This window comes from Scyliorhinus canicula, chromosome 12, assembly GCF_902713615.1.
Source record: "Scyliorhinus canicula chromosome 12, sScyCan1.1, whole genome shotgun sequence".
NCBI lineage: Eukaryota > Metazoa > Chordata > Chondrichthyes > Carcharhiniformes > Scyliorhinidae > Scyliorhinus > Scyliorhinus canicula.
Genome location: NC_052157.1, coordinates 161,892,690 through 161,960,819, shown reverse-complemented (window position 1 = coordinate 161,960,819; position 68,130 = coordinate 161,892,690). Strand labels below are relative to the sequence as shown.

The window sequence follows — 68,130 nt, the reverse complement described above, 5'->3', positions numbered from 1 at the left end:
CCCACTGCCTAACCCCTCCCCCACTGCCTAACCCCTCCCCCACTGCCTAACCCCTCCCCCACTGCCTAACCCCTCCCCCACTGCCTAACCCCTCCCCCACTGCCTAACCCCTCCCCCACTGCCTAACCCCTCCCCCACTGCCTAACCCCTCCCCCACTGCCTAACCCCTCCCCCACTGCCTAACCCCTCCCCCACTGCCTAACCCCTCCCCCACTGCCTAACCCCTCCCCCACTGCCTAACCCCTCCCCCACTGCCTAACCCCTCCCCCACTGCCTAACCCCTCCCCCACTGCCTAACCCCTCCCCCACTGCCTAACCCCTCCCCCACTGCCTAACCCCTCCCCCACTGCCTAACCCCTCCCCCACTGCCTAACCCCTCCCCACTGCCTAACCCCTCCCCCACTGCCTAACCCCTCCCCCACTGCCTAACCCCTCCCCCACTGCCTAACCCCTCCCCACTGCCTAACCCCTCCCCCACTGCCTAACCCCTCCCCCACTGCCTAACCCCTCCCCCACTGCCTAACCCCTCCCCCACTGCCTAACCCCTCCCCCACTGCCTAACCCCTCCCCCACTGCCTAACCCCTCCCCCACTGCCTAACCCCTCCCCCACTGCCTAACCCCTCCCCCACTGCCTAACCCCTCCCCCACTGCCTAACCCCTCCCCCACTGCCTAACCCCTCCCCCACTGCCTAACCCCTCCCCCACTGCCTAACCCCTCCCCCACTGCCTAACCCCTCCCCCACTGCCTAACCCCTCCCCCACTGCCTAACCCCTCCCCCACTGCCTAACCCCTCCCCCACTGCCTAACCCCTCCCCCACTGCCTAACCCCTCCCCCACTGCCTAACCCCTCCCCCACTGCCTAACCCCTCCCCCACTGCCTAACCCCTCCCCCACTGCCTAACCCCTCCCCCACTGCCTAACCCCTCCCCCACTGCCTAACCCCTCCCCCGCTGCCTAACCCCTCCCCCACTGCCTAACCCCTCCCCCACTGCCTAACCCCTCCCCCACTGCCTAACCCCTCCCCACTGCCTAACCCCTCCCCCACTGCCTAACCCCTCCCCCACTGCCTAACCCCTCCCCCACTGCCTAACCCCTCCCCCACTGCCTAACCCCTCCCCCACTGCCTAACCCCTCCCCCACTGCCTAACCCCTCCCCCACTGCCTAACCCCTCCCCCACTGCCTAACCCCTCCCCCACTGCCTAACCCCTCCCCCACTGCCTAACCCCTCCCCCACTGCCTAACCCCTCCCCCACTGCCTAACCCCTCCCCACTGCCTAACCCCTCCCCCACTGCCTAACCCCTCCCCACTGCCTAACCCCTCCCCCACTGCCTAACCCCTCCCCCACTGCCTAACCCCTCCCCCACTGCCTAACCCCTCCCCCACTGCCTAACCCCTCCCCCACTGCCTAACCCCTCCCCCTCACTTCTAAACCCAACCCCCTCACTTCTAACCCCCCCCCTCACTTCTAAACCCCCCCTCACTTCTAAACCCCAACCCCCTCACTTCTAAACCCCCCCCTCACTTCTAAACCCCCCCCTCACTTCTAAACCCCCCCCTCACTTCTAAACCCCCCCCCTCACTTCTAAACCCCCCCCTCACTTCTAAACCCCCCCCCTCACTTCTAAACCCCCCCCCCTCACTTCTAAACCCCCCCCCTCACTTCTAAACCCCCCCCACTTCTAACCCCCCCCCTCACTTCTAAACCCCCCCCCTCACTTCTAAACCCCCCCCCCTCACTTCTAAACCCCCCCCTCACTTCTAAACCCCCCAGCCCGCTTCTAAACCCCCCAGCTCGCTTCTAAACCCCCCAGCTCACTGCGGTAAACATTTCCATACATTCACTACCCTCAGAGAAGAAATTCCTCCTCATCCAGATTTTCAGTGGGTGGCCCCTACCTCTGTCCCTTGACTCTCCCATGAGAGGAATCAATCTCTCAGCATCTACCCTCCCAAGCCCCGTCTCAATAAGTCTGCAGGACATCTTCTTAATGCATTGCTGATGGGGAGGAGGAGTAGATTGGCGGGGGTGCAGTTGGAAGGTTTGGCACTGTAGCACAGTGGTTTGCACAGTTGCTTCACAGCTCCAGGGGCCCGGATTCAATTCCCAGCTTGGGTCACTGTCTGTGCGGAGTCTGCACATTCTCCTCGTGTCTGCATGGGTTTCCTCCCACAGTCCTAAAAGACGTGCTGTTAGGTGAATTGGACATTCTGAATTCTCCCTCTGTGTACCCGAGCAGGCGCCGGAGTGTGGCAATTAAGGGATTTTCACAGTAACTTCATTGTAGTGTTAATGTAAACCTACTTGTGACAATAATAAAGATTATTATTAAACTGTTGAGGGATCTCGGCAGCGATGTCTAGGGCAATCATCAGCAAACGTCCCCACTTCTGACCTTACGATGGAGGAAGATCATTGATGACTTTGGCTAAGGATAGCACCTGTCCTGAATAATTCCCACAGTAAAGTCCTGGGGCTGAGATGATTGACTGACCATAATCAATTGGCATCGCAATGAAGCAGCCTGACAACAGTGTCCTGCAGTCAGCATTGCAGTGAAGCAGCCTGGGAACGGAGTCCTGCAGTCAGCATCACAGTGAATCAGCCTGGGAACAGTGTCCTGCAGTCAGCGACACAGTGAAGCAGTCTGGCAATGGTGACCCGCAGTCAGCATTGCAGTGAAGCAGCCTGGGAACGGAGTCCTGCAGTCAGCATCGCAGTGAAGCAGCCTGGGAACAGTGTCCTGCAGTCAGCGACACAGTGAAGCAGTCTGGAAATGGTGACCCGCAGTCAGCATTGCAGTGAAGCAGCCTGGGAACGGAGTCCTGCAGTCAGCATTGCAGTGAAGCAGCCTGGGAACGGAGTCCTGCAGTCAGCATCGCAGTGAAGCAGCCTGGGAACAGTGTCCTGCAGTCAGCGACACAGTGAAGCAGTCTGGAAATGGTGACCCGCAGTCAGCATTGCAGTGAAGCAGCCTGGGAACGGCGTCCTGCAGTCAGCATCACAGTGAAGCAGCCTGGGAACAGTGTCCTGCAGTCAGCGACACAGTGAAGCAGTCTGGAAATGGTGACCCGCAGTCAGCATTGCAGTGAAGCAGCCTGGGAACGGAGTCCCGCAGTCAGCATCGCAGTGAAGCAGCCTGGGAACGGAGTCCTGCAGTCAGCATCGCAGTGAAGCAGCCTGGCAATGGTGACCTGCAGTCTGGGAATGGAGTCCTGCAGTCAGCATCACAGTGAAGCAGCCTGGGAATGGAGTCCTGCAGTCAGTGTCACAGTGAAGCAGCCTGGGAATGGAGTCCTGCAGTCAGTGTCACAGTGAAGCAGCCTGGGAATGGAGTCCTGCAGTCAGTGTCACAGTGAAGCAGTCTGGGAACGGCGTCCTGCAGTCAGTGTCACAGTGAAGCAGCCTGGGAATGGAGTCCTGCACTCAGCGTCACAGTGAAGCAGTCTGGGAACGGTGTCCTCGCAGTCAGCATCACAGTGAAGCAGCCTGGGAACAGTGTCCTGCAGTCAGCGTCACAGTGAAGCAGTCTGGGAACGGTGTCCTGTAGTCAGCGTCACAGTGAAGCAGTCTGGGAACGGTGTCATCGCAGTCAGCGTCACAGTGAAGCAGTCTGGGAACGGTGTCCTGCAGTCAGCATCAGAGTGAAGGAGTCTGGGAACGGTGCCCTCGCAGTGTCACAGTGAAGCAGCCTGGGAATGGTGTCCTGCAGTCAGCGTCACAGTGAAGCAGTCTGGGAACGGTGTCCTGCAGTCAGCGACACAGTGTAGCAGTCTCGGAATGGTGACCAGCGGTCTGGGAATGGAGTGCTGCAGTCAGCATCACAGTGAAGCAGTCTGGGAACGGTGACTCGCAGTCAGCGTCCCAATGAAACAGCCTGGGAATGTAGTCCTGCAGTCAGCGTCACAGTGAAGCAGTCTGGGAATGGTGACCCGCAGTCTGGGAATGGAGTCCTGCAGTCAGCGTCACAGTGAAGCAGCCTGGGAATGGAGTCCTGCAGTCAGCATCACAATGAAGCAGTCTGGGAATGGAGTCCTGCAGTCAGCGTCACAGTGAAGCAGTCTGGGAAGGGTGTTCTGCTGTCAGCGTCACAGTGTAGCAGTCTCGGAATGGTGACCCGCAGTCTGGGAATGGAGTCCTGCAGTCAGCATCACAGTGAAGCAGTCTGGGAATGGTGACCCGCAGTCAGCGTCACAGTGAAGCAGCCTGGGAAGGGTGTTCTGTTGTCAGCGTCACAGTGAAGCAGTCTGGGAATGGTGACCCGCAGTCAGCGTCACAGTGAAGCACCCTGGGAACGGTGTCCTGCAGTCAGCATCACAGTGAAGCACCCTGGGAAGGGTGACATGCTGTCAGCGTCACAGTGAAGCACCCTGGGAAGGGTGTTCTGTTGTCAGCATCACAGTGAAGCAGTCTGGGAATGGTGACCCGCAGTCAGCGTCACAGTGAAGCACCCTGGGAAGGGTGTTCTGTTGTCAGCATTGCAGTGAAGCAGTTGGGGAATTATGACTTGCAGCCTGACGGTGAAATTGACAAAGCAACGTGTTTTTCAGTCTGGATTAATGGGATGTGGTGTGACTGGGAAGTCCCTGGGGAGTTAATGTGCTTTGCAGCCTGCTTGGGTGATGAGGTCATTGCTGGGTGGAGCCAAGGAATGCAGAGAGACATTTTGAAAAGTTTCAGAGAGGCAGTTTTTGGAAAAAGTTTATGGAGAGAGCAGTTGAATTCTGGTCTTCCTGCCGCTGAGTGCAATTCTCCCACAGTAAGATAGATTGAGATCAATGCTTCTTGTTTTAGTGGGAAATTGAGTAGTAGCGTTTATGGTGTAATTGTAAGCTGCTCTTTGTGTGTGAAATTTTGAGAGGGTTGCAGAAGTGGTTTACTAGGATTTTGCCTGGTATGGAGGGCATTAGCTATGAGGAGAGGTTGGATAAAACCAGTCTGTTCTTACTGATGGAGGTTGAGAGGCAACCTAATAGAGGTCTGCAAGATTGAGTGGCATGGACAGAGTGGCTAATCGGATGCTCTTTTCTAGGGTAGGTGAGTCAAGTCCTAGGGGGACATAGGTTTAAAGTGCGTGGGAAAAAGTTTAGAACAGATGTGTGAGACAAGTTGTTTTACACAGGGTGGTAAATATATGCCTGGTGTGGTGGTGTAAGCCGGTACGATGGCGGCATTTAAGGGGCACCTATTCAAATATATGAATTGGGCGTGAATGGAAGGATACAGACTCCGTAAGTGCAGACGGTTTTAGTTTAGGCAGGTACCATGGTCGGTGCAGGCTTGGAGGTTCGATTCCTGTGCTGTATTGCTCTTTGTTCTAAACACCATCCCTCAAATTATCTACGCCCCAGGGAACTATCCAAATATAAACATTATTCCATCATTCATCTATAAATAAACAGGTGTTGCTGTACATGACCAGACCCCAATGTATGTTAGGAAATTGGACGAGAAACCACTGTCCTCTGTGTAGAGTTGCTTTCAGCAAAGGAGAGAAACCCTTTCAGACAAAAGCTGCAAGTCTTTCTGTCTTCGGCAGATTAAAAGCTAAACTGCTTGCTGCAGTCGTGGCTCCTCCATTAATTACTTCATTCTAGTCCATTAATTGTCTTATGACCATCTTACTAAGGCTAACCCCCTCAATTATCCAAATCCCAGAGAACCTTCTTTCTATAAACAAAAATCCATTGTATAGGTAAATAATTAAATGGTAATAATCATTGACTAACCCACTTTTATGATGACTTAATTGGATCTTTTGCAAACACACCACCTGCCTGTCTGTTATACCAGGGCTTATAAAAATATTTCTGCAACAAATATACGGTATGTATAACAATTTCCTACATTCACCTCACACGTAAATGGTTGGAATGAATAATTACCTCACTCTTGCAACACCTTAATTACAGCTTTAGCAGACGCACAGTCTGGATACCTTAACCTAGGTTCTTTAATAATATTACTGCAACAAATAAATACCTTAACCCAGGCTTTTAGTAATATTACTGCAATATAAAATGTAAGATATAGAACAATTTCTTACATTCATCACACCCAGTGCCACATGCTAGCAAGTACTTCTATCTTTGGACTAACAGTACAAAATAAATATTGCTGATGCATGTGGGTTGAATGCAAGATCAACAGAATTAGATAGATCTTCACTGTACAAGGGTTGGTACTAGACTAAGGGAAAAAGCCCGCGAGGTGGCCGATGATGTCGCACGTGTCACATGACTTCCTTCGTAAAGAAGCAGTGGACACAACTACAATAACCCACATGTATAACCTCCCTACCCCTTTACTTGGAATTTCCAACACAACTAACTACTAACTAGTATTTTAACATAGCCATTTACTTCTATATACAATAGCAGGCATCAAATTATTACATTGTAATGACACAGTCAGTAAGATCAGGTGAGCATCTACCCCTCGCTGGTTGCCTGTGAATATCCGGGACTTTGTTCTTCTTGACCTTAGATGTATTTTCTCATTCTCCAGTAGATGTCGCTACCCTGGAAGGAGTTAGTCTCTTTTTCCAAGGGAAGAATAGTAGTAGCAGGTACTTCGGGTGCAACCTTCTGTAGATTAACTGGAAGTTACACAGTCAGGTGGGATAGAGACAGTTGCCTCTTGAGGTAGTCCTGGCTCTGGCACACTGACACGTGTTGACAATAATTTATCTGCATGGCGTCTCCACACGAGTTTATCTGTCCTTTGGACTATGTAGGATATTGGACCAGTTTGAGCCAATACCATCACAGGGACCCACTTCTTGTGACCTGTGTAGCTGCGTTAACACTTATTCTCCGTGTGACTGTTGGTTCTCTCGACTATGTCAGATGTCTCCACTAGCAAGCGTAAATCAAAGGTAGTCCTCTGCTTCCTTTTCATCAACAGTAAAGCTGGTGAACTTTGTGTAGTTGCATGTGGTGTATTTCGGTATGTTGCTAAAACCTTGTTCCCATGGCGGTGAAATGAACCTTCATCCTTGGAAGCTTTCAGTGCAAGCTTCAAGGTCTGGACAAACCTTTTGGCTAAACCATTCATGAATGGATGGTAAAATGCTGACTTTAAGGACCCAATTGTACGGCCACACTGCACCCAAAAAGCAGCTCGCAGTGGCACAGCATAGCCAATGGAAGCCGGGAGAGCCTGCTCCCGGGATTTACCCTGCTTGCAACGCCTCCAAAGATTTGTTTTCCTTTTTTTTTTCAAATTTAGCGTGGCCAATCCACCTCCCCTGCACATCTTTGGGTTGTGGGGGCGAAACCCACGCAGACACGGGGAGAATGTGCAAACTCCACACGGACAGTGACCCAGAGCTGGGATCGAACCTGGGACCTCAGCGCCGTGAGGCAGCAGGGCTAACCCACTGCACCACTCTACACCTCCGAAGGTCTATCGCGAGACATTGCAATTATAAATCCCGTCCATTGTGGGCAGGATCACTTTTTAGCAAATTTGCATATTACAGCTAGTCTCATGTTCAGATTCCCGAGGCGTGAGATCTATCTCCTTCACCTCAGAGACCTTGGGCATACGCCGTTCGGGGAGAATGCTCCTACTCAACGAGGAGCTCGTTGCTCCTACATTTCATCCTGAAGGGAACATGTTGGACTTGCACTCTCCCCATTTCCATGCCCCACCGCTCTGCTGTAGATTTTCCCCACAAGAAGCTGTTCCCAATCTACTTTGGTCAGATCCTGCCTGATTCTAATAGAATCTGCCTTCCCCAGCCAAAACTGCTTTTTGCGGACCATCTTTTTTCCTTTTCCATAACACACAATCATACTGTGCTGTGGTCACTATCTCTAAAATGTTCCCTCACTGCCACTTTGAACACTTGTCCAGCTTTGTTCCTCAGAATTAGATACAACACAGCCCCTCCCTTGTTGGACCTTCTACATCTTGACAAAGAAAGCTTGCTGACTACATTAAGAAATCCACCCCCTCTAAAACCTTTACAGTATGACTATCTCATTTAATGTTGAGGAAGTTGAAATCCTCTAATTACCCCATCATTATTATTTCTACACACCCCAGTGAATGTGTACATATCTGCTCCTCTATTGCCTGCTGTTTGGATGCCTATAATACTCACAACAATGTGATATCCCCCTTTTTATTCCTAAACTCTATCCACAAAGCCTCATTTGAAGACTGACTTAATTAATAATGCAACACCACCTCCTCTTTTACACCTCCCGTGTCTCATCTTGTTAATATTAAATTCTTTACCAGTCAGTCTGGACTCAATAAAATGCGAGATGGATTCGTAGGTATAGTATTATTTTATTTTTTTTTAAATTTAGATTAGCCAATTATTTTTTTCCAATTAAGTGGCAATTTAGCGTGGCCGCTCCACCTAACCTGCACATCTTTGGGTTGTGGGGGTGAAACCCACGCAGACATGGGGAGAATGTGCAAACTCCACACGGACAGTGACCCAGGGCCGGGATTCGAACCCGGGTCCTCAGCGCCGCAGTCCCAGTGAGGTATAGTATTATTTATTGATAACCAACTTGCAAGGCTGACTCACTCCACAGGAACTCAGAACACACACAGGCGTCTCCTAAGGCTCCCGAAGCGAGTGAGGGCAAAAGACAAAGAGATCACTGCACATATAATTCAAATGGCATCAAGATTCGCATACAAGCTTCCCATAGGTCATTGTATACACCTCCTGACCTGGCCATATATCCTGATTGGCTCACTTCGCATTCCCCAACTTGTTGGCCTCTTGTTACCCAGCATCCTTTTCACCATTCTCTGCACGAGGCGAAGCACCCCTCCCCCCTTCCTGGCCATACTATGCTCAATTCCTTTGTCCTCTGTCTGTGAACTCACTACCATCAGACCAGTACTATCATCTCCATTATTCTAACTAATAATCCTAGTCTATCACATTCATTTGTTTAATTCCACAGTCTGAGGATCCTATATCCCAGAATATTGAGCTCTCAGCCCTGCCCCTCCCTGAACCATATCTCGGATGGCAACAATATCGCAATTCTATGTTTCAATCCACACCCTGGACTCCTCATTCTTTCCTAGAATGCTCCTAGCATTAAAGTAGTGGCCATCCAGCCTTGCGTTATTCTCTTGGAACTCAACATGGCTGAACACCCTATGTTTTGGTTCCTTTTACTATAGTATATTGTGTCCCTATTGTAATAATGCTTTTGTGTCCCCTCTCCCTGCTGGAATAGTTTAAACTCCAGCCAACAGTACTAACAAACCCATCCGCAAGGATTTTGGTTTCAATCTGGTTCAGGTGCAGACTGTCCCACTTGTACATGTCCCACCTGCCCCAGAAACGACTCACTTTCAACAGGCATGATTTTCTACGTAGAGACATTGGCATGGGTCAGTATATCACATGAAGATCAAGGAAGGACAGTGTCCCATGGTCAGAAGATTAAATTGGGGCTTGGCATAGGGCTTTTCAAGAGCTGCGAACAGGACATGGACTGGAGTGAGGGATTAAAAAGGGACTCTGAAGACAGAGAAGCAGGAAATATTTTGCAAGAGGCAAAATGGCTAGAGATGAGAGGGTAGTTAGAGAAGCCAGAGGATTGCTGATGTCACATTTGAAGGTAATGTTACTGGGGAAACATTCCACCCGAATGATATAAAATCAAACATTTTTAAATGAATGAGACAGCAGAGTTTGTTCAATATCTTTATTGTAACTATTTATCAGAAGATGTGGAGTGAGTACAATATAACTATATATATATATATATATATCACAAAATACTTTTGAACACAACACTCAATGCTCCCATGTAATTGCAAGTACACAAAAATATATCAACAGTGGATTTCTCTTGTGGGGCAGGGAGAGATCACAAGAGCACTTTATGGAACCAATTCTGACTTGCGTTAGTTATAATTACTGTTATACATTTGTGTACAGTCACCTCCTATATTGTAATGCTCACTTTGGAAGCCACAGCAACACATTCACATCGTGAAGGGGCAAAGTGAAGCTAAGCTCTGACCTAAAAGTGGTTATTCAGGGAATAAAATTAGTTGTTCACCACAAGCCCAGGTGATCAAGGGGCAAGGCAGCTAATTCTAAAACATCTTCAAATCTTTCAGGGAAAAAAAATGAAATAACATTTGTTATATTTGAGATTGCAGCACAGCCATTAGAGGGCAAAGTCAAACTACAGGAACCCCAGGAGGAGGAGGATACGGAACATGTGTTGCTATCAGCACTCCCAAGGGGTAAATCTCAGCCACACAGCAATATAATGCAGGCAGTGAGGGGACAATATACAAGGTTAGCAGAGGCTGTGGGTCAGCAAATCACGAGAAGCCGAATGAGAATTTAAAACTTTTTTCATTCCATTTTTATTATTTGTATTTTCTCGTGGCTTCCTTTCAGTAGGCATGGTTTTCTACATAGAGAGAGTGGCTAGCTGCCCCATCACTCTCGCCGCTGGACTCATACTGCCCCAGAGAAGCCAAACTGTTAACCTAAAAACAATGAAAACAGATTAAAGCACAAAGTATGCTTCAAATACATATTTTTTTTAGGTTTTACAGAAAGTAACCATAAACACCAAAGAACTGTACCGGTTAAAAGCAGGAGCCCTGATCCCATCACTGTCCCCATGGCTCCTCACTCCACAAACTAAAATCAAAGTCACCATAACTCCTACAGTCACTGATGTACACTGACTCTTGGTCTGGTGGACAACACCTCTGATTTAAAATTCTCATCCTTGTGTTACAACACTGGACTTTATCAGTCTAACTGCATTTTAAAATTCCTTCAACTCCAAACAACTCTCTGGGAAGGGGGATGGCAGCTTCTTGCGGGAGAGCTCAAATGGCCTGGTTGCCATGGGGGAAGAAACTCTAAACTGACAGCTTCTACACTGGGGATATCTGCTTTTTGAGACAGATACACAAGGCAGATACTACCCTGTGGAGCAACCAAGCAGCTACGCAGGAGTAGATTATTCAGCCCATCAAACATTTTCTTGAAATTATTTTTTATGGAACGTGGGCTTCGCTGGCTGAGCCAGCATTTGTTGCCCATCCCTAATTGCCCTTGAGAAGGTGGGGGTGAGCTTCCTTCTTGAACCACTGCAGTCCCCGTGGTGTAGATACACCCACAGTGCTGTTAGGGAGGAATAGCCAGGATTTTGACCCAGCGACAGTGAAGGAACGGTGATATATTTCCAAGTCAGGGTGGTGAGTGACCTGGGAGGGAATTTCCAGGTGGTGGTGTTCCCATGTTCTTTTTTATTTGTTCATGGGATGTGGGCGTCGCTGGCTAGGCCAGGATTTATTGCCCATCCCCGAGAGCCAACCACATTGTATCTGCTGCCCTTGTCCTTCTAGATAGTCATGGGTTTGGAAGATGCTGCCCAAGCCTAATCCTGAGGGGTATTGACAGGTTCGATGTGGACAGGACGTTTCCTCGTGTGAAAGAATTTAGTACGAGGGACCACTGTTTTTTAAAAAAAGCAGTCGCCCATTTAGGACAGAGGTGGAGAATGTTTTCCGAGTTGAGAGTAGTTGAAATTCTCTTCCTCAAAAGGAAGCACAGTCTTTGAATATTTTGACGGCTGAGCTAGATAGATTCTTGATAATTAAGGGGGTGAAAGGTTATAGAGAGTAGGTGGGAATGTGAAATTGAGGTTACAGTCAGACCTGCCATGATCATATTGAATGGTGGGGCAGACCCGAAAGGCTGAGTGGCCTACTCTTGCTCCTACTTCTTGAATGTAAGTACCCCCTGATTTAGCTTTATAGCCATCCCTCCCCTCAAGTACAGGGTTGAAGGTGAGACAGGAACCATTATTACCTCAGCACGCTTCATGAACTCGTCCTGCGCCGCCTGCAAATTGTCCTGCTCCCCATGCCAGGCATTCAGTGCAGAGGCCTGTAGAGCTCGGCCAAAGGAGAAGGTGAGTGCCCATGGTTTTGGCAGTGGACATTTGTTGATGGCATTGAGGTGGATGGTGGCTTCCTCCTCACTTTGCCCTCCGGACAGGAAAGTGATTCCTAGGGGAAAAGTAGAAGAAAAGCCAGTCTAAAATTATAGTGTGTACATACTATGTTTGTCTTGCCATATGATTTCCAATATGACTGAGGTTGATGGAGTTCTGTGCATCAATGTAAACCTCTCACAGTGACAAAGAATAGAGTGCAATTGGACAGCTTCAGAAGTTTCTAATAAGTTTGTACATCATTAAAATGTGTAAAGAAGGGGCAGCACGGTGGCACAATGAAATGAAATGAAAATCGCTTATTGTCACGAGTAGGCTTCAATGAAGTTACTGTGAAAAGCCCCTAGTCGCCACATTCCGGCGTCTGTTCGGGGAGGCTGGTACGGGAATCGAACAGTGCTGCTGGCCTGCTTGGTCTGCTTTAAAAGCCAGCGATTTAGCTCGGTGAGCTAAACCAGCCCAATGGGTAGCATTGCTGCCACACAGCGCCGAGGTCGAACCTGGGTCACGGTCACATTCTCCCCCTGTCTGCGTGGATTTCCCCCTCACAACCCAAAGATGTGCAGGGTAGGTGGACTGGCTACGCCAAATTGCCGCTTAATTGGAAAAATGAATTGGGTACTCTAAATTTATTTTTTTTGAATGTGTAAAGAAGAGGGCAGCACGGTGGCGCAGTGGATAGCACTGTTGCCTCATGGTGCCGAAGACCCAGGTTCGACCCCGATCCCTCTCCATGTAGAGTTTGCACATTCCCCCCATGTCTGCGTGGGTCTCACCCCCACAACAATGTCCCTTATTTGAAAAAAAGATAATTGGGTACTCTAAATTTATTTATTTTTAATGTGTAAAGATGTAATTATCCAGCATAACAGCATTAGAGATAGGAGGAGCAGACAGCCCATACAGCCTGTCGAGCCTGATCTGCCACCATTCAACATGATCATGGCTGATGCTGGGCTTCAGCTGCACTTTTCTCCCACTCCCCATATCTTTCCATAGAACCACTGAACCCCTACAATGCAGAAGGAGGCCATTCAGCCTATCGTGTCTGCAGCGACTCTCTGAAAGAGTGCCCAACCCAGGCCCACTCCTCCACCCTACCCATAAACCCAGGAACTTGCACATCTTTGGAAATTAAAGGGCACTTTAGTGTGGCCAATCCACCCAACCTGCACATCTTTGTAAATTGGGAGGAAGCCCACGCAGACAGGGGGATAGAACGTGCAAACTCCACAGTCACCAAGTCTGGAATTGAACCCGGGTCCCTGGTGCTGAGGAAGCAGTGCGAACCACCAATTCCTTGACACCAAAAATCTGTGTTGAATATATTCAATACTGAGGCAATGGTACATCCACAACCCTCTGGTGTAGATTTCCAAAAATCCATAACTGTTTGAAGAAAGAGACCCCTAAATGAAGTTCTTTATCCGGAAACTGTGCCCCATTGTTCTAGATTCCCCAACCAGGGGAAACAACATCTCACTATGAACCCCATCAAGCCCCTTTATAATCTTGAATGATCACCTTTTATTCTTCCAAACTCCAGAGAATATAGAACCAAGTTACTCAGTGTCTCACTCTCCATAAGACAAAGCTCTCATCCCAGGGAAAAATAGAACATAGAACAGTACAGCACAGAACAGGCCCTTCGGCCCTCGATGTTGTGCCGAGCAATGATCACCCTACTCAAACCCACGTATCCACCCTATACCCGTAACCCAACAATCGTAAACCCACGCACACACGGGGAGGACATGCAGACTCCGCACAGACAGTGACCCAGCCGGGAACTGAACCTGGGACCCTGGAGCTGTGAAGCATTTATGCTAACCACCATGCTGCCCTTAAATGTAGTGAGCCTTTGCTGCACTACCTCCAATCCAAGTCAAAACAATTTTTCAATTTGTAAACTCTTCACCTCAGGAATGATGACTCTGATGAATAGGTATCTTTTATGTTAACACACACTTTAAACACAGAATTAACATTAAATAAATAAGGGCGCATGGCATGGTGGCACAGTGGTTAGCACTGCTGCCTCACAGTGCTGAAGGCCCGGGTTCGATCTGAGACTCGGGTCACTGTCTGTATGGGATTTGCACATTCTCCCCGTGTCTGCGCGAGGGTCACCCCCACAACCCAAAGATGTGCAGGTTAGGTGGATTGGCCACGCTAAACTGCCGCTTAAATGGGGAAAAAAATAATGGCAGGTAAAATATAAAAAAATAAAACAAAATCAAACAAACAACTCTACAATTACCAGTTGAACAGTTGTTACATACAAGAGGAAAAACCTTACCTCACTATTTACACCTGTCGCTATATATTTTCCAATTAAGCAATCCAATACAGTTCAAAATCCTCTCAAATAAAGTTAACAAATCAGGGTTACTTTCTGTTCTCTGTGCAAACTTTAGAAGAACGACCCTTTCCGGAAAAACCTGAAGTTCCTTCTAGCACACTTTGATCCTAGCGAACTTCCAAAACCTACAGACAGACCTGGCTCCTCCCATTAATTACATCATCTCTATCCCACTAAAGCTGTCCCATGACCTGCTTAGCGAGAACTAAACACACAACCCCTCAAATTATCTGCACCCCAGGAAATCTCCAGAAATGTTCCCTTAGCCAGCTCTGTAAAAAGTTAATGGTTAAAATCAATGATCCCACCTTTTAGGACCCCTTAATCACAACCCTTAAAATTTTTTAGAGTACCTAATTACTTTTTCCCAATTAAGGGTCAATTTAGCGTGGCCAATCCACCTAACCAGCACATCTTTGGATTGTGGGGGCGAAAGCCATGCAGACACGGGGAGAATGTGCAAACTCCACACGGACAGTGACCCAGGGCCGGGATTCGAACCCAGGTCCTCAGCACCGTAGTCCCAGTGCTAATTACTGCGCCACCATGCTGCCCCCTTAATCACAACATTAACAGACACACTGCTGGTATGTATTTGAACTCCAGGGTTTTTCCATAATATTAAAGCAATAAAATATAATGTATAACAATTTCTTACATTCATCACAAAGCTCTGACAATCTTGCTTTTATATTTCTGGCTTGTTTACTCTCATTCTATTTTTTCCCCTTTCTATCATCTTGTGGTGGTCCTTTACTGGTTTTTGAAAGACTCTCAATCTGCAGACTTGTTTTTATTATTTGCATTATAAGACTCCTCTTTTTAATCTAATACTATCCTCAGCTTCCTTAGTGTGACACTGCTGAGCTGGGGCATCATTTTTCTGGTTAACTTGCTGTCATGAGTATGTTGACCCCTTCAGTCACCTAGTCAGTGTGTGTCAGCCAGCTGCATGGTGTGATTCTCCAGTGACCATCTTCCATGCCATCAAGGGTAAATACCAGTCCTCTGACTTGCATCAAGCCTTCAATCATTTCAAATCACTGCACTCCACAATGTAACAATTAAGAGGGAGGCAGCTTGTGAAAAATACTAATTTATGCCCAAAGATAGCTCAGTGAAACTACACAAACGTTCTCTACTCCCCATTATTAGACATCTCACATGGAGGACCAAACTCACCAAGGTAAACCTTTCAACTGGGATCCACATACCTGGGACAGCAGGTGGGACTGTGCGTCGCAGCGCAGTAACTGTGGAGATGGCAACCTCCTCTGGGCTGTACTTGGTAGGGCAGGCATGGCCTGCAGTCACCATGTTGGGCTTTAATAAAGTGCCCTCCAGATAAATGTGGTGATCACTTAGAGCCTTGTAGACTGCCCCCAACACCTGAAACACGAAAAGCAAACACTATAATTCACAACGGTCTGGTACAGAGAACCCAGTTCCCTTTTAGTTCTCCATGATGCAGAGATTAATGGCAAGGAATTTGTCTGCATCTATTTTCAGGTTGTGAATTAGTCATTCTTACAATGGGTGCCCCGACCGAGAAGCCCAAGACTGGCCCACAATTGGGCCTTATTATAATAGTTCAGGCAAGTAGCAGAGGCAGCTCCCTCATATCAGCATGTTCATTTCATGTAGCGTGCCTCAGGTAAGGCAGGGGGTCCACCTGGCAGAATTTTAAAGGAAATTGAACTAGCATTCTTGATGTCAGCCGATTCCAAGATTGTATCCCCCATTGGGAGAAGCCCAGCGGCTGCCCTACAGATCCGAAGTGGCAAAACATTCATTACATGTCTCATTAATGAAGGTTAGGAACTAGCCTGAAAAACCAGACATAGCCAAAATGGCACCGGACATTGTTCCCCCTTTGGGTCTCCCTGAGGAAAAATGCTTAACCTCACCTTATTGCTCCTTTATTCTAGCTGGAAAATTGCTGAGACAATAACTGATTTCTACCTTGATTTGTTGCTCCAAGTGCTGCCTCAATAGTCCCCTTCTCTGCCACATATATCCTTCACATGGACTTTACATGATCCACCATTGGGCTATCTTTAATTGCTTCAGAACTGTGTAAATCTTCAAAGTGATGTGTTCTCAAGAGTTTGCTTGCATTTATTTTATTTTCCAATTATGTTATTTTCTGTCATTTTACATGAATCAGGTTTGCATTTCATTTCTCTTCTAATTTGCAAATTCCATTTTTACCTCCTGTCCATGGTTAAGATCAGTCTCTGGCTCTCCAGCCATTTTTCTTGATTTTCATTGACCAGTTGTTTACAATATAACAGAGACTGAAAAGTACCGAATTGTCCAGAAACCACTTGAGACAGTTTTTGAATGATGCCAAATAAATCCCCCAACCAACCTTTTCAGTGACATACTGGCATCGCTTCAGATCATGGTCCCCATCAGGAAGGATCTCAGGCTCCACAATGGGAACAATGCCATTCTAGAACAGAAAGGAGGAAAAATGGTGAAGATATGCAGCGATCCTGAACCCCACCTCCAGGAATCAGAACCTCCAAACCACTCAGGCATGGAACTTTCCCAAGGGTGGCATGGTGTCACAGTGGTTAGCACTGCTGCCTCACGACGCTGAGGACCTGGGTTCGAATCCCGGCTCTGAGTCACTGTCCGTGAGGGGTTTGCGCATTCTCCCCGTGTCTGTGTGGGTTTCACCCCCACAACCCCAAGATGTGCAGGAAAGGTGGATTGACCACGCTAAATTGCCCCTTAATTGGAAAAAAAAGAATTGGGTACTCATGAAACTTTCCCCATTACCTGTACTATCTCGCCTTCCAACACACTAATGGACACACAAGAAATAGGAGTGGGCCATTCAAGCCGACTTTGCCATTCAATGAGACCATGGCTGATCTACTTCCAACACCGTTTTCCCACACTTTACCCATATCTCTTGACATTTGTAATACGTAGAAATCAAATGATCCCCATCTTGGACATACTCAACAAATGAGCCTTCACAGTCCTCTGGAACAGAGAATTCCAAAGATTCACTACCCTGAGTAAGGAAATTTCACTTCATCTCAAGTCCTAAATGGCCTGCATGTGACCTGGCCTGGTACACTGAGACTCCGTCCCCTGGTTCTGATTCTAGAAGTAAATCCAAAATCCGGACAATCCAATCCTGCTTTTCCCCCCTCCATTTTATTCTTTCCTCTCCTGAAGGTACAAATTGGTTTACAAACCTGCACAAATACATTCCAATACTTTGCCCAAGTGGCCAGTCTTTAGATATATGGATCACTGGAATGTCTTCTGGGGAAGGTGGGACAGGTTACACCTGAACTGGAGGGGCACCAATATCCTGGGCGGGAGGTTTGCCAGTGCTCTTCGGAAGGGCTTAAACTAGTATGGCTGGGGATGGAAAACCGGAACAGCAGACCAGTAAATGTAGAGTCTGGGGAAAAAATGAGACCAGATATATATATATATATATATATATAGTGCAGTGCAAGAGCAGGCAGAGGGAAGCTGCAGGGCTCAGCGGAACTGTAGGTCTGGAGTGCATTTGCTTCAATGCAAGAAGAATAACAGGTAAAACAGATGAACTGAGAGCCTGGATTACTGCATGGAACTATGATGCAATTATGGAGACATGGTTAAAGGAGGGACAAGACTGGCAGCTTAACATTCTGCGATATCGTTGTTTTAGACAGGACAGAAGGGGAAACAAAAAAAAGAGGTGGGGGAGCTGTACTGCGATCACAGCTGTGTTGAGGAAGCACACATTGGAGGGACCTTGTAGTGAGGAATTATGGGTGGAACTAAAGAATAAGAAAGGTGAAATCACAATGTTTGACGTGTACTATAGACCTCCCAACAGCCCGCAGGAGACAGAGGAGCAGTTGTGTAGTCAGATACTGAAAAGATGTGAAAAAAGGGTAGTTGTGATGGGTGACTAACTCCCCCCATATTGACTGGGAATCCCTTACAGCCAGGGGCTCGGATGGAGAGCAATTTGTTAGGTGTTTCCAGAAGGGCTTTTTGATCCAGTATGTTGACAATCCAACCAGGGAGGGGGCCATACTAGACTTGGTATTGGGGAATGAGTCTGACCAGGTGATTGATGTTTCAGTGGGGGGGCATTTTGGGCTGAGCGACCATAATTCCATAAGATTTTGAATAGTCATGAATAAGGCAAGAGCGGCCCGTGGATGAGGGTGCTTAATTAGGAGAGGGCCAATTACATTCAAATTAGACAGGAACAGGGGAATGTGGATTGGGAGCGGCTATTTGAGGGTAAATCCACGTCTTACATGTGGGAGGCTTTTAAAGGCCAGTTGATGCAGGACAGGCAAGTCCCCGCAAAGATAGAATGGCAGGATTTGGGAACCATGGATGACAAGGAAAATTGTAAGCCTAGTCAAAAGGAAGCATGCAATAGATGTGGGCATCTAAAAACTGACAAAACCCTTGAGGAGTACAGTGAAAGTAGGAAGGAACTGAAACATGGAATTAGGAGGGCTAAAAGGGACCATGAAAATGTCTTTAGCTAACATGGTCATGGAGAATCCCAAGGCTTTTTATGCATATGTTAGGAGCAAGAGAAATGTAGGCCCACTCAAGGACAATAGAAATGAAATGAAATGAAAATTGCTTATTGTCACGAGTAGGCTTCAATGAAGTTACTGTGAAAAGCCCCTAGTCGCCACATTCTGGCGCCTGTCCGGGGAGGCTGGTACGGGAATCGAACCGTGCTGCTGGCCTGCTTTAAAAGCCAGTGATTTAGCTCAGGGAAGTTATGCAGGAAGTGGGTGAAATCCTTAATGAGTACTTTGTATCGGTATTCACCAGGGAGAAGGAGATGACGGATGTTGAGGTCAGGGATAGGTGGGTGAACGCACATATATCAAGGGAGGAAGTGTTGAGTATCCTAAATTGCATTAAGGTAGACAAGTCCCCAGGGCCGGATGGGATCTATCGATGGTTACTATGGGAGGCTAGGAGAGAAATAGCTGGGGGCTTAACATATATCTTCACATCCTCTTTGACCGCAGGTGAGGTACCAGAGGATTACATTGTTCCCTTGTTTGAGAAAGGAAGCAGGAATAATCCAGCAAATTATAGGTCGGTGAGTCTAACATCAGTGGTGGGAAAGCTTTGGAAAAGATACTAAGGGACAGGAATTATTGCACATTTGGAGGAAAATGGACAGACAGCATGGCTTTGTAAGGGGAAGGTCATGACGTACCTACCTGATTGAGTATTTTTGAAGAGGTAACAAAGAACATTTCTTTGTTCTTTGCCAGAGTATTGCGGGAAAAAAGAGAAATGTCAAAGTTTTTCATCTGGCACTCATCAGGACATTTCACCAGAGTACCAGCAGAAGGGGAAAACGACAATTTATACTGTAGGAGAAGAGAGTACCAATTGGTTGACAAGTGGATTCTGATTGGTAGAGGTGTTATCATGAACAATGTACCAGTTGATGGTGACTGACAGTTAACTGAAATTTAGACCAGGCAACTTGACTCAGATTGGCCTGTGAATGGCTGTCTCTTACTTTGTTTTGCTGAAACAGGCACACTGTGTACACGTTCTTCCTGTCTGCAAACAGGGCCCTCTGTATATGCGTTGGGATTCCGAGTCATTCACCAGCAACTGGTGCATTCTCCATGGCAACACCTCTACCAATCAGTCTGCTTGTTAACCAATCAGCACTCTCTTTTCATACAGTATAAAATAGTTGTTTTCCCCTAACTTTGGTATTCCTGCAAAGTGTCCTGATCACTGCAAGATCAAAAGCTTTGACAAATCCCTTTTTCCCAAGCAATACTCTAAATACCAAACTATTACTTGTTGGGAATTTGGCAGACTATTCAGTCATGGAATCAATCAGAGGCTAGTGTAGGACACAAGGAGTCTTCAGGCAAGGAGACTTTCAGCTGCATCACTGGACAGTGATTGGGAGTGCCGATTCTCCTCTTCACAGGGAAATGAGAGAGCCCATTGTCGATTCCTTTAACTACTCTCGCCGAGATGGGTTAATTCAGGACAGAACACCAAGTCTTCCTACTTAGCAGGAATTTCCTCCCTCCCGCTCTCCACCCCAGCTTGGGTGTACTTTAGTTTGCAGGGGACCGAAGCTACTCATTATTTCCAAGTGTCTGTAAGTTGAAAGTCAGAAACTTCACATTGGGCCGATGTGGTACCGACTGGAAACAGATTCTACAACCATCATCTGCAGTTCACACATTGGTCCCAGTTTACCTGTTGGCAGATACTAGCGTAACGTGCCAAGACATTGGCATTCTCAGCAATAGCAAGGGCGGATGGAGTTGTGTCACTGATCTTCAAGACACAGCGCCACTTTGCAAAGTCTGCTCCATCCTTCTTGTACTGAGCACAACGTTCTGACAGTCCATCCAAACCTAGAAAACAAACACAGACTAGCTGTCACACACTGCCCAGTTCAGGCACAGGCACAAGAACAAAAATACAAATGTGGTGGTATGAGTGGGAGCACTGCCATTGGTGCAGAGCATTGGTTTCCCATTGGCTCTGGCTGGTCATGTGCCTCTTGTCTGATTGGCTGGGACTAGTCATGTGACTGCTCACCAATTGGTCGAGAGGCAAGTAGACCCCGCCTCCGAGGCGGGGTATAAGTAGCCAGGTTTCCCGGCGGTCGGCCTTTCTCTGTAGTCGACCACCGGGCTAACAACTAGCTGATTAAAGCCACAGTTTGGATCTTCATCGTGTCTCGCGTCCAATTGATGGTACATCAACAAACACCAAGCTTTATTTCTGTTATAAATAGATTTCTATTTTAATTCCGTAATGCAAATCAGGACAAATCAAATGGTCTCTGGAAGGACCCCATTCTGCTGTTCCAGCAGCAACTAATACACAACCTGGCTGACCAAAAATAGACCTTTCTTCCCCTCTATTTATAAATTTAGAATACCCAATTTTTTTCCCCAATTAAGGGGCAATTTAGCGTGGCCAATCCACCTACCCTGCAAATCTTTTGGGTTGTGGGGTGAAACCCATGCAGACACGGAGATAATGCCAAAAATAGACTTTAATGGAAATATTTGTCTTTTGTTTCTGAACAAGGGCCTTGAAATGAAAGGAAAATGCATTGGAAATTGCTAGGTGGCTGCAATATATTGGTGTGTTCAGTTGGAGCAATTCTCACTCAAGTCCCATTTGAACGATTTGAGCACAAAATCCAGGTGGACATCCCTTTGCAGTACCGAGTGGGTGCTGAACACCTTTTGGTGTTAAAATCAAGATCTCAGACGGTACTCTCTGACCTCCCAGCTGTGTGTTTCTGAGTAGGGGAGGTGCCACATTGTTTGCTGCCAGTAAGATTCTCTGCTGTCAATGGGAATTGCAATTGTAGCCACTCTACGTCACCGGGAATCTAGCAGGTGGGTATGCGCAGTGGGCAGGGCCAGGGAATCCCACCACCAGCAAACTGCCAAAGAATTCCAGCCTCATCTGGATGTAAAAATATCTGAAATTATGTGAAGACCAAAGGAGATCTTCCCAGCGTCCTGAGCAACATTTATCCCTCAGCCAACATAACATTAACTGGTCTTTATCTCAGTGTCCGAGAGACTTCTACATTGAAATTCAAATATATTAAACAGGCTGTAAAAGACCAAGTGTGACTGCATCGAAAATGGTCAGCTTGATACAAATGGTAACACCTCAAAAAGATCATGAAAACTAGATTCAAACAAAAGAAATTTCTGGAAACACTCAGTACAATATCACGTATTTACAGACTGAATAAATTCAAGTACTTCTCGCCTGTACATACTGGCCTACTAAGTCTGTCCTGTCCCCACGAGGCACAGAAAAACATGATGGACACCTCCAACCTCCAGGTTAATTTTAAATTTAAGCACATACGATGGACCCATAAACAGCATGTACAAGTGCAAAGCTTTCAATTCATAGCAGATTAACTGTACTGAGAAGGGAATGTCCTGTTGCCATGAACCCAAGGCAGAAATGCTGGGAAAAGCCCGGAATTAAATCTGGCACCTTCTAAGAGACATACCACTGGGTACAGCAATGAAAACTCATTCCCATTCATGCCAATAGCTTCACCCCGACAGCCCAAATTGGAAATCAGAGATCTTGATCTATGGGTCACACTAGATGGGGCATTTCGTGCGAGCCAATAGGGAAGCCATTGATTCCAGTTGACTGGAAATTGTGCTTAACGATTCATTTGAATGAGAGCGGGGGATCCTCAAGTGTCAGCATCCTTCTGTAGCCACCTGGGGTGGCCACGTCCCGATTACAAAATGGACACTTTGCAAAGAATGATGGGAAAAATGGACAAAGCTGAGAAAGCAAGCAGGTGCAAGGTTTATCTGTTGATTGGAGTTGCAGCTCCCAGACAAGAGCGATACTTCAAAGCCATTAGCATACTAATGAGCCATCTCTGGGGACAAAAGAGAAACATTTAGGTAAACGATACCAAAGCAGACACCCCAGCGCCAGAGGAGACGAGAACAAAGCCGGCCAATGGCCACCTAGGGCCCGCTCAGCAATCAGGGCAGCCACCCCTTTATTGGAGGAAATCGATACCAATGATCAGGATATGGTCCAATTAATTAGGACCAAGTTCAAGGCCCGCCCAAAAGCGTGCAAAGCCCCTTTGGGTATAAGAAGAAGCCCCCAAGAGAATCGTTCTTCTTGGTCTTGGCTCTCAGCGAGGAGAGACCTGCCCAGCAGCTGCACCAGAACAATAAGTCCAAAGTCAACGCACGCTATGAGATTGACGTTCCTAGCTACTATTCCGTACCAGCTCATCCCCAACAGCCTCAGAACTGGACAACGGCCATTGTTCCTCTGACTGAGTGGGTGCCCGAAGCTAAGTATAGGCTTTAGTAGTAGTGATAGTTTAGTTGGTAGAGTTTTGTGCATGAGTATATTTGACTGTATGCATAAATAGACGAGCATTGATTTTGAACTTATTAACTGGTGTATCGAGTCTTTGATCAGTATTCGGTTTTGAACCTTGTGGCGGTATCGAAAGATACCTGGCGACTCTTGAGCAAACGTAATTAGAATTAATGAAGGCGACCATATTAGCCGCCATAAAGAGAGCCAATTAAAGAGAGAACACAACGAGCTACACTTCCCTGCCTCATGGTTGCTCCATTTGAAAATGAAAAGAAATTAGTCTGGGGAAATTCCATTGAATCCACGCCAAACCCACTGATAATAAAACAAGGCCATAATCAGACAGTGTCTGATTATCAGGCAGTGCAGTGATAATCATTGCTGGAGTGCAGAATTTCTCAAATGTTTCAGGAAACAATACAGCCTGGTTCAATGAACTAGAGGATGTTCTCCCAGGTATGGTATGGAGTAACAAACCAGGCAATTCAGAATTTCAGTGGGAGAGGAGACTTTAATCAGGATTGGAACGGAGCTTGGGAGGATTCCAGAAATTCTAAGTGAATGGGAAGGGCTGAGTCAATCAGACAATAGGGATCAGCATATTCACAAATGGACAATAACTGCTTAGATCCTGTACCCCCTCTAATCACAGCACACAGATCTTTTACCCTTCCTGATTACACCAGAGATGCTGGTCATATTAGGCAGATCCTGGGACTTCTGGTGACGGCAGGCGGAAGGCAGCCGCGTAACGGAGAGCTCCTGCTCGGAAACGGCATTTTCGGGGCTTTAAACCCGCTCCCAGGCTCCATGACGCAGAAAAAGCAGGCAGAGGGCGCGTAGAAGCCACACAGGAGGCACAGCAGAAGAGGATGTCCAGGATCAGCAAGAAGACGGCCATTAAAAAGACAGCTGAGGGTCCGCCGGGGAATGGAGAGGTCACCACGGGGTCACCAAGGAAAATGGAGGCTGGAGCACCAGGGGAGGCCGTATTGGTTACGGCTGAAGAGATAACCAAGGTGATGGCTGCAGAATTCGAAAGGCAGTTTACAAAACACCTGGAGGCAATGAGGAAGGAGATGAGGTAGGTTTTGAGTGTGCTGGTGGAGGAGGCGATTTCCCCGGTGAGGACGGCGGTGGCGAGAGCAGTGGGGGAGGTGCGGGAGCAAGGGGAGGCGCTGAAGGAAGTGGAGGAGACATTATTGCAGCACGGTGATCAACTTACCTCGATGGGGAAGGAGATGCGGAAGGTGATGGAGATTAACAAGGATCTGCGAGGAAAAATGGAAGAGCTGGAAAACAGATCCAGGCGACAGAATTTGAGGATTGTGGGGCTGCCCGAAGGAGTTGAAGGGCCGAAGCCGACTGAGTATTTCGCCGCGATGCTGGTGAAATTACTGGGGGAGGGGGAGCATCCCTCCCAATATGAACTGGATCGGGCTCATCGGTCGTGGAGGCCTGTACCAAAGGTGAGTGAGCCGCCCAGGGTAGTGACTCTGTGCTTCCGTAGGTAGTGTGAAGGAGAAGGTCCTGTGCTAGGCCAAGCAGAAGCGGGTGGTGCAGTGGGCTGGAGCTGGTATACGTGTATACCAGGACTTTACGGTGGAGCTGGCGAGGAGGCGGGCTGCTTTCAACCGGGTGAAGAGGGCACTGTACATTAGCAAGGTGCAGTGCGGCATTATATGTCCAGCAAAGCTGAGGGTGACTTACAAGCTCAAGGACTTTTATTTTGGAAAGGCGGAAGCAGCGGAGGAGTTTGCGAAGGCAGAAGGACTGTGGCAGAACTGAGAAATGGCCATGTGCCGATGTGACCTCATGACTGTATTTTCTTCTATTTTGTTTCACTGCGTGCGGGTGGATGGGCTAAAGGAGCCAATGTTGTATATATTTGGACAAGGAAAGTGATGGGACTTGCACTTGAAATGAGGGTTCTTTGGGGTGTAGGTGGATATGCGGGGTGTGTGTGCTAAAAGGGGATTTCTGGGCTTTCCTAGGGCCGGGCAAGGGGGAAAGGGACCCAAGTGGGGGCCTCCCCGCTGGCCGGTTTAAGCCGGCCAGTGAACGGGAGTGAGAGGCTATGGCCATCGGAGCCTGGCAGAACAGGGTTCAAGGGGTCTAGCCGGGGTGGAAAGTTGGGGGGAAGGAACCGAGGTTGGGGGGAGGAGTTTTACATGAGGTAGTGGATGGGAGGAGTTGGAGAGGGGGGGGTGGTTTACAACTCTTGGGTATCACATACGGCACTCTTTCAGAGGTTGGACGCCGTTGAGTGGGGGGGGGGGGGTGGGATCGTTGTTATTGTTAAGGGGATTGACTTTGTATTTGTTACCGTTTACTGTCTGTGGGTGGGGTGTAAACTTTGGAGGAAAATGTGAAAATGGAGAATAAAAACATTTATAAAAAGAAAATATTAGGCAGATCCTCTACCTTGAGTGGTGGTTTCTCCATTGGTTCCGGCCAAAGGAACAACACCTTTATCAACCTGGAAATACAGGACAGAGAAGTCTCAAGTTTCAAATACAATATTGATAGTTATAATTTGTCCCAAATATTCAACAAAACATCCAAATAATTTTTAACGAGATGTTTGAGAATCTTGTACCCTGTTAATTTGTACGCCATTCTGATGCTGATATTTCAGCTCTCATTTTGAAAAAGCATCCCTCCCTTTGACTTGTATATAAATTGTTCAAAGATATGTACAAGCCAAACCTCAGGACTGGTGAAGGGTATATCACTGCTTGTGGCACACAGGATTATATATGGTCTCAGTTATACTGATTCCAATTCCCCGCAGAAAGGATCAAACTCAACCCCAGATAGCAAGAAAGACTGCAACTCAGGAACTAGACAGGTTTGATTTTTGCTGGGCATGGGTATTGAGAGATAAGAAGTGAAGGCAAGTACAGATCAGCCATTGTTGTAACCTGCATAGGCCTCATTCAGCTGGAGATGATTGTTCCCTGGTGCTGATTGAGTTGCGAGTTAACCAGCATGAGTATAACAGGTCAGCGAGTACCCAGAGGGTGTAACTAGGTCCTGTGAAAATACTGCTTTTATGCTGAATAAACATCTTTCTTTGAACTCTTTAGACGTACAGGGGAGATGTCAGAGGTCGGTTCTTTACACAGAGAGTGGTGGGTGTGTGGAATGCACTGCCAGCAGAGGTGGTGGAGTCAGAGTCATTCGGGACATTTAAGCGACTCTTAGACAGGCACATGGACAGCAGTAAATTGAAGGGGTGTAGGTTAGGTTCATCTCAGATTAGGATACGTGGTTGGCACAACATCGTGGGCCGAAGGGCCTGTACTCTGTTCTACGTTCTAGAATGGCAGAACAGGCTCAAGTTTCTTTGCTAATAGTGATATTGTGATAATATCACAAGACTAGTAATCCAGGCCAATGCTCAAAGTACATGGGTTCAAATCCCACTGGAATAGCTGGTGGAATTTAAATCCAATTATTTATTTATTTTAAATCTGGAATATAAAGCTAAGTTCAATGATGGTGAACATGAAATTATCAGTGACTGTCAAAAACACATCTGTCCAGAATAGCTGGTGGAATTTAAATCCAATAAAAAAAAAATTTAAAATCTGGAATATAAAGCTAGACTCAATGGTGGTAAACATGAAATTATCAGCGACTGTCAAAAACACACCTGTCCTTTAGGGAAGGAAATCTGCCGTCCTTACCCTGTCTGGTCTACATGGGACTCTGGATGTAGCCCACCCTTTATTGCCCTAGAACTGGGTGGCTACCTCAGCAATTTCAGAAGGCAGTTAAAAATCAACTGGTGATTTCCATATCCCATGAGAAATATAAAAAGGTAAACCTACATGTGAATCACTTATATTTGTTTTAATTCGGGTTCAGGGAGATTGGATCAGTGAGTCAGTTGCACTGATCACTTTGATTTTCAGTCCTGTTGTGTGAAGTAATACCTGAACTAGATAGTGGGCCAAGAAGCATCATCACGTGTTACTAAATTATTTTCAATTCCTCCTGTGCTATTTTCGGCAGCTGGTGTCCCAGCAGACTGCAGACCAGAAGGCTCAGGGAAAAGAGAACGTGCAAAAGCTTTACGTCGCAAACCCCGCATAAACATTCCCAGTGGAGGCCTTGCTGGTCTGCCTCATCAGAGGCAGGAAAATCTACAACCAGGGAACATGGCACGTCATTTAATACTGAGAAGAGGAGAAGTTTCTTCATTCAAAATTGGGGAACCTTAGGAATTCCCTAGCCCAGAGGGCAGTGGAAGCTCAACCATTGAGCACGATCAGACAGAAAATCAATAGATTTCTGGATACCAATGATTCAAGGGATAGATCAGGAAGATTGAGAGAGATGATCAGCCAAGATCTAACTGAACGGCGGAACAGGCTCGCTGGGCTGAGTGGAGCAATCCTGTTTCTGTGTTCCTAAAATCCACCTCACTCCACAGAGAAGATGAATATGTGAAAATCTTTAGAATCCGCCACATGCAGCAAATTTGAAGTCCAATCTGTAAACATCACTTGTGCAGAATTTGCTAGTACTGAGTTCCAATCCTCCCTTGCCCTATCTTCCCCCCCCCCCCCCCCAACATGGGGAAACTGCTCACTGTTGTCACTCCCTAGTGGGTTGTCTAGCATTTTGAAGTTCTCAAAGTGATGAACACACATCCTGATCATTTACCTTGATCCCTACAACAATATCCCGATCTTTGATCACATTTACAAAGGGTGTCCCGTCATCAGTGCTCTGATACAAAGTTTCATGGAAGAAGATGACGCCTCCGATAAAACTTTTGACTCGGTCATCAGCAGTCAGCAGGATCTGCCGGTAAGTACGTCGGTTCTCCTCAGTATTCTCCACACCAATCTGATTCAGACGCTTGGCCATGCTCCCTAGGAAAAGGAATAGGAAACTACTTAGTGAAAGGTAAATGTACAGGCTCAGTGATGGTGCTGTGGACACATGTGGGTAGTACCAGTTACAGACTCCAGGGTCCAGGTTCCATTCCAGGCCTGTACCAAATTGGCAAATCTCAACTGGAGCAGCATCGAAAGTCAATTGGACCCAGTACCCGGATATAAAGAGAGATATTTTAAAAAAGACTCCCATCCACAATTATATTCTCTACTGGAATAAGCACATCAAGTGAGTGCAACAGAGAAAAGCAAATCAGACTTTGCTATGATACCTCCCCAAGTCACCAGCCAAAGTATTGATGTGGGAACACAACCCAGCAACGAGGAAATGGATTTTAGGAGATGAGAAGCAACAAATACAAATACCCACCATCTCAAATGCTCAACAGAACAGAGATATTTGCATATACTAAAGAATAGTTTGGCCCTATCTACAGAGTTCTCTTTGAAAGTATTATTTTGCTCAACCACAATTCCCCTGCCATTAATCCAATGTTAAATTTTAGGTTTCAAACCTTAATTGTAGCCTTCAGTTACAATTAGAAATACAAACTCCCAGGCAGCACGGTGGCACAGTGGGTAGCCCTGCAGCCTCACGGCGCCGAGGTCCCAGGTTCGGTCCCGGCTCTGGGTCACTGTCCGTGTGGAGTTTCCACATTCTCCCCGTGTCTGCGTGGGTTTTGCCCCCACAACCCAAAGATGTGCAGGGTAGGTGGATTGGCCATGCTAAATTGCCCCTTAATTGGAAAAAATGAATTGGGTACTCTAAATTTTAGAAACAAAATTTAAAAAATACAAACTCCCAACTTACCTCGTTTTAGGAGCAGCAGAAACCCACATTGTGAGTTTTGTGAACTATCAGCAGATCCCTGGTTCCACTTCTACATTCCCCAATGGAGACAGGCAAGAGAATGTACACAGGTGTACAGAGTTCACGGTCTCCTCAAACCAACATTATCAGGTCAAAGCACCAAAGAGTATTTGGAATAAAAAGCACACCACCATTAACTGGCTAGACCTTCACAGGTTCCAGTGGCTTCAGGGCACAGATGACCCCTACAGACAGTTTACTGCCCAAAACGCACAAAAAGATTTCATAAAATCGGTAAACTTAGAAGCTGCAGTCCATGAACACAGTGATGTGCTGTTCAACCCATGTGATGGTTTAGCCAACAACACTGGACCCAGGGTTTGGATTCAATGTTCAGTGCTGAAAAAGGGGTGTGTAGGGCAGCACGGTGGCGCAGTGGTTAGCATTGCTGCCTCATGGCGCTGAGGTCCCAGGTTCGATCCCGGCTCTGGGTCACTGTCCGTGTGGAGTTTGTACATTCTCCCCGTGTCTGCGTGGGTTTCGCCCCCACAACCCAAAGATGTGCAGGGTGGGTGGATTGGCCATGCTAAATTGCCCCTTCATTGGAAAAAGAATGAATTGGGTACTCTAAATCTATTTAAAAAAAGAAAAAGGGGTGTATGTTGATGAATTCATTAGTCTGCTCACATTGACACTTTTGATACCCTCCCATCTAACATACTATGGAGCAGGAAGGAGTTCCTCAAAACTAGACAGAGACCAATAGTTGGGAGTGTTTATTTCTGAGACTTGTGGGGAGATTCCTTTTGTGCTGCTGCACCTCTCATTGGTCCAACTGGTTAGCCTTCTTTCCTCAGGTCACAACAAGCAATCTGTTAATGTGCCCCTGCTTACACAACACACATTGAGCTGGCATTTCAGCAGACATTAGTACACATATAAAGAGAGAGATGGAAACTGACGGCTAATTCTCTTGTACTATCCTCTTCCCCCCCCCACCAATAACTCACAAGCAGAAAAGTAAAAGGCAGTGAACACTAACCCACAGACTCATCAGCAGCTAGAATCCCCTTGCCAGGGGAGGTGATCTTCAAAGCGATATCAGACAGCTCCTTCTTCTGGGCTGGGGTGAGTGCATGAAATTGGTACGTCATCTTCTAACCTTGTGTGTGGCCAAAACTGAAAGAAAGTAATGTTAAAAATCACAGGTCACTCCCAGAACAGCATATTGGTAAATATGAGCCCTCTTTCCCAGCGTCTGGCAGCAGTACTGAAGACTTGTGCCCCAGAACTTGCTGTGCCCCTAGCCAAGCTGTTCCAGTACAGCTACAACACTAGCATCTACCCGGCAATGTGAAAAGTTGCCCTGTGCACAAAAGGCAGGACAAATCCAACCTGGTCAATTACCATTCCACCAGTCTATTCTCAATCATCAGCAAAGTCATGGAAGGGGTTATTGATCTTGCTATCAAGCTGCAATTACTCATCAATAACCTGCTCACAGACACTCAGTTTGGGTTCTGCCAGGGCCACTCAGCTCCTGACCTCATTACAGTCTTGGTTCAAACATGGACAAAAGGACTGAATTCCAGAGGTGAGGCTAGAGTAACTGCCCTTGGTATCTAGGCAGCATTCGGCTGGGTGTGGCTTCAAGTAGCCCTAGCAAAACGGGAGTCAATGACAATCGTTGAAAACGCTCTGCTGTTGGGAGTCATACCTGGCACAAAGGAAGATGGTTGTGGTGGAGATCAATCATCTCAGCTGCAGGACATCACAGCAGGAGTTACTCAGTGTCCTCGGCCCAAACATCAATGCTTCATCAATGTCCTTACTTCCATTAGAAAGACAGAAGTAGGGATATTTGCTGATGATTGCACAATGTTCAATACCATTTGTGATGTCTCAGATACTGAAGTAGCCCATGTGCAAATGCAGCAAGACCTGGACAATATCCAGGCTTAGGCTAAAGTAGCTTGTAAACTTTGTGCTACATTAGTGCCAGGCAACAATCATCTCCAACAAGAGAGAATCTAACCATCGCCCCTTGACATTCAATGGCATTACCATCACTGAATCCCCCACAATAAACACCCTGGAGGTTACAATTTGACCAGCCAAAAAAATACTGTGGTTATAGAGGTGGTCAGAGTCTCAGAATGCTGTGGTGAGTAATTCACCTCCTGACCTCCCAGAGCCTGTCCACAAGACACAAGTCAGGTGTGTAATGGAATTCTCCACTTACCTGGATAAGTGCAGCTCGACTCCATCCAGGACAAAGCAGCCAATGTAAATGGCACCCCATCCACCACCTTCAAAATTCACTCCCTCTACAGTGGCAGCCGTGTGTACCATCTACAAGATGCACTACAGTAACTCACCAAGGTTCCTTAGTCAGCACCTTCCAAACCCAAGATCACTACCATCTAGAAGGAAAAGTGCAGCAGATACCTGGGAACCACCACCACCTGGAGGTTCCCCTCCAAGTCACTCCCCACCCTGACTGGGAAATACTTAATTGGTCCTTCACCATCACTGGGTCGAAATTCTGGAAACTCCCTTATAGCACAGTAGGTGTGCCTACACCAAATGGACTCCAGCGGGGCAAGAAGACAGCTCACCACCACCTTCTCAAGAACAATTAGGGATGGACAATAACTTCAGGAGGGATGTCCGAGGTAGGTTCTTTACTCAGAGAGTGGTTAGGGTGTGGAATGGACTGCCTGCTGTGATAGTGGAGTCGGACACTTTAGGAACTTTCAAGCAGTTTTTGGATAGGCACATGGAGCACACCAGAATGACGGAGTGGGATAGCTTGATCTTGGTTTCGGACAAGGCTCGGACACAACATCGAGGGCCTAAGGGCCTGTTCTGTGCTGTACTCTTCTATGTTCTGGCATAACCAGTGATACTCACATCCTGTAAATTAATTTTTTTTTTAAAAAACATTCACAACCCTCAGATACTGAAGCAGTCTGTCCATAAACAGCAAAAGCTGGACAGTGTTCAGGCCTGGACTGGTGGGGAATGTAACTGTGCCAGGCAATGAACATAATATCCCAACAAGAGAGAATCTAACCATCTCCCCTTGACATTGAATGATATTACCATCGCTGAACTCCCATAATCAGCATCTTATCGATATCAACATCGGGTGGCACAGTGGTTAGCACTGCTACTTCACATCACCAGGGATCAGAGTTCAGTTCAGGCCTTGGATTTCTGCATGTGTGGAGTTTGCACTTCTCCCATTGTCGGCATGAGTTTCAAAGAATAAAGAAAATTACAGCACAGGAACAGGCCCTTCGGCCCTCCCAGCCTGCGCCGATCCAAATCCTTCATCTAAACCTGTTGCCTATTTTCCAAGGATCTACTTCTCTCTGTTCCCCGCCCGTTTATATATTTGTCTAGATCAGGGGTGGGCAAACTACGGCCCGCCAAAGGTCTTTATGCGGCCCACCAAGATCAAGTCATAAAAAAAAAATTTTTAATTTTAAAATTTAAAAAAATATATTTTTTTTAATTTTAAGGTTAATGGGGGGGGGGGGGCTGTTGGGTTACTGGTATAGAGTGGATACGTTGACTTGAGTAGGGTGATCATTGCTCGGCACAACATGTGTTTCATGTGAAGTTTCTACTTTAAAATATTAATTAATAAAAATTAATTGCTTTTTTTTCTTTAAAAACCTTTTATTTTGGCTATTTTAAATATTAATTATTTTACTTAATATACTATGCGGCCCTTTAAAATTGTGAATTTCTGAATGTGGCCCTTGGATGGAAAAGTTTGCCCACCCCTGGTCTAGATGCATTTTAAATGATGCTATCAAGCCCGCCTCTACCACCTCCACTGGCAAAGCGTTCCAGGCACCCACCACGCTCTGCGTAAACAACTTTCCACGCACATCTCCCTTAAACTTTCCCCCTCTCACCTTGAAATCGTGACCCCTTGTAATTGACACCCCCACTCTCTTGAGAAAGCACCCTCTCTAAAGCCTCCACATCCTTCTGGTAATGTGGCGACCAAAACTGCACGCAGTATTCCAAATGTGGCCGAACCAAAGTCATATACAACTGTAACATGACCTGCCGACTCTTGTACTCAATACCCCTTCCGATGAAGGCAAGCATGCTGTATGCCTTCTTGACCACTACATTGACCTGCGTTGCCACCTTCAAGGTACAATGGACCTGAACTCCCAGATCTCTCTGGACATCAATTTTCCCCAGGACTCTTCATTAACCGTATAGTCCACTCTTGAATTGGATCTTCCAAAATGCATCACCTCGCATTTGTCTGGATTGAACTCCATCTGCCATTTCTCTGCCCAACTTTTCAATCTATCTATATTCTGTTGTATTCTCTGACAGTCCCCCTCACTATCTGCAACTCCACCAATCTCAGTATCATCTGCAAACTTGCTAATCAGACCACTTATACCTTCGTCCAGATCATTTATATATATCACAAACAACAGTGGTCCGAGCACGGAACCCTGTCCTCCGGGTGCTCCGGCTTCTTCTCACAGTCCAAAGATGTGCAGATTAGGTGAATTGGCCATGATAAAATAGCCCCTTAGTGTTCAGGGATGTACAGGTTAGGTGGGGTACGGGGATAAGGTGGGGGAGTGGTTTAGGAGGGTATGATGCTATTTAGTGGGTCGTTGCAGACTCGATGGGCCAAATAGTGTCCTGGACTGTAAAAATTCCTTGATCCTGTGTATTACCATTGACCAGAAACTATTGACAGAGGGCAGCACGGTGGCGCAGTGGTTAGCACTGCTGCCTCAAGGCGCTGCGGACCCAGGCTAGATCCCAGGCCACTATGCAAATTCTCCCCGTGTCTGCGTAGGTCTCACCCCCACAACCCAAAGATGTGCAGGGTAAGTGGATTAGCCACAATAAATTGTCCTTTAATTGGAAAAAAAACAATTGGGTACTACTGGAGCAGTCACATAAATACTGTGCCTACCAGAGCCGATCAGAGGGTGGGAATTCTGCAAATAACTCACCTCCTGACTCCCCAAAGCCTGCTCCACATCGATAAAGGCACAAATCAGAAACAGAATGGAATATTCTCCACTTGTCTGGATGAATCCAGGTCCAACAACACAAAGAGGACAAATGGTTGGCACCCACCTGCCACCTCTCACTCCCTCCCACCACAGTGGTAGCAATATGCACCATCTAAAAGATACATTACAACTCACCCAAGCTCTTTTGACATCACCTTCCACCTCGGAGGCCAAGGGTAGGAGACACATGGCAACACCTGAACCTGGAAATTCCCTTCCGAGTCACTTACCACCCTGACTTGGAAATATCTCACCGTTCATGCACTGTCGCTGGGTCAAAATCCTGGAACTCCCTCACTAACAGCACTGTGGGTGTACCTACATTATGGACATCAGCAGTTGAAGAAGGCAGCTCACCACCACTTTCAAGACCCAATGCTGGCCTAGTCTGCAATACCCACATCCAATGAACAAATAAAAAAATAATTCAATTCTCTGCCTTTCCTGTCAAATAACTTTTTTAATTTATCCCACTTATAGATTCATGGTGGCTTTTGAGAGTTCTCATGACAGCCAAAACCTAATCTAATGGGGTCAGCAGAACTGCTGGCAGATTGGGCCCAGCCTTTTACAACTGGAGCAATGGGGGAGGGGTGGAAACTCTGGGAATGATTTATTCTCTCCATTTCAATCAAATCAATTTACAAATTTTCAAGGTATTTCCTGGAAAGTGTGCCTTTTTGCAAAGTGATACATTGGATCGGAAAGGTTAACGAAATCACAAGGGAATTAGAATACAAAAAGGAGAGGACGTGATGCTTTGGTTTCATGGAGCTTTGGGTAGGATTGCATTCAGCTCTGGGCAGCATTACTTAGGAAGGATATGTTTGCCTGGGGGAGGGTCAGATTCACTAGAACAATGCCATTGTTACAGATTTAAAATATGAAGGACAGGTTCCATAAACTTGGATTATATTCTTCAGTTTAAAATGGTTGAGGGGTGATCTGATGAAGGTGTTTAAAATGATAAAAAAGGATTTGGTAAGACCAAGACATGGGAGTAGAATTAGGCCATTCGGCCCATCGAGTCTGCTCCGCCATTCAATCATGGCTGATATTTTCCCATCCCCATTCCCCAGCCTTCTCCCCATAACCCCGATCCCCTTATTAATCAAGAACCTATCTATCTCAGTGAATTGGCCTCCACAGCCTTCTGCGGCAAAGAGTTCCACAGATTCACCACCCTCTGGCTGAAGAAATCCCTCCTCATCTCTATTTAAAGGATCGTCCCTTTAGTCTGCGATGGTGTCCTCTGGTTCTAGTTTTTCCTACAAGTGGAAACATCCTCTCCACGTCCACTCTATCCAGGCCTTGCAGTATCTTGTAAGTTTCAATAAGATCCCCCTCCCTCATCCTTCTAAACTCCAATGAGTACAGACCCAGAGACCCCAAACGTTCCTCATACGACAAGTTCTTCATTCCAGGGATCATTCTTGTGAACCTTCTCTGGACCCTTTCCAAGGCCAGCACATCCTTCCTTAGATATGGGGCCCAAAACTGCTCACAATACTCCAAATGGGGTCTGACCAGAGCCTTATACAGCCTCAGAAGTACATCCCTGGCCTTGTATTCTAGCCTTTTTGACATGAATGCTAACATTGCATTTGCCTTCCTAGCTGCCGACTGAACCTGCACATTAACCTGAAGAGAATTGTGAACAAGGACTCCCAAGTCCCTTTGTGCTTCTGCTTTCCGAAGCATTCCCCATTTAGAAAATAGTCTATACCTAGATTCCTCCTTCCAAAGTGCATAACCTCACACTTTTCCACATTGTATTTCATTTGCCACTTCATTGCCCGCTCTCCTAGCCTGTCCAAATCCTTCTGCAGCCCCCTTGCTTCCTCAATACTACCTGTCCCTCTACAGATCTTTGTATCATCTGCAAACTTAGCAACAGTGCCTTCAGTACCTTCTTCCAGATCATTAATGTATATTGTGAAAAGTTGTGGTCCCAGCACAGATCCCTGAGGCACACCACTAGTCACCGGCTGCCATCCTGAAAAAGACCCCTTTATCCCCACTCTCTGCCTTCTGCCCGTCAGCCAATCCTCTATCCATGCCAGGATCTTACCCTTAACACCATGGGCTCTTAACTTATTTAACAGTCTCCAATGCGGCACCTTGTCAAAGGCCTTCTGGAAATCTAAATAAATCACGTCCACTGGTTCTCCTTTGTCTAACTTCCTTGTTACCTCCTCAAAAGAACTCTAACAGATTTGTCATAAGAGATACAGACAAACTGTTTCCTCTGAGGGAAGGACAAAAGTGCAAAATTCAGCTTAGCTACTAAAGAAGGAAATTGCAATTTTCCCGATGCTTTGCAGAGTGGCCATGGCCATCCAAAATCCAATCATAGTGACACTGGATGCTATTGTTGGCTAAGCCAGTCATTCCAAGGGGAAGCAAGAGATTGTTTCCTGTTTCCTTTGTGTGCTCAAAGGGAAAATAAATCCTCTTCCCAGAGGATTCTCCAGCTGGCACCAGCTAGTTTATGTCTCCATTGCCAGATCCACCATTGCCCATCATTTGTAACCTCAGCGTGGATCCCCCAGGTACCACCACAGCCAGGCCAGGATCTCAAAATCCCCCTCCCCTCCTATCGAAACCCAGAGCATTAGTCTGCACCTGCAGATTATTAATCGAGTGGGGGTCATCACTACCCTGGTGAAATCAGGAAGCATTTCTCCCACACTTTGGCAAGTGGAAATTATTCCCCAATCATTCTAGATGCTGGGAGATCAACTGAAATTTTCAAGACTGACGCACAGATTATTATTAGGTGTGGATTAAGAGAGATAAATGGAATGAGGCAAATTAGAATTAGAACAGTACAGCACAGAACAGGCCCTTTGGCCCTCAATGTTGTGCCGAGCAATGATCACCCTACTCAAGCCCACGTATCCACCCTATACCCGTAACCCAACAACCCCCATTAACATTATTTTTTTTAGGACACTAAGGGCAATTTAGCGTGGCCAATCCACCTAACCCGCACATCTTTGGACTGTGGGAGGAAACCGGAGCACCCGGAGGAAACCCACGCACACACGGGGAGGACGTGCAGACTCCGCACAGACAGTGACCCAGCCGGGAATCGAACCTGGGACCCTGGAGCTGTGAAGCATTGATGCTAACCACCATGCTACCGTGCTCCCCTATCGAATATCGAATTAAATTACAGACCAAGCTTGTGTAGCTAGATGGCCCACTGTGGCCCTTATTCTATTTACCGTTCAGGAATGTTCATGGGAAATAACCATTCAGGAATGTTCCTGGGGAATTGTATGCCCCTGAATATCACTGATAACAGGATCGGACGTGGCTGATGTCCTTCATGGATCAAAAACCTTCTAACACTCTCTAACCATCCATAAAAGAATCATCTCCAGCCCCAGACTCAAACCACCAGAGCTGCTTCATTTTGCTGTTTTTCATACTCCCCATCCTGCTTGTGTTTATATATTTATTTATATTCATAGTGCATTTTATTTGATCTGCTTCACAACAACAACATTTGACACTGAACCATGTTACGTAGATTTTGGAACAGACCATCAAAAGCTTGGTCAAAGTGGTTAGGAGTGAAGGAGGAATGCGAGGTGAAGGGGTTGAGAGAGGAATTGCAGAGTTTACGACCCAGGCAGATATACCTACACACATCAAAGCTGCAGCAGTTAAAAAACAGGGATATGCAAGAGGCCAGAAATGGAGGAATGCAGAGAGTTGTAGGGCTGGAGGAGGGATGGGGAGGGGAGGGGGGCTTTGGAATAATTACCTACCCTGATTTATAGCTCTCTCATTCTTATTTCACGATTTGTTCTCTCCCTCAGCTTGTTCTGATGTTGATCTGTAATATTTTGCACTTCTGAAAAAGGGTTTCACATCCAAATTGTTGATTTCTCAGATTATGCTTGACCTACTCGATATATCCAGTTTTATTTTGGAACAAGGAGCAAGACTCCAGGTGCCAGCCGGTGTCTCTGGAACTCTGGCCCAATATAGAGTCATTATCCCTCAGGAGAGGTGGACAGGAAAAATTCAATTTTTAAAAAACTAAAAATTAAAAAGTTTAATTTCTCCCTCTGCACACCAGCGTTCTGTAGAAACAATGTCTCAGCCCAACATTCAAGAATGGAGAAGGTGTTGATTTTTAAACAGCAGTTTGGGTTTATATCTTGGCTCAGGGATTTGAAGGTTGTTTCAGTTCTCACAGTTCGACAATGTTTGATTCTATTGTACCATCATTGCTCATTTCAATTTCCCTTCCCCCTCCCAGTCACCACATTCCTAATTGGCAAAGGCTCAACCATTGCTTTGTGTAACTGAAATCTCCCACACTAATAGAGGATCACCCATTCTCAACAGGCTGCTCGTATTTACACAGATGCTCAGAGGCAGACATTTCATCTTTTCCCTGCAAAACAGGTTTACCGCTGATTCTGGCATCCTTTTGTGTTTATTTTTTTTATTTTTTTCAATTAAGGGGGCTGCACGGTGGCGCAGTGGTTAGCACTGCAGCCTCACGGCACCAAGGTCCCAGGTTCGATCCCGGCCCTGGGTCACTGTCCGTGTGGAGTTTGCACATTCTCCCCGTGTCTGCGTGGGTTTCGCCCCCACAACCCAAAGATGTGCAGAGTAGGTGGATTGGCCATGCTAAATTGTCCCTTAATTAGAAAAAACGAATTGGGTACTCTAAAAAATTTTTTTAAATTTCCAATTAAGGAGCAATTTAACGTGGCCAATCCACCTACCCTGTACATCTTTGGGTTGTGGGGGTGAGACCCACGCAGACACCGGGGGGGGGGGGGGGGGGGGGAAATGTGCAAACTCCACACAGAACCCAGGACCTCGGCGCCATGAGGCAGCAGTGCTAACCACTACACCATCCTGCCACCCTTTCTTTTGTGTTTATTGAGGAGGTGAAGATCAATCATAAAATTCCTATAGTACAGGAGGCCTTTCGGCCCATCAAATCCACAATGACCCTCTTAAAGAGCATTCTACCTAGGCCCACTCCCCCTCCCCCATAACCCCACCTCACCTCCACATCTTTGTTTCTTTTAAATAAATTTAGAGTACCCAATTCATTTTTTCAATTAAGGGGCAATTTAGTGTGGCAAACTCCACACAGCCAGTAACCCACAGCCGGGATCAAACCTGGGACCTCAGTGCCATGAGGCAGCAGTGCTAACCACTGCGCCACCACGTTGCCCCACACATCTTTGGTTGTGCATATTCTCTAATCAGCTAAGCCCTCATGAAACAATTCTCAGTTTCACAAGCAGCCTACGCAACATCAGAAGGAATAAAAAGTCAAGAAAATTGTGGTGGTGGTGGAGAGGGGGGAAGCACGAGAGAGAAAGGGGTTTACTTGAGCCAAATACAAGTTGCTACAATCATCACACCGACAGATCAACAACAACTTGCATTTATACTGTGCCCTTCTAGTAGACCATCCCACCAAACACAACATTATTTTAGGATAGATGATTAAAAGCTTCAACAAGCTTTAAGAATATCTTACAAGAAAGGAAGAGGGGCAGAGAGGGTTAGGGAAGGAATTTCAGAGCTTGAGACTGAGGCTCTGAAGGAATAGCTGCCAATGGCAGAGTGATTCAAATGGAGGATGTGCAAGAGGCTGGACCTGGAGGAGTACAATGATCACGTTTAGGGTGGGAGATTACTGACATTGACTGTGGAATCATTTGAAAGAAGATGAGAATTTTATAATTGAGGCATTGCCAAGGCTGATGGGGGAAAACAGGACTTGGGGCGAGTTAGGCTATGGGTAGCAGAGTTTGGGGTGGGTCAAGTTTATGGCGCATGGAAGATGGAAGACTGGCCAGGAAAGCGTTGGAATAGTCAGTCTGGAGGAAACAAAGGCACGGACAAGGGTTTCTGCAGCAGCTGGGCCACAGGTGGAGTCGGGCCATGTTACAGAGATGGGCAATGTTACAGAGATGGGCCATGTTACAGAGATGGGCCATGTTACAGAGATGGGCCATGTTACAGAGATGGGCCATGTTACAGAGATGGGCCATGTTACAGAGATGGGCCATGTTACAGAGATGGGCCATGTTACAGAGATGGGCCATGTTACAGAGATGGGCCATGTTACAGAGATGGGCCATGTTACAGAGATGGGCCATGTTACAGAGATGGGCCATGTTACGGAGATGGGCCATGTTACGGAGATGGGCCATGTTACGGAGATGGGCCATGTTACGGAGATGGGCCATGTTACAGAGATGGGCCATGTTACGGAGATGGGCCATGTTACGGAGATGGGCCATGTTACGGAGATGGGCCATGTTACGGAGATGGGCCATGTTACGGAGATGGGCCATGTTACGGAGATGGGCCATGTTACAGAGATGGGCCATGTTACAGAGATGGGCCATGTTACGGAGATGGGCCATGTTACGGAGATGGGCCATGTTACGGAGATGGGCCATGTTACGGAGATGGGCCATGTTACGGAGATGGGCCATGTTACGGAGATGGGCCATGTTACGGAGATGGGCCATGTTACGGAGATGGGCCGTGTTACGGAGATGGGCCGTGTTACAGAGATGGGCCATGTTACAGAGATGGGCCATGTTACAGAGATGGGCCATGTTACAGAGATGGGCCATGTTACAGAGGTGGGCCATGTTACAGAGGTGGGCCATGTTACAGAGGTGGGCCATGTTACAGAGATGGGCCATGTTACAGAGATGGGCCATGTTACAGAGGTGGGCCATGTTACAGAGATGGGCCATGTTACAGAGATGGGCCATGTTACAGAGGTGGGCCATGTTACAGAGATGGGCCGTGTTACAGAGATGGGCCGTGTTACAGAGATGGGCAATGTTACAGAGATGGGCCCTGTTACAGAGATGGGCCATGTTACAGAGATGGGCCATGTTACAGAGATGGGCCATGTTACAGAGATGGGCCATGTTACAGAGATGGGCCATGTTACAGAGATGGGCCATGTTACAGAGATGGGCCATGTTACAGAGATGGACAATGTTACAGAGATGGGCAATGTTACAGAGATGGGCAATGTTACAGAGATGGAAGTAGTGGGGATTTGGAGACGGAGCAGATATGATTGGCCGCTCATCTCAGCATCAAATCTGACACCAAGGTTGTGAACAGTCTGGCTCAACTTCAGACAGCTCCAAGAGAGAGGGATGCAGTCGGTGTTTAAAGACTGGAATTTGTGGAGACAATGGTTTGACCTTCCCGATATTTAGTTGGAGGAAATTTCTGCTCACCCAAAACAGGATGTTGGACAAGTAAGAAAGTGGCAGAGTGGCACTGGGGCGCAGAGTGCTGCTGGGGCGCAGGGTGGCACTGAGATAGAGCTGGCTGTCATCAGCATACATATAGAACCAGACATGTTTTTGAATGATGTCACCAAAGGAAAGCCTGTAGATAGGGAATAGGAAGGAGATAGAGATAGATCCTTGATAGACTCCAGAGGTAATGGTGGAAACGCAATTGCAGATGATTCTCTGGCTATGAATGAATTGATAAGAATGGAATCAAGTGAAGTTAGTCCAACCTAGCCAAACAATGGAGGAGAGGCATTGGAGAAGAATAGTATGGTTAATCTTTCCAAAGGCTTCAGCGAAGTTAAGAACAGATAATTTACCATGGTCCCAATAACAGAGGATGTTATTTGTGGCTTTGATAAGGGCCATTTAATACAGCGACAGGGCAGAAACCAGACAAACCAGTCAAGAGCATATTGAAGGACCTCGGGCAGTTCAGGGATTTTGAAGGTGGATAGATAGTTTGAAAGGACAAACCTCAAGGGTTTTTTTTTGAGGAATAAGATAATGATGACTTATTTGAAGAAGGAGAAGTGTACAGTACCGGAGGAGAGGTCATGAGGGCAGGTCGGAAACAAGCTAGATAACAATATGGGATAACATAAGGGCCAGGAAGGAAAGTTGGGTGGCCAGATGTTTGATGGGACAGGACAACAGGAGGAGGCAGAGAGTTTCTGGCAACAATTTGAAGTGGCTCCAGGATCAGCTTCCAACCATATCAACACCATCAATAAGACTGCCTATTTCTACCACAGTGACATTATATCCAATTCCACCTCCACTTATCACTGCTGCAATCCTTATCTTTGCTGTCATCATCTCTAGACTTGACTACTCAAATGAGTTTCTGGCCAGCCTCCCACTTTCTACCCTCCATAAACCTTTTTTGAAATACATTTAGGAGTACCCAATTATTTTTTTTCCAATTAAGGGGCAATTTAGCATGGCCAATCCACCTAGCCTGTCCACCTTTGGGTTGTGGGGGCGAGATCCAGGGAGAATGTGCAAACTCCACATGGACAGTGACCCGGGCTGGGATTGAACCCAGGTCCTCAGTGTCATTGGCAGCAGTGCTAACCACTGCGCCACCGTGCTATCCCTACCCTCCATAAACCGGAGGTGATCTAAAATTCTGTTGGCCAGATGCCAAATCAAACCGATCCCACTCACCCATCAGCTATATATTGGTTAACTCAAGACGTGATTCTAACATTTTCATCTTTGTTTTCAAATCCCTCCACTGGCCTCATCCTCTGCCAATCGCCAATCTCTGTAATTTTGTTAAGCCCAACAACCTTCTGAGACACCTGCGCTCCTGCAAATCTGACTACTTGGTAGTTGTTTAATCCCCAAACTCTAATTCTCCTCCAATACCTCGGTCTTTCTCCCTCAAAGACTTCTTAAAACCTACCTATCCACCAGTGTTGGAGCTGAAGCCAGACAAAGCAGGTGTACTGCTGTTCTATCTGCCATGAAAAGACGATCTCTTGATCATTTGGTGAATTCCAAAATTATAAATGTTCTCAGTAGTGAATATAAACCTGATGTGCTTCTGGTAAAAGGTGTTTCTTTTGTCTTCTGGATGTTGTTTGGGAAGTTATTAAGGATTACTTAGTGTTGTATTCTTTGGGGGTTGTATTTGAATTAATGGTAGCTAAGATGTTCACTATGTTTTAAAAAAGGTTAACTTGAGTTAATTTGTTTGCTTAAAAAATACTTTTCCATTTCTGCTCTACCACACCTGTAGAGTGGGCCGTGTGCTCCCCATACCACAATCTATTAAAAGTTGTGGGTCAGGTAAACTCCATGATACACTCTGGGGTTCTCTAAACCCTGGCCCATAACAAGACCCACACAGACACTGGGAGAATGTCCAAACTCCACACGGACAATGGCCTGGGACCGGGATCGAACCCAGGACATTGGCGCCATGAGGCAGCAGTGCTGACCACTGTGCCCCCATGCTGCCCTTCGATCTACATGATACATTTCAGCAACTCACAGCCTCTTTCAACAGCATCTTCTAAACCGGTGACCTTCGCCACCTAAAAGGACAAGGGTAGCTGACACACCACCATCTGGACGTTCCCCACCACATCATATACCATCCCGACTTGGAAATATATTGCTGTTCCTCCTCTGTCGCTGGGTCAAATTCCTGGAGCTCCTTCCCTAACAGCGCTGCGGGTGTACCTACACCACTAGGACTGCAGCAAATCTAGGCGGCTGCTCAACATTACCTTCTCAAGGTCAATAAACGCGGACCCAGCCAGGTGCACCCACATTCTGTGATCTGCCTTTATAATCAATCTGTCCATGGTTTGGTGTCAAAATGACATTTTGTAGTGAAGCACCTTGGGATGTTACAGTACACCGAAAGGATGATATAAGGATTAGAAGTCTCATGGACAAGTGGAGCTTGTATTGGTCATGAGAGAAACTAGATAAAGATGAGAGTTTAATGTTAGGGCAGAAGGAGACACCACATCACTGGGGGTAATTCACATTTTGATTTTTATCTGTCCTTTCTAATTCTCCCTTCTCCATTGGTCTGATACTTTGCCAGATTCCCCCTTGTACACCCAGTGAAGACAGCACATATCAGGAGGGCTATTGGACTGTAGAGAGTGTAACAGCTGAATCCAACAGATGCAGAAAGGGTGACTATTGTTAATTAATTCCAGCTTTCACTCCCTGAATTGGTGACATTAAATTGCCGTCGTCACCAGCAACAGCTCCTGTACCTATTAGAATTTCACCCTGGTGGCACACAGCTGAGAATGACGCTATTAAATTTCAACAAAGTCACATTGTTCTACAGTACTGAACAAGACGGTACAGGGGTGGGAGAAAAATAAATAAATCAAAGGGCTGGGAGGGAAACAGCTTGGAGAATGGAGACATTTCTGAATGAGTAAGAGGAGACGAGGGGCATGTGTAAATGAAGCTGTATCAGTATGGCACTGAGGCAGTCTGACAATCCTCATGGCAAATCAGCTCAACTCCAGTTGTTTACATGAGTGATTGGAACATTCGCTGGGTTTTCTAATACCACGCCTGTGAAAGCGAAGGGGAAAATTGATATACCTTCAATTCACAGAGAGGCAGAGAGAGCGAGTGAACAGTTGGCTTTATTAGTCATGAACTTGCCTAGCCAGAGGCAGTAGTACAGATGAATGCCGCCCACGGGCAGCCGGTCTATATATGGCCCCGCTGAGGGCGGAGCCAGAGGCGGAGCCATACCGGTGTTACAGTACAGTACATGGAAGCAGTTCATATCACCACTTCCAGGTCATAGGTCACAGGTTATAGTATCATGCATTATGGTGAATACATTAACCACATTCACCCCCTGTTAAAAAAAAATCAAGTCCAGCGGGGGTGACGTGGGTCATTACATATTCAGTCTACCTGGAGGCCAGATCGTTCTCTTCGACCTCCGCAGCTCTGGCGGTGCAGCGGGCACGGTTGTCGCAGGTGGTGACTCCAGGGGCATTGTGTCTGGAGCTTGAGCCCCAGGGGTGTCAGAGACAGTTGGGGTGCGGGGGTAGGCAGGGAGGGTGATGGGTGGTGGCAGATTCGCCGCAGGACAATACAGTATTGAAGGTAAAAATACTGTGTGATTCGGAAGTTGGGTCTGATAAATTGCAAATATCAATGACACAAATAAATACAAACTTGTGACAGAAATAAAACAGAAATAGAAGCTAAATAGTAGTCAGTGCTCTAACGTAGGAGACACAAACAGAAAATAACGGTGACAATTCTGTGGAGGGCTGAAGGAGCATCAGGTTTGGGTCTTCTCTAAAGAACTGCCCCTTTAGCACCAGGCCGCACCCTCAGGGCCGCCCCTTTAGCACCAGGCCGCACCCTCGGGGCCTGCCCCTTTAGCACCAGGCCACACCCTCGGGCCGCCCCTCTGGCACCAGGCCGCACCCTCGGGGCCTGCCCCTCTGGCACCAGGCCACACCCTCGGGCCGCCCCTCTGGCACCAGGCCGCACCCTCGGGCCTGCCCCTCTGGCACCAGGCCGCACCCTCGGGCCGCCCCTTTAGCACCAGGCCGCACCCTCGGGCCGCCCCTCTGGCACCAGGCCGCACCCTCGGGCCGCCCCTCTGGCACCAGGCCGCACCCTCGGGGCCGCCCCTCTGGCACCAGGCATCACCCTCGGGGCCGCCCCTCTGGCACCAGGCCGCACCCTCGGGGCCGCCCCTCTGGCACCAGGCCGCACCCTCGGGCCGCCCCTCTGGCACCAAGCCACACCCTCGGGCCTGCCCCTCTGGCACCAGGCCGCACCCTCGGGCCTGCCCCTCTGGCACCAGGCCGCACCCTCGGGGCTGCCCCTCTGGCACCAGGCCGCACCCTCGGGGCCGCCCCTCTGGCACCAGGCCGCACCCTCGGGGCCGCCCCTCTGGCACCAGGCCGCACCCTCGGGGCCTGCCCCTCTGGCACCAGGCCGCACCCTCGGGCCGCCCCTCTGGCACCAGGCCGCACCCTCGAGGCTGCCCCTCTGGCACCAGGCCGCACCCTCGGGGCCTGCCCCTCTGGCACCAGGCCGCACCCTCGGGGCCGCCCCTCTGGCACCAGGCCGCACCCTCGGGCCGCCCCTCTGGCACCAGGCCGCACCCTCGGGGCCGCCCCTCTGGCACCAGGCCGCACCCTTGGGCCTGCCGCTCTGGCACCAGGCATCACCCTCGGGGCCTGCCCCTCTGGCACCAGGCCGCACCCTCGGGGCCTGCCCCTCTTGGCACCAGGCCGCACCCTCGGGGCCGCCCCTCTGGCACCAGGACGCACCCTCGGGGCTGCCCCTCTGGCACCAGGCTGCACCCTCGGGGCTGCCCTTTAAGCAGATGTTATTTGGGCAGAGATACAAAGTCAAGTCCAGATCCACCTGAGGACTGGTTAGTTTGTTATCCGACTCAGCAGTTTAATCTGTGGTGCTCTGGCCATTACCTTCCAGTCAGGGCCAGAATGACTAGGCAGATCCCACATCTACCTCAGCCAGAATGGGAATCGAACCTGTACTGCTGGTGTTATTCTGAATGATATGCTACCTAACCATCTAACCATTGAGCTAACTGGCCCCCACTTGTTAACCTGCTCCAGTATGAATCTCCAAGGTCGAGATGTTTGATCCCAACGTGTACAAGTAATGTGAATTGCTGGAATAGTTTGGACATGAGATTCTACAAAACAGCCATGGATAGATCAATTATATTTAACAACTTTACGCAGAGGGTAGTGAGTTAATTGGGCAGGTTGTCCATGCTACCAAATTTTATTCGGCAGTAGTCACAAGGCAACAAGACAGCTTTTTGGCAGAGAACACAACGGAGGAGAAGTTAATCGTGCAGTGCAATGCCACGCAGCATCACCCACACATTACATTCTGACCTTAACTAGCCCAATACATTTGTCAATGCGGCACCTCAAACCAATTCAACTTCACCCAGTAGTAACCACGTTAAATCAAAAGGACATCTTGTCACCTCATCTACTAGAACCTTCCTTCTCCCTTATCTCTGCAGGTGACTGAATATATCTTAGTGGTTCAGGCGGCAAAAGTTCTGACGTGTGGTTTAGCCATTGCTGATGTTCTCTCCCACTCCATCTTCACTGGCTCTCAAGGTCACGAGTTAAATTAGCAACATGATATCTGGCACATTAAGAACTCGTTTCCCATCGACAACAGCAAAGCAAGGGAAAGGTAATAGTTGCTGAACACCGCAGGCTGGATTCACACCATATTTCCAAGACAGTCCTCACTACATCCATTACAGATGAGGAAATATTAATAAGCTGATATTTATGTTCCTTACATCCAGCAAATTTGAAGAAATGTCCATACCTAACATAACATCCATCAATTCAGTATAATTGCCAAATAATTGTTTTTAGGCAGACCACATAAAACTTGGGAAATCAAGTTGTCTGGGGCAATAGGAGTTACAATCTGCTGTTGGCAGTGTACCCTGTATCTAACCCCGTGCTGTACCTGTCCTGGGAGTGTTTGATGGGGACAGTGTAGAGGGAGCGTTACTCTGTATCTAACCCCGTGCTGTACCTGTCCTGGGAGTGTTTGATGGGGACAGTGTAGAGGGAGCTTTACTCTGCATCTAACCCCGTGCTGTACCTGTCCTGGGAGAGTTTGATGGGGACGGTGTAGAGGGAGCTTTACTCTGTATCTAACCCCGTGCTGTACCTGTCGTGGGAGTGTTTGATGGGGACAGTGTAGAGGGAGCTTTACTCTGTATCTAACCCCGTGCTGCAGCTGTCCTGGGAGTGTTTGATGGGGACAGTGTAGAGGGAGCGTTACTCTGTATCTAACCCCGTGCTGTACCTATCCTGGGAGTGTTTGATGGGGACAGTGTAGAGGGAGCTTTACTCTGTATCTAACCCCGTGCTGTACCTGTCCTGGGAGTGTTTGATGGGGGTGGTGTAGAGGGAGCTTTACTCTGTATCTAACCCTGTGCTGTACCTGTCCTGGGAGTGTTTGATGGGGACAGTGTAGAGGGAGCTTTACTCTGTATCTAACCCTGTGCTGTACCTGTCCTGGGAGTGTTTGATGGGGACAGTGTAGAGGGAGCTTTACTCTGTATCTAACACCGTGCTGTACTTGTCCTCGGAAGGTGACCTCGATCCAACACAGGAGACATCAATCACAATGGCTGTGTTTATGGTGCAGGATTCATTCAGAGTTTCTAGATGTTGTCGGAAACAGTGGTTAGCACTGTTGCTTCACAGCTCCAGGATCCCAGGTTTGATTCCTGGCTTGGGTCACTGTCTGTGCGGGGTCTGCACGTTCTCTCCGTGTCTGTGTGGGTCTCCTCCGGGTGCTCCGGTTTCCTCCCACGAGTCCCGAAAGACGTGCTGTTGGGTGAATCGGACATTCTGAATTCTCCCTCTGTGACCCGAACAGGCGCCGGAATGTGGCAACTAAGAAATTTTCACAGTAACTTCATTGCAGTGTTAATGCAAGCCTACTTGTGACAATAATAAAGATTATTATTGTTAAGTCTTTAGATACAGTGGGAGGTTTCTGTGTGGCTGATGCTGTGTTCGCTTGTCTGTCTGTCTGTGTCTGTCTTCAATGGTCGACTTGATTTATGGTTAATCATTAATTCAAAATAATCACATTAAAATTAAAACACGAACGAGGAACCCAAAGGCACCGAATACAAATCATCCCCATCCTGCCATGGCAGCAAATTATATAGAAATTATTTTAAATGTAATTGAAGCCCCTACACAATGAAGTCTGGGCTCTGCTACCTGTAATTCATTAAACAGGAATAGATACAGAGCCCCCCAGACCCCAGACCAGAGCAGAGCACCCCAGACCCCAGAATCCCAGACCAGAGCCCCCCAGACCCCAGCCCCCCAGACTCCCCCAGGACAGACCCCAGACCAGAGACCAGAGACCCCCAGACTCCAGCCTCCCCCCAGGACAGACCCCAGACCCAGCCTCTCCCCCTCACCTTGTCACCTGTGTGTGTCTGTCTGCAGCTCCGGTTCTGCTCCGTTTCTCCAGCTAGTTTAGTCCTGAATGCGGCTTTCTCCGCCCCGCCTTTGCTTTAATAAAGCCATTGTGATGCCGCAGAGATACGTGACCGGCTCAGACTCCGCCCAGAGCCGCAGCGGCGATCAAACCCCCAAAACAGCGGCAGAGGGAACAACACACATACCCCCCCCCCCCAACCAGACCCTCCCCCACAAACCCCCCAACACACAGGGAAGCAAACCCCCTACCGTCACATACCCCCCCCCCCCCAACCAGACCAGACCCCCAACCCCCCAACACACAGGGAAGCAAACCCCCTACCGTCACATACCCCCCCCCCCAAACCAGACCCCCCCCCCCACCCCCACAACACACAGGGAAGCAAACCCCCTACCGTCACATACCCCCCCCCCCCCAACCAGACCAGACCCCCAACCCCCCAACACACAGGGAAGCAAACCCCTACCTTCACATACCCCCCCAAACCAGACCCCCCCCCAAAACCAGACCCCCCCAAACCCCCCAACACACAGGGAAGCAAACCCCTATCGTCACATACCCCCCCCCCAAACCCCCCAACACACAGGGAAGCAAACCCCTATCGTCACATACCCCCCCCCCCAAACCAGCCCAGACCCCCCCCCCAACCTAACCCAGCCCAGACCCCCAACCCATCCAACACACAGGGAAGCCTCAAGGCAGCAAACCCCTACCGTCACATACCCCCCCCAAAACCAGACCCCCCCCAAACCAGACCCCCCCCCAAACCCCCCAACACACAGGGAAGCAAACCCCTACCTTCACATACCTCCCCCCAAACCAGACCCCCCCCAAACCAGACCCCCAACCCATCCAACACACAGGGAAGCCTCAAGGCAGCAAATCCCTACCTTCACATACTCCCCCCCCCCCAAAACCAGACCCCCCCCAAACCCCCCAACCAACAGGGAAGCAAACCCCTACCTTCACATACCCCCTCCCAACTCAATCAACACAGCCCCCCCAACCCCGTCAATACAGCCCACCCCAACCCCATCAACACAGCCCCCCCCAACTCAACCAACACAGCCCCCCCAACCCCATCAACACAGCCCACCCCAACCCCATCAACACAGCTCCCCCCAACCCCATCAACACAGCCCCCCCCAACTCAACCAACACAGCCCCCCCAACTCAACCAACACAGCCCCCCCAACCCCGTCAACACAGCCCACCCCAACCCCATCAACACAGCTCCCCCCAACCCCATCAACACAGCCCCCCCCCCAACTCAACCAACACAGCCCCCCCAACTCAACCAACACAGCCCCCCCCAACCCCGTCAACACAGCCCACCCCAACCCCATCAACACAGCTCCCCCCAACCCCATCAACACAGCCCCCCCCCAACTCAACCAACACAGCCCCCCCAACCCCATCAACACAGCCCCCCCCAACTCAACCAACACAGCCCCCCCCAACCCCGTCAACACAGCCCCCCCTAACTCAACCAACACAGCCCCCCCAACCCCATCAACACAGCCCACCCCAACCCCATCAACACAGCCCCCCCAACTCAACCAACACAGCCCCCCCCAACCCCATCAACACAGCCCACCCCAACCCCATCAACACAGCCCCCCCAACCCCATCAACACAGCCCCCCCAACCCCATAAACACAGCCCCCCCCAACCCCATCAACACAGCCCCCCCCCAACGCAACCAACACAGCCCCCCCAACTCAACCAACACAGCCCCCCCCAACCCCGTCAACACAGCCCACCCCAACCCCATCAACACAGCTCCCCATCAACACAGCCCCCCCCAACCCCGTCAACACAGCTCCCCCCAACCCCATCAACACAGCCCCCCCCCAACGCAACCAACACAGCCCCCCCAACCCCATCAACACAGCCCCCCAACCCCATCAACACAGCCCCCCCAACCCCATCAACACAGCCCCCCCCAACTCAACCAACACAGCCCCCCAACTCCATCAACACAGCCCCCCAACCCCATCAACACAGCCCCCCCCAACCCTATCAACACAGCTCCCCCCAACCCCATCAACACAGCCCCCCCCAACTCAACCAACACAGCCCCCCCAACCCCATCAACACAGCCCACCCCAACCCCATCAACACAGCCCCCCCCAACTCAACCAACACAGCCCCCCCCAACCCCGTCAACACAGCCCCCCCTAACTCAACCAACACAGCCCCCCCAACCCCATCAACACAGCCCACCCCAACCCCATCAACACAGCCCCCCCAACTCAACCAACACAGCCCCCCCCCAACCCCATCAACACAGCCCACCCCAACCCCATCAACACAGCCCCCCCAACCCCATCAACACAGCCCCCCCAACCCCATAAACACAGCCCCCCCAACCCCATCAACACAGCCCCCCCCAACTCAACCAACACAGCCCCCCCAACTTAACCAACACAGCCCCCCCCAACCCCATCAACACAGCTCCCCATCAACACAGCCCCCCCCAACCCCGTCAACACAGCTCCCCCCAACCCCATCAACACAGCCCCCCCCCAACTCAACCAACACAGCCCCCCCCAACCCCATCAACACAGCCCCCCAACCCCATCAACACAGCCCCCCCAACCCCATCAACACAGCCCCCCCCAACTCAACCAACACAGCCCCCCAACTCAACCAACACAGCCCCCCCCAACCCCGTCAACACAGCCCCCCAACCCCATCAACACAGCCCACCCCAACTCAACCAACACAGCCCCCATAACCCCATCAACACAGCCCCCCCCAACCCCATCAACACAGCTCCCCAACCCCATCAACACAGCTCCCCATCAACACAGCCCCCCAACCCCATCAACACAGCCCCCCCCAACTCCATCAACACAGCCCCCCAACCCCATCAACACAGCCCCCCCCCCCAACCCCATCAACACAGCTCCCCCCAACCCCATCAACACAGCCCCCCCCAACTCAACCAACACAGCCCCCCCAACCCCATCAACACAGCCCACCCCAATCCCATCAACACAGCCCCCCCAACCCCATCAACACAGCCCCCCCCCAACCCCATCAACACAGCCCCCCAACCCCATCAACACAGCCCCCCCCCAACCCCATCAACACAGCCCCCCCCAACCCCGTCAACACAGCCCACCACAACCCCATCAACACAGCTCCCCCCAACCCCATCAACACCCCCCCCCCCCAACCCCATCAACACAGCCCCCCCCAACCCCATCAACACAGCCCCCCCAACCCCATCAACACAGCTCCCCCACCCCATCAACACAGCCCCCCCAACCCCATCAACACAGCCCCCCAACCCCATCAACACAGCCCCCCCAACCCCATCAACACAGCCCCCCCCAACTCAACCAACACAGCCCCCCCAACCCCATCAACACAGCCCCCCCAACCCCATCAACACAGCCCCCCCAACCCCATCAACACAGCCCCCCCCAACCCCATCAACACAGCCCCCCAACCCCATCAACACAGCCCCCCCAACCCCATCAACACAGCCCCCCCAACTCAACCAACACAGCCCCCCCGACCCCATCAACACAGCCCCCCCAACCCCATCAACACAGCCCCCCCAACCCCATCAACACAGCCCCCCCCAACCCCATCAACACAGCTCCCCCCAACCCCATCAACACAGCCCCCCCAACTCAACCAACACAGCCCCCCAACCCCATCAACACAGCTCCCCCCAACCCCATCAACACAGCTCCCCCCAACCCCATCAACACAGCCCCCCCAACTCAACCAACACAGCCCCCCCCAACCCCATCAACACAGCCCCCCAACCCATCAACACAGCCCCCCCCAACCCCATCAACACAGCCCCCAACCCCATCAACACAGCCCCCCCAACCCCATCAACACAGCCCCCCCCCAACCCCATCAACACAGCCCCTCCAACCCCATCAACACAGCCCCCCCAACCCCATCAACACAGCCCCCCCAACCCCATCAACACAGCCCCCCCAACTCAACCAATACAGCCCCCCCCAAAACCACCAATACAGCCCCCCCCACCTAACCCAACACAGCCCCCAAAACCATCAACACAGCCCCCCCAACCCATCAACACAACCCCCCCCAAACCATCAACACAGCCCCCCCAACACAGCCCCTCCCAAACCACCAACCCAGCCCCCCCAACACAGCCCTCCCAACACAGCCCCTCTCAAACCCCCCAAAGACAGCCCCCCAACACAGCCCCTCCCAAACCCCCCCACAGCCCATCCCAAACCCCCCAACACAGCCCCTCCCAAACCCCCCAACACAGCCCCCCCAAAACCACCAACACAGCCCCTCCCCCAGACCCCCCAACCCAACCCAGACCCACCAACCCATCGAACACAACCCCCCAACCCAACCCAACCCAGCCCAGCAGACCCCCCAACCCAACCCAACCCAGACCCACCAACCCATCGAACACAGCCCCCCCAACCCAACCCAGCCCAGACCCCCCAACCCAGCCCAGCCCCCACAACCCAACCCAACCCAGCCCAGACCCCCCAACCCAACCCAACCCAGCCCAGACCCCCCAACCCAACCCAAACCCCCCAACCCAACCCAGCCCAGACCCCCCAACCCAACCCAACCCCCCCAACCCAACCCAGCCCAGACCCCCCAACCCACCCCCCCCAACCCAAAGCAGCCCAGACCCCCCAACCCATCGAACACAACCCCCCAACCAACCCAACCCAGCCCAGCAGACCCCCCAATCCAATCCAGCCCCCCAACCCAACCCAACCCAACCCAGACCCCCCAACCCAACCCAGCCCCCCCAACCCAACCCAAACCCCCCAACCCAACCCAGCCCAGACTTCCCAACCCAGCCCAGCCCAGACCCACCTACCCACACCAACCCAGTCCCCCCAAAACCATCCAACACAGCCCCCAACCCATCCAACCCAGCCCCCCCACCCATCCAACACAGCCCCCAACCCATCCAACCCAGCCCCCCCACCCATCCAACACAGCCCCCAACCCATCCAACACAGCCCCCAACCCATCCAACCCAGCCCCCCACCCAACCAACACAGTCCCCTCAACCCATCCAAAACAGCCCCCCAACCCATCCAACACAACCCCCCAAACCATCCAACCCAACCCCCCAAACCATCCAACACAGGGACCCCTCCCCCAAATCATCCAATACAGGGACCCCCCCCCCCCAAACCATCCAACACAGGGACCCCCTCCCCCAAACCATCCAACACAGGGACCTCCCCCCCAAACCATCCAACACAGGGACCCCCCCAAACCATCCAATACAGGGACCCCCCCCCCCAACCATCCAACACAAGGACCCCCTCCCCAAACCATCCAACACAGGGACCCCCTCCCCCAAACCATCCAACACAGGGACCCCCTCCCGCAAACCATCCAACACAGGGACCCCCTCCCTTGTATCATTTCAAAATTTGCCAATGATATTAAACCTGGAGGTGTGGCAGACAGTGAGGATAATGAGCAGCCAAATAGCAGATGGAGTTTAATATGGAGAAGAGTGAGGTGATGGGACAGGGAGATGTTAGATAGACTTGATGGCACTGCTCTGGGGAGTATACAGGGACAGAGGGAGCTGGCCGTTCATGTGCAAAGATCTTTGAAAGTAGCAGGACACATTGAGAAAGCAATTAGCAAAGCATCTCAACATCATAAATAGAAGTAAAATGTAAAAAGGGGGCTATTATACTGAACTTTTACAAATCTCTGGTTAGGCTCCAAATACAACTAAGGTGGCATGGTGGCACAGTGGTTGGCACTGTTGCCTCACTGTGCCAGGGACCTGGGTGGCACGATAGCACAGTGGTTAGCACTGCTACCTCACAGCACCGGGGTCTGTGTTCAATCCCAGCCTTGAGTGACTGTCCGTGCAGACTCCACACATTCTCCCCGTGTCTGCGTGGGTTTCCTCCGGGTGCTCCGGTTTCCCCCCACAGTCCAAAGATGTGAAGGTTAAGTGGGTTGACCACGCTAAACTGCGCCTAAGTGTCCAAGATGTGCTGCTTAGGTGGGGTTACAGATATAGGGCCTAAGTAGGGTGTTCTTCCAGGTGGTCAGGGCAGAATCAATGGACTGACTGGCCCCCTCCTGCACTGTAGGAATTCTTTCTTTTAAAAATTTTTTAGAGTACCCAATTCATTTCTTCCAATTAAGGGGCAATTTAGCATGTTCACTCCACCTACCCTGCACATCTTTGGGTTGTGGGGGTGAAACCCACGCAAACACGGGGAGAATGTGAAAACTCCACACGGACAGTGACCCAGAGCCGGGATCGAACCTGGGACCTCGGCGCCGGGAGGCAGCAGGGCTAACCACTGTGCCACCGTGCTGCCCACCCTGCTGCCTCACTAGAAATTCTATGGTTCTTCTCGAGTATTGTGGCCAATTCCAGTCACCACACTTTAAGAGACGTGAGGGTGCTCGAGAGGATGCAGAGATTTACGAGAATGGCCTAGGGGATCGGGGGGAGGGGGGGGGCTTGATTTTCACGACAAGGTTGGAGAAGTTAGGGTTGTTGTCCTTGGGGCAAAGAAGATTGAAGAGAGATTTGATCGAGGTGTACAAGGTAATGATAGATTTACATTAAGTAGACAACGAGAAACTGTTTCCTTTAGCTTAATTGTACAAAGACTAGGGCCAGAGAGGTATGGGGAATGTGAAGCCTGTAATTCAGTGAATTGTACTGACCTAAACATTCTGCCCATGGACAGCAGCTGAGGGAAATAAACGTAGAGGAGTTTGGGGATTGAGCAGGTGAATGAGACAGACTGGATTGCTCCACAGAGACCCACATGGACTAGATGGGCTGAATGGACTCATCTGCAGTAAATTACTACATGACTGGTAAAGACTGAAATCATATAAACAAGGAGGAGTGGACCATTCAGCCCCTCAAATCTGCTGTGCCATTGAATAAGATCACGGCTGATCTGATAAAAACCTGAAATTAGCATCCTGCCTACCCCCCCCCCCCCCCCTGCCCCCCGCCCCCCACATAACCTTTCACCCTCTTGCTTACCGAGAATCTATCTTTAAAAATATTCAAAGACTCTGCTTCCACCGCCTTTTCAGGAACTGAGGGCGGAACTCTCCGCTCCCGCAAAATATCGGGAAGGCCGTCGTGAACTCGGCCGAGTTTCACGACGGCCTCGGAGGCCGCTCCTCTCACCTTATTCACCCCCACCCGGGGGGGCTAGGGGCGGCCCTCCATAACTCTCGGCGCGCCGAGAATGACGCGGCCGGCGCGCCTAAGTGACGTCAGCCACGCACGCGCAGGTTGGCCGGCTCCAACCCGCGCATGTGCGGCTGACGTCACGACGGCTCCAACCCGCGCATGCGCGGTTGCCATCTTCCCCTCTGCTGCCCCGCAAGACGTGGCGGCTTCATCTTGCGGGGCGGCGGAGGGGAAAGAGTGCGTCGCTTTGAGACGCCGGCCTGACGATCGGTGGGCACCGATCGCGGGCCAGTCCCCTCCCGAGCACGGCCGTGGTGCTCGATCCCCTCTCCGCCCCCCACAAGCTTGAAACCAGCTTTTGGCGCCATGTTCACGACGGCAGCGACCAGGTGTGGTTGCCGCCGCCTTGAACCGGTCGCGAACGGTAGGCCGCTCGGCCCATCCGGGTCGGAGATTCGCCGGTCGGCGTGAAAACCGGCGAATGGCGATTCATCCGAGCGGCGGGTGGGAGAATCGTGGGGGGCGCCAGGGGAGCGTGTTGTGAGTCGCCCGGCCCTCCCGCAATTCTCCCACCCGGCGTGGGGAGCGGAGAATCGCGCCCTGAGTTCCAGAGACCCTCGTGAAAAAACTTTCACTCCCCCTCCATTTTAAATGGTGACCTCTTATTTTTAAGCAGTGACCCCTAGTTCTAGATTATTCCACACAAGGAAACATCCTCTTCACATCCCCCCTGTCAATACCCCTCAGGATCTTGCACGTTTCAATCACGTCGCCTCTTCTAAACTCCAGCGGATACGAGCCTAGCCTGTCCAGCCTTTCTTCATAAAACAATCTGCCCATTCCAGATGTTAGTCCGGTAAACCTCCTCTGATCTGCTTCCAACACATTTACATCTTTCCTTAAATAAGGAGATCAACACTGTACACAGTACTCCAGATGTGGTCTCACCAATGCCCTATATAACTGCAGCATAACCTCCCTTCTCTTGTATTAAATTCCCCTCACAATAAACAATAACATTCCATTCGTTTTCCTAATTACTTGCTGTACCTGTATACCAGCCTTTGGCAATTTATGCACTAGGACACCCAGATCCCTCGGCGTCTCCGAGCTTTGCAATCTCTCACCATTTAGATAATAAGCCTTCTTGGACCATTTCACATTTTCTCACATTATGCTCCATTTACCAGATCCTGAGTAAAGTTGTTTTTACAGTGGTGATTTAACCACTGTGTGGATCTGGGCATGCTGGTTAAATAGCGGGATGGGCCAAAATTGAGATTCGTGCCAGGACTGAATCAGTTTGCTATCTATTTCTTTTTAAATTTAGAGTACCCAATTCATTTTTTCCAATTAAGGGGCGTGGCCAATAGGGGCTGGTTTAGCACACTGGGCTAAATCGCTGGCTTTTAAAGCAGACCAAGGCAGGCCAGCTGCACGGTTCAATTCCTGTACCAGCCTCCCCGAACAGGCGCCGGAATGCGGCGACTAGGGGCTTTTCACAGTAACTTCATTGAAGCCTACTCGTGACAATAAGCGATTTTCATTTCATTTCATTTCAATTCACCGGCACATCTTTGGGTTGTGTGAGTGAAACCCAGGTAAACACGGAGAATGCGCAAACTCCACACAGACAGTGACCCAGAGCCGGGATAATTTGCTATCTAGCCAGCCCCCTCCCAATGGTGAGTTCTGGTTCTCGCCCAAATATGCCGAGCATACCGTTAACCCCAATATGCATTAATTTCCAGCTCATTAGCGAGATTGAAGTCGAATGTAACGGCCTCCCGGGAATTAACCGGCTCCCCAGCGAGAAATCACTTGGGCACCGTTTAGTCCACCTTTTAAAAACGTGAAGCTGGCGTAATGGCCGCTGAGGGGAACTGACAAGGTGAGTAGCCATTTCCATTACGCTGTTCAAGGGCATGGGAGCTGCTGCCCCAGTGCTGGGGGGGGGGCACCCTCAGTGGAGTTGGGCTGGGTGGGGGCTGAAGCATTTCAGGTCGGGCATCGTTCCTGGGCCAGAGCGGGGATGGGGCTGGTGAGGGGCTTTTCATCCGCGAGGTCTTCAAGCCACGTTTAAATATTGTGGAGACCCAAGGGCAGCACAGTGGCGCAGTGGTTAGCATTGCTGCCTCACGGCGCCGAGGTCCCAGGTTCGATCCCGGCCCTGGGTCACTGTCCGTGTGGAGTTTGCACATTCTCCCCGTGTCTGCGTGGGTTTCACCCCCACAACCCAAAGATGTGCAGGGTTAGGTGGATTGGCCATGCTAAATTGCCCCTCAATTGGAAAAATGAATTGGGCACTCTACATTAAAAAAAATATATATTGTGGGACCCATAACAGGGGCAAGTACAGTTGCTGCCTGTCTGTCCCATCAAACACCTCCCGGACAGAGCCCTGCTCTTGGTTACATGCTGATGGTCACTTTAACTCCCTTTGACTGTGAGTAGCTTCTAGCTTCACAGCTGAAGGCAATTCCTAATAAGGAATTAGCCTTCTTAATTTTTTTTTTTTTTTTTTTAATTTTTTTCATTGGAATTTTTTGCAGAAAATATAACAAAAAGTATAGCAAAAAGCAGTAATATGCAACTAACAGCCCCATAACACCCACAATTCCCCCCATACCGTAACATCACATGTATCACATTCCCCCACCCCCCCCAAACAAGAGAACTTAACCATAAATTAAAATTAGATAAATCAAATTTAAATAAAATAAGCTAACATAATCAACGCCCCCCCCCCCCCCCCCCCCCCCCCCCCCCCCACCCCCGGGTTGCTGCTGCTACTGTCCCAGTACCCTATCGTTGAGCCAGAAAGTCGAGGAAAGGTTGCCACCGTTTAAAGAACCCTTGCACCGATCCTCTCAGGGCGAATTTAACCTTCTCAAGCTTAATAAAGCCCGCCATGTCATTGATCCAGGTCTCCACGCTTGGGGGCCTCGCGTCCTTCCACTGTAGCAAAATCCTTCGCCGGGCTACTAGGGACGCAAAGGCCAGCACACCGGCCTCTTTCGCCTCCTGCACTCCCGGCTCTACCCCAACCCCAAAGATCGCGAGTCCCCATCCTGGCTTGACCCTGGATCCCACCACCCTTGACACCGTCCTCGCCACCCCCTTCCAGAACTCCTCCAATGCCGGGCATGCCCAGAACATATGGGCATGGTTCGCTGGACTCCCCGAGCACCTGGCACACCTATCTTCACCCCCAAAGAACCTATTCATCCTCGTCCCAGTCATGTGGGCCCTATGCAGCACCTTGAATTGGATGAGGCTAAGCCGCGCACACGAGGAGGAAGAATTTACCCTCTCCAGGGCATCAGCCCATGTCCCGTCTTCGATCTGTTCCCCCAGTTCCCCCTCCCACTTCGTTTTCAGCTCCTCTACTGACGCCTCTTCCTTCTCCTGCATAAGCTTGTAGATATCGGATATCTTCCCCTCCCCGACCCAGACCCCCGAGAGCACCCTGTCACTCACCCCCTTCGCGGGGAGCGCAGGGAATCCCTCCACCTGCCGTCTAGCAAATGCCTTTACCTGCAGATATCTAAACATGTTTCCCGGCGGGAGCCCAAATTTCTCTTCCAACTCCCCCAGGCTCGCAAACCTTCCGTCGATAAACAGGTCCTTCAGCTGTCTAATGCCCGCTCTATACCATCCCCGAAATCCCCCATCCATGTTCCCCGGGACGAACCTATGGTTCCCCCTTAACGGAGCCTCCAATGAGCCCCCCACTTCTCCCCTATGTCGCCTCCACTGCCCCCAAATCTTGAGGGTAGCCGCCACCACCGGACTCGTGGTATACCTCGTGGGAGGGAGCGGCCACGGCGCCGTTACCAGGGCCCCCAGGCTGATTAGCCTTCTTAATTGTGAGAGCAGTTCCAGGTGCAGGAAGTGTTTGCTGCTTGCTCCTGCTGGTGGCTGCAAATGTCTGGAGCCTGTAGCTGAGAGTATGTTTTCTGCTTGCCCGCTGCCTCTTCACCTTGGATTTAATTGCTGCTTTCCGGATGAAGAGAAGGCCTCATTGACCTGGAGTGTGAATGAGGGGAGGATTTTGGCGTGTCTACTACCGGGCTGAGGATGTAAGAGGACTTGCTCGAGCAGTTTGTGGAGGTTGTGTCGGGAAACTTTAATCGACTACCATTTTATGTTCAGTAGCCATCCTGCTGCTCCCGTTATGGGAGACGTGTGGGTGGCTGGTGTTCCTTGTTTTCCTTTTGTTCTGCGTTTGGTCTCTTTTTTGAGGGAATTGTATGATGGATACCATGTAACGGCGGCTTAATTTTTCACCTATTGCAGCCCCTCCTGTCTCTGTGGCCTGGGAGTCATTGGAATGAGGCGCTGCCTGTGCTGGAGAGGGGGAGGTGGTTTGACTCTCTCTCCCTCCACCGCGATGCTCCGTGTCGGTGAGACCTTCCGATGGATGGCTCACTAAGCGGCTTTCCACTCTAATGCAGGGACACTTTGGTGGGGGCGGGCGGGGGGTGTTGTTTTTGCATCGTTTGCTGTGCGTTGCTTTTTTTCTTGCCTGGAAGTTGTGTGCTTGTCTGCTGCGACCCCTGTTCCTTCTATGGCGGTCCCCTGCCAAATTACCAGTGCTGGAGGAGGGGTGTGGTGTTCTCTTTCCACCCACTGGGGGGGGGGGGGGGGGGGTGGGTGGGTGGGGGGGGGGGGGGGGTGCCACTTGTCCTCTGTGTACGGCTGGCGACTTTGTTGTCTTCCAGCCTGTTTTGTGTTCTCCTTCAGTGGTTGCTCTGTATTTGATTTGGTTTATAATGTGCTGGACCGGTTCTGGACGGAACTGTGTCCCTCTTGGGAGGGGTGGAATGTTTCTCCACCGTGCTCCGTGTTGGAGGGGTCTTTCCTCTGGGCTGGGCTGGTGGGCCTTTCCGCTGATGTAGGTTGGGGGGGGGGGGGAGGGGTGGCAAGTGTGTTCTGGCTGCCAAGTGATTGGTATCGTCATTGTTTTGTCTGTTATATTTTCGCTACTGTCAATATACTATAATATTTGCAGGTTGTGTTTGCTGCTTGCTCCTGCTGATGCCTGCAGGCTGCTGTTGCTGTTTCCTTCCTTTTCTGTAGCCGGAAAGAAGGATAATTTTCTCTAAGATTTCTGGGTCTTGGAACACCTGGCTCAGGGGGATATCTGGGCCCAGAAGGCAATCCGGTTTGAAGCAGGACCTGGTGTGTAACATTGATCCAAATGGGCCACCTGCTAATGTCGTTGAAGAAATGCTTTTGCAGATTGCTGATGTTTTTGTTGATGGTGTGGCGAGTGCTGCGTGTAACTGGCATGTCACCGTGGGTCTGGACATAACACATTCTCAGACTTACCTTCTGTTTGTGTTGGGAAACCTGCCAGGGGTGATATTAGAGTGAGGGTTTTTATTGTGATAATGAGCTGATATAGCTTTGTATTGGTAGCAATATGGAACGGTGACGTTTCCTTGTTTAATGGTTCGTGTGATATGTGGAATGTTACGCAGTTGATTTTAAAATCTTTGTTACTGTTGAGTGTTTAATAAATAAAATATTCAGGGCAGCCCGGTGGCACAGTGGTTAGCACTGCTGCCTCATGGCGCTGAGGTCCCAGATTCGGTCCCGGCTCTGAGTCACTGTCCGTGTGGAGTTTGCACATTCTCCCCGTGTCTGCGTGGGTTTTGCCCCCACAACCCAAAGATGTGCAGAGTAGGTGCATTGGCCGCGCTAAATTGCCCCTTAATTGGAAAAAATTAATTGGGTTCTCCAAATTTATAAATAAAAATAAATGAATAAAATATTCTCAAGTGGATTCTCGTGGGAACAGGTGCCATGTCTCAGACGATGGTTATTCCATCACATTTGAATCAAAGTTTGAAGCTTGAACAGTTTGCCTGAACTCCAGAAGTTTCAGCACCACAGAGGCAGCAGCCAACAATCAAACACTCGAGAGCTGGGCTTCAGCACTGGGGATAGCCTCACTACTATAGCCTCACTACTGTAGCCTCACTACTATAGCCTCACTACTGTAGCCTCACTACTGTAGCCTCACTATTATAGCCTCACTATTATAGCCTCACTACTGTAGCCTCACTACTGTAGCCTCACTACTGTAGCCTCACTACTGTAGCCTCACTATTATAGCCTCACTATTATAGCCTCACTACTGTAGCCTCACTACTGTAGCCTCACTACTATAGCCTCACTACTATAGCCTCACTACTGTAGCCTCACTACTGTAGCCTCACTATTATAGCCTCACTATTATAGCCTCACTACTGTAGCCTCACTACTGTAGCCTCACTATTATAGCCTCACTATTATAGCCTCACTATTATAGCCTCACTATTATAGCCTCACTATTATAGCCTCACTACTGTAGCCTCACTACTGTAGCCTCACTACTGTAGCCTCACTATTATAGCCTCACTATTATAGCCTCACTACTGTAGCCTCACTACTGTAGCCTCACTACTATAGCCTCACTACTATAGCCTCACTACTGTAGCCTCACTACTATAGCCTCACTACTGTAGCCTCACTACTGTAGCCTCACTATTATAGCCTCACTATTATAGCCTCACTACTGTAGCCTCACTATTATAGCCTCACTACTGTAGCCTCACTACTGTAGCCTCACTACTGTAGCCTCACTATTATAGCCTCACTATTATAGCCTCACTACTGTAGCCTCACTACTGTAGCCTCACTACTGTAGCCTCACTACTGTAGCCTCACTACTGTAGCCTCACTACTGTAGCCTCACTACTATAGCCTCACTACTATAGGGTGACTGTGGATCAGGGGAGGGCACCTGAGCACAGTCTCCCTAATATTCCTGGCAGGGGTCTGTGGTCTAGGGGCTCCTGATGTGGCCGGGGGTGAGTGTGTGGAGTGAGGTTCTCCAGCACAACTGGCTGGGTGAATGGCACTCTGAGAGGAGGCGGGAGATAAGGGTGGAGGAGGTTTGGGGGATTTGAGAGTCCCAGGGTGGAAGCCTGAACTGATTCATCTGTGGGAAGTGCACCCAACTCCAGCTCCTCAAAAACCGTGTTAGGGACCTGGAGCTTGAGCTGGATGAACTTCGGATCATTCGGGAGGCAGAGGGGGTCATAGATAGGAGCTTCAGGGAAGTAGTTACACCAAAGACTGGAGATAGATGGGTAACTGTAAGAGGGACTGGGAAGAAGCAGTCAGTGCAGGGACCCCCTGCGGTCGTTCCCCTGAGTAACAAGTATACCGTTTTGGATACTTGTGGGGGGGACGACTTACCAGGGGTAAGCCATGGGGTACGGGCCTCTGGCACGGAGTCTGTCCCTGTTGCTCAGAAGGGAAGGGGGGAAAGGAGTAGAACATTAGTAATTGGGGACTCAATAGTCAGGGGCACAGATAGGAGATTTTGTGGGAGCGAGAGAGACTCACGTTTGGTATGTTGCCTCCCAGGTGCAAGGGTACGTGATGTCTCGGATCGTGTTTTCCGGGTCCTTAAGGGGGAGGGGGAGCAGCCCCAAGTCGTAGTCCACATTGGCACTAACGACATAGGTAGGAAAGGGGACAAGGATGTCAGGCAGGCCTTTAGGGAGCTAGGATGGAAGCTCAGAGCGAGAACAAACAGAGTTGTTATCTCTGGGTTGTTGCCCGTGCCACGTGATAGTGAGATGAGGAATAGGGAGAGAGAGCAATTAAACACGTGGCTACAGGGATGGTGCAGGGCGGGAGGGATTCAGATTTCTGGATAACTGGGGCTCTTTCTGGGGAAGGTGGGACCTCTATAGACAGGATGGTCTACATCTGAACCTGAGGGGCACCAATATCCTGGGGGGGAGATTTGTTAGTACTCTTTGGGGGGTTTAAACTAATTCAGCAGGGGCATGGGAACCTGGATTGTAGTTTTGGGGTGCGAGAGATTGAGAGTAGAGAGGTCAGGAGCACAGTTTTGACTTCGCAGGAGGGCGGCAGTGTTCAGGTCTGTGGTTTGAAGTGTGTCTATTTCAATGCCAGGAGTATACGAAATAAGGTAGGGGAACTGGCAGCATGGGTTGGTACCTGGGACTTCGATGTTGTGGCCATTTCAGAGACATGGATAGAGCAGGGACAGGAATGGTTGTTGCAGGTTCCGGGGTTTAGGTGCTTTAGTAAGGTCAGAGAAGGGGGCAAAAGAGGGGGAGGTGTGGCGCTGCTAGTCAAGGACAGTATTACGGTGGTAGAAAGGATGCAAGATGGGGACTCTTCTTCCGAGGTAGTATGGGCTGAGGTTAGAAACAGGAAAGGAGAGGTCACCCTGTTGGGAGTTTTCTATAGGCCACCTAATAGTTCTAGAGATGTAGAGGAAAGGATGGCGAAGATGATTCTGGAAAAGAGCGAAAGTAACAGGGTAGTTGTTATGGGAGACTTTAACTTTCCTAATATTGACTGGAAAAGATATAGTTCGAGTACATTGGATGGGTCGTTCTTTGTACAATGTGTGCAGGAGGGTTTTCTGACACAATATGTTGACAGGCCAACAAGAGGTGAGGCCACTTTGGATTTGGTTTTGGGTAATGAACCAGGCCAGGTGTTAGATCTGGAGGTAGGTGAACACTTTGGAGACAGTGACCACAATTCGGTGACCTTTACGTTAGTGATGGAAAGGGATAAGTATACCCCGCAGAGCAAGAGTTATAGCTGGGGGAAGGGCAATTATGATGCCATTAGACATGACTTAGGATGTGTTGGTTGGAGAAGTAGGCTGCAAGGGTTGGGCACACTGGATATGTGGAGCTTGTTCAAGGAACAGCTATTGCATGTTCTTGATAAGTACGTACCAGTCAGGCAGGGAGGAAGGGGTCGAGCGAGGGAACCGTGGTTTACCAAAGAAGTGGAATCTCTTGTTAAGAGGAAGAAGGAGGCCTATGTGAAGATGAGGCGTGAAGTTTCAGTTGGGGCGCTTGATAGTTACAAGGAAGCGAGGAAGGATCTAAAGAGAGAGCTGAGACGAGCAAGAAGGGGACATGAGAAGTCTTTGGCAGGTAGGATCAAGGAAAACCCAAAAGCTTTCTATAGGTATGTCAGGAATAAAGAATGACTAGGGTAAGAGTAGGGCCAGTCAAGGACAGTGGTGGGAAGTTGTGTGTGGAGGCTGAGGAGATAAGCGAGATACTAAATGAATACTTTTCGTCAGTATTCACTCAAGAAAAAGATAATATTGAGGAGGAGAATGCTGAGACCCAGGCTATTAGAATAGATGGCATTGAGGTGTGTAGGGAAGAAGTGTTGGCAATTCTGGACAAGGTGAAAATAGATAAGTCCCCGGGGCCGGATGGGATTTATCCTAGGATTCTCTGGGAAGCCAGGGAAGAGATTGCTGAGCCTTTGGCTTTGATTTTTAGGTCATCATTGGCTACAGGAATAGTGCCAGAGGACTGGAGGATAGCAAATGTGGTCCCTTTGTTCAAGAAGGGGAGTAGAGATAACCCCGGTAACTATAGGCCGGTGAGCCTAACGTCTGTGGTGGGTAAAGTCTTGGAGAGGATTATAAAAGATACGATTTATAATCATCTAGATAGGAATAATATGATTAGGGATAGTCAGCATGGTTTTGTGAAGGGTAGGTCATGCCTCACAAACCTTATTGAGTTCTTTGAGAAGGTGACTGAACAGGTAGACGAGGGTAGAGCAGTTGATGTGGTGTATATGGATTTCAGTAAAGCGTTTGATAAGGTTCCCCACGGTCGGCTATTGCAGAAAATACGGAGGCTGGGGATTGAGGGTGATTTAGAGATGTGGATCAGAAATTGGCTAGTTGAAAGAAGACAGAGAGTGGTAGTTGATGGGAAATGTTCAGAATGGAGTTCAGTTACGAGTGGCGTACCACAAGGATCTGTTCTGGGGCCGTTGCTGTTTGTCATTTTTATAAATGACCTAGAGGAGGGCGCAGAAGGATGGGTGAGTAAATTTGCAGACGACACTAAAGTCGGTGGAGTTGTAGACAGTGCGGAAGGATGTTGCAGGTACAGAGGGACATAGATAAGCTGCAGAGCTGGGCTGAGAGGTGGCAAATGGAGTTTAATGTGGAGAAGTGTGAGGTGATTCACTTTGGAAAGAATAACAGGAATGCGGAATATTTGGCTAATGGTAAAATTCTTGGTAGTGTGGATGAGCAGAGGGATCTCGGTGTCCATGTACATAGATCCCTGAAAGTTGCCACCCAGGTTGATAGGGTTGTGAAGAAGGCCTATGGTGTGTTGGCCTTTATTGGTAGAGGGATTGAGTTCCGGAGCCATGAGGTCATGATGCAGCTGTACCAAACTCTAGTACGGCCGCATTTGGAGTATTGCGTACAGTTCTGGTCGCCTCATTATAGGAAGGACGTGGAAGCTTTGGAACGGGTGCAGAGGAGATTTACCAGGATGTTGCCTGTATGGAGGGAAAATCTTATGAGGAAAGGCTGATGGACTTGAGGTTGTTTTCGTTAGAGAGAAGAAGGTTAAGAGGTGACTTAATAGAGGCATACAAAATGATCAGAGGGTTAGATAGGGTGGACAGCGAGAGCCTTCTCCCGCGGATGGAGGTGGCTAGCACGAGGGGACATAGCCTTAAATTGAGGGGTAATAGATATAGGACAGAGGTCAGAGGTGGGTTTTTTACGCAAAGAGTGGTGAGGGCCGTGGAATGCCCTACCTGCAACAGTAGTGAACTCGCCAACATTGAGGGCATTTAAAAACTTATTGGATAAGCATATGGATGATAATGGCATAGTGTAGGTTAGATGGCCTTTAGTTTTTTTTTTCCATGTCGGTGCAACATCGAGGGCCGAAGGGCCTGTACTGCGCTGTATCGTTCTATGTTCTATGTTCTCCAATATAGAACAATATGGCTGGTGGTGTCGGTCCCACAGAAGCTGCCCTAGTGGTGCTGGCGACAGCCCAGGCGGCCAGACGCCGGGGAAGGTGGCAGCCCAGACGCCGGGGAAGGTGGCAGCCCAGGCGGCCAGACGCCGGGGAAGGTGGCAGCCCAGGTGGCTAGACGCCGGGGAAGGTGGCAGCCCAGACGCCGGGGAAGGTGGCAGCCCAGACGCCGGGGAAGGTGGCAGCCCAGGCGCCGGGGAAGGTGGCAGCCCAGGCGCCGGGGAAGGTGGCAGCCCAGACGCCGGGGAAGGTGGCAGCCCAGACGCCGGGGAAGGTGGCAGCCCAGACGCCGGGGAAGGTGGCAGCCCAGACGCCGGGGAAGGTGGCAGCCCAGACGCCGGGGAAGGTGGCAGCCCAGGCGCCGGGGAAGGTGGCAGCCCAGGCGCCGGGAAGGTGGCAGCCCAGACGCCGGGGAAGGTGGCAGCCCAGACGCCGGGGAAGGTGGCAGCCCAGACGCCGGGGAAGGTGGCAACCCAGACGCCGGGGAAGGTGGCAGCCCAGACGCCGGGGAAGGTGGCAGCCCAGGCGGCCAGACGCCGGGGAAGGTGGCAGCCCAGACGCCGGGGAAGGTGGCAGCCCAGGTGGCTAGACGCCGGGGAAGGTGGCAGCCCACGCCGGGGAAGGTGGCAGCCCAGACGGCCGGGAAGGTGGCAGCCCAGACGCCGGGGAAGGTGGCAGCCCACGCCGGGGAAGTTGGCAGCCCAGACGCCCTGGGAAGGTGGCAGCCCAGGCGGCCAGACGCCGGGGAAGGTGGCCGCAGCGTTGACGCAGGCTGATGGCGGCACCCCATGTGCAGGGAACTGCCGCTCACCCTGAAACCTTGGCCGTCCATCAGACTGATGAGGAGCCCAGAGGGGGACACCAGCAACGGCCCAAGATGTACAGATGTTCTTGGTCATTTGAGATGACGGACAGCATGTGCCGCAGGAGGCTCCGTCTCCACAGAGAGAGTATAATACCTGTGCCCACGTTCCTCGCAGACACTTGGACCCCGTGGAGGAGGAGGGACAACCCGCTCCTAGTGGCCGTGAAGGTCACGCTGCCTGAACCTTTTATGCAACTGGTTCTTTCCAGGGCTCTGAGCAGGGATGTAATGCGGCTTTCACAAGCTACAGCTCACAAGTGCATCCGTGAACTCTCAGATGCCCCTGTATGCCCGGCAGCAGGCTAGATCCAGCAGGACCAGGCCCACCAAAGGTGCCTGAGCTGCAGATTTGCTGCCATTGCCGAGATGCCCCA

At 49.7% G+C, this 68,130-nt stretch overlaps 1 protein-coding gene across 3 annotated transcripts; it reads right to left on the bottom strand.

The window, feature by feature from the left end:
* Positions 1-10,340: 10,340 nt before the first annotated feature.
* aldocb (aldolase C, fructose-bisphosphate, b) lies at positions 10,341-48,988 on the bottom strand. Of its 3 annotated transcripts, none has more exons than XM_038814748.1 (9): positions 48,830-48,988; positions 30,001-30,137; positions 27,912-28,123; positions 25,662-25,716; positions 20,583-20,743; positions 16,714-16,797; positions 15,557-15,731; positions 11,836-12,035; positions 10,341-10,496 (listed from the first exon to the last, which is right to left on the bottom strand). In XM_038814748.1, the coding sequence occupies exons 2-9, from the start codon at positions 30,110-30,112 to the stop codon at positions 10,401-10,403; spliced, it is 1,095 nt and encodes a 364-aa protein (XP_038670676.1). In that variant the 5' UTR covers positions 30,113-30,137; positions 48,830-48,988; the 3' UTR covers positions 10,341-10,400. The 3 variants fall into 3 exon arrangements, with proteins under 3 accessions (XP_038670676.1, XP_038670677.1, XP_038670678.1); XM_038814749.1 differs by having other exon boundaries at positions 48,838-48,952; XM_038814750.1 differs by lacking the exon at positions 48,830-48,988 and adding an exon at positions 37,810-37,830.
* Positions 48,989-68,130: the final 19,142 nt, after the last annotated feature.

What these genes read in the sequence shown, in the direction of transcription:
- aldocb (XM_038814748.1), bottom strand. Translation starts at nt 30,112, where the DNA reads ATGACGTACCAATTTCATGCACTCACCCCAGCCCAGAAGAAGGAGCTG. An exon ending in AGCTGCTGATGAGTCTGTGG is followed by an intron (nt 28,124 to 30,000) that starts GTTAGTGTTCAC and finishes TCCTTTTCCTAG; the next exon opens with GGAGCATGGCCAAGCGTCTG. An exon ending in GCCAGTATGTCACTGAAAAG is followed by an intron (nt 15,732 to 16,713) that starts GTTGGTTGGGGG and finishes TTCGTGTTTCAG; the next exon opens with GTGTTGGGGGCAGTCTACAA.